The sequence below is a fragment of the Daphnia carinata genome, chromosome 5 (assembly GCF_022539665.2).
Source record: "Daphnia carinata strain CSIRO-1 chromosome 5, CSIRO_AGI_Dcar_HiC_V3, whole genome shotgun sequence".
NCBI lineage: Eukaryota > Metazoa > Arthropoda > Branchiopoda > Diplostraca > Daphniidae > Daphnia > Daphnia carinata.
In genome coordinates, this window is record NC_081335.1 from 1,938,833 (window position 1) to 2,007,529 (window position 68,697).

At 40.1% G+C, this 68,697-nt stretch overlaps 8 protein-coding genes and 1 long non-coding RNA gene across 11 annotated transcripts; 3 read left to right on the forward strand and 6 right to left on the reverse strand.

The window, feature by feature from the left end:
* Window positions 1-13,537: 13,537 nt before the first annotated feature.
* On the reverse strand, window positions 13,538-25,976 carry LOC130696764 (homeobox protein abdominal-B-like). Of its 2 annotated transcripts, none has more exons than XM_059495323.1 (3): window positions 25,875-25,976; window positions 17,184-18,336; window positions 13,538-15,696 (listed from the first exon to the last, which is right to left on the reverse strand). In XM_059495323.1, exons 2-3 carry the CDS (start codon window positions 18,169-18,171, stop codon window positions 15,287-15,289), a joined length of 1,398 nt encoding a protein of 465 aa, XP_059351306.1. In that variant the 5' UTR covers window positions 18,172-18,336; window positions 25,875-25,976; the 3' UTR covers window positions 13,538-15,286. The 2 variants fall into 2 exon arrangements, with proteins under 2 accessions (XP_059351306.1, XP_057375857.1); XM_057519874.2 differs by lacking the exon at window positions 25,875-25,976 and adding an exon at window positions 21,407-21,808.
* A 2,619-nt stretch (window positions 25,977-28,595) lies between these two features.
* On the reverse strand, window positions 28,596-30,923 carry LOC130696761 (CDK5 regulatory subunit-associated protein 3-like). Its single transcript, XM_059495425.1, has 9 exons — window positions 30,782-30,923; window positions 30,512-30,686; window positions 30,192-30,430; window positions 29,941-30,130; window positions 29,774-29,854; window positions 29,609-29,718; window positions 29,281-29,538; window positions 29,007-29,212; window positions 28,596-28,929 (listed from the first exon to the last, which is right to left on the reverse strand). Exons 1-9 carry the CDS (start codon window positions 30,785-30,787, stop codon window positions 28,686-28,688), a joined length of 1,509 nt encoding a protein of 502 aa, XP_059351408.1. The 5' UTR covers window positions 30,788-30,923; the 3' UTR covers window positions 28,596-28,685.
* Window positions 30,924-31,013: 90 nt separating this feature from the next.
* On the forward strand, window positions 31,014-34,711 carry LOC130696752 (conserved oligomeric Golgi complex subunit 1-like). The gene is made up of 15 exons (XM_057519859.2): window positions 31,014-31,147; window positions 31,214-31,381; window positions 31,438-31,744; window positions 31,814-32,006; window positions 32,066-32,213; window positions 32,285-32,462; window positions 32,530-32,788; window positions 32,848-33,058; window positions 33,124-33,238; window positions 33,298-33,459; window positions 33,520-33,674; window positions 33,733-33,895; window positions 33,987-34,109; window positions 34,172-34,411; window positions 34,481-34,711. The coding sequence occupies exons 1-15, from the start codon at window positions 31,014-31,016 to the stop codon at window positions 34,607-34,609; spliced, it is 2,685 nt and encodes an 894-aa protein (XP_057375842.1). The 3' UTR covers window positions 34,610-34,711.
* LOC130696751 (telomere zinc finger-associated protein-like) lies at window positions 34,706-39,099 on the reverse strand. The gene is made up of 14 exons (XM_057519857.2): window positions 38,697-39,099; window positions 38,471-38,567; window positions 37,555-38,400; window positions 37,348-37,483; window positions 37,091-37,293; window positions 36,859-36,977; window positions 36,516-36,794; window positions 36,244-36,397; window positions 36,057-36,185; window positions 35,870-35,988; window positions 35,668-35,775; window positions 35,371-35,569; window positions 35,198-35,313; window positions 34,706-35,119 (listed from the first exon to the last, which is right to left on the reverse strand). Exons 2-14 carry the CDS (start codon window positions 38,553-38,555, stop codon window positions 34,919-34,921), a joined length of 2,694 nt encoding a protein of 897 aa, XP_057375840.1. The 5' UTR covers window positions 38,556-38,567; window positions 38,697-39,099; the 3' UTR covers window positions 34,706-34,918.
* Window positions 39,100-39,719: 620 nt separating this feature from the next.
* LOC130696791 (selenoprotein W-like) lies at window positions 39,720-40,438 on the reverse strand. The gene is made up of 3 exons (XM_057519909.2): window positions 40,303-40,438; window positions 40,129-40,226; window positions 39,720-40,063 (listed from the first exon to the last, which is right to left on the reverse strand). Exons 1-3 carry the CDS (start codon window positions 40,326-40,328, stop codon window positions 39,900-39,902), a joined length of 288 nt encoding a protein of 95 aa, XP_057375892.1. The 5' UTR covers window positions 40,329-40,438; the 3' UTR covers window positions 39,720-39,899.
* A 49-nt stretch (window positions 40,439-40,487) lies between these two features.
* Window positions 40,488-42,884, forward strand: LOC130696769 (sorting nexin-4-like). The gene is made up of 8 exons (XM_057519884.2): window positions 40,488-40,786; window positions 40,947-41,053; window positions 41,120-41,336; window positions 41,393-41,617; window positions 41,677-41,814; window positions 41,880-42,232; window positions 42,330-42,444; window positions 42,581-42,884. The coding sequence occupies exons 1-8, from the start codon at window positions 40,667-40,669 to the stop codon at window positions 42,629-42,631; spliced, it is 1,326 nt and encodes a 441-aa protein (XP_057375867.1). The 5' UTR covers window positions 40,488-40,666; the 3' UTR covers window positions 42,632-42,884.
* Window positions 42,885-42,996: 112 nt separating this feature from the next.
* LOC130696800 (uncharacterized) lies at window positions 42,997-45,541 on the reverse strand. The gene is made up of 3 exons (XR_009002707.2): window positions 45,405-45,541; window positions 43,984-44,144; window positions 42,997-43,883 (listed from the first exon to the last, which is right to left on the reverse strand). It is a non-coding gene; the product is annotated as an uncharacterized LOC130696800 (long non-coding RNA).
* Window positions 44,241-46,978, forward strand: LOC130696784 (myosin light chain 1-like). 2 transcript variants are annotated; one of them, XR_009002701.2, is made up of 7 exons: window positions 44,241-44,377; window positions 44,472-44,496; window positions 45,246-45,386; window positions 45,449-45,616; window positions 45,698-45,784; window positions 46,078-46,205; window positions 46,518-46,978. XR_009002701.2 is itself a non-coding variant. In XM_057519903.2 (6 exons), the coding sequence occupies exons 1-6, from the start codon at window positions 44,375-44,377 to the stop codon at window positions 46,562-46,564; spliced, it is 471 nt and encodes a 156-aa protein (XP_057375886.1). In that variant the 5' UTR covers window positions 44,241-44,374; the 3' UTR covers window positions 46,565-46,978. The 2 variants fall into 2 exon arrangements, 1 of the variants encoding a protein (XP_057375886.1); XM_057519903.2 differs by lacking the exon at window positions 46,078-46,205.
* A 2,180-nt stretch (window positions 46,979-49,158) lies between these two features.
* Window positions 49,159-52,785, reverse strand: LOC130696753 (peroxidase-like). Its single transcript, XM_057519860.2, has 13 exons — window positions 52,648-52,785; window positions 52,301-52,524; window positions 51,810-52,027; window positions 51,524-51,697; window positions 51,269-51,465; window positions 51,042-51,216; window positions 50,781-50,978; window positions 50,540-50,693; window positions 50,294-50,476; window positions 50,082-50,232; window positions 49,815-50,019; window positions 49,607-49,718; window positions 49,159-49,533 (listed from the first exon to the last, which is right to left on the reverse strand). Exons 1-13 carry the CDS (start codon window positions 52,708-52,710, stop codon window positions 49,392-49,394), a joined length of 2,196 nt encoding a protein of 731 aa, XP_057375843.1. The 5' UTR covers window positions 52,711-52,785; the 3' UTR covers window positions 49,159-49,391.
* Between the last annotated feature and the right edge of the window lie 15,912 nt (window positions 52,786-68,697).

Genomic DNA, 68,697 nt, shown 5'->3' on the forward strand with positions numbered 1-68,697 from the left:
GAGGCGATTAAATCCCGCATTGGCATAAATCATTTGAGAATCCATAGCGAGAGAGAAAACAAAAATCATCAAAAGAAAAGTGTAAAGACCGCGGGATTCCGAATGAACCGGGGCGGATAGTAAATCATCTGTCCCGACCCAAGTAATTTGAAATGGTAATCGCCATACTTGTGTGAAGGATTCAAGGCAGCCGGGACTTGTAGTAACTTTAAGAGGTCTTCTATCACATTAATATTGATGAAAGCTTAGAGGAAAAAAAATGTAGCGTTATCTGCAATCTCATTGGCCGTCCTTTCAAACGACGGCCGCCGTTAGCATGTCAGGAAAAGAACGAGTTAACAGCTCCGCAAAAAATCTGACTTTGTAATGAAGAGACAAGCCTAATCTGTGGGCGTGTGCAAAGCTCAACTGAACTTTGTGACTAATTTATGCCCATGTCGGCTAACATAAAAAAGTATGCTAAATAAACCCAAGGCGAATCGATTTGAATAACAAACGCACGTCCGCTTCATCACACACTTCCCGTTTGAAAATAAAAACGAGGAAAGAAAATGTGTAAAATATCATCAAAGTCCTGATAGACTTTAATGCCATTTCCTCAAACCGAATAAAGCACAAGAGAAATCCAAAATGTGAAAAGCCTCGATGTTGAATACGACCAAGAGAAAAACAAGCGACATCGAAATGACGTCGTACCAGCCTGAGAAAAAAAAAATCCGGTTTCGGGGTGGACGAGAAAAACAGAAATTTCGAAATTTGTTTTCGACTTCACCCCGTAAAAGCGGGGAGGAGAGGGGGGGGGGGAGGTTATAAATTTGGCGAGCCGTGTGAAACCAAAAACGGCAACCCCCCCCTGGGCACGGGCATCATCAAGACATCTTTCTCTCAGACATTTTCACAAAATAAAAACTACACCCCGTTGAAATTATTCATCATTTCAGAATAATAAATCCTTTCTATAAATACGGGAAAATAAAACATCCATCCGTAAGTTATCTCGCATCCGAGGGAACAGACCAATAGCACGCTCGGTTTGAGCCTCTTTGAACAGAAAAAAAAAATGTCAAAGAGAAAAGAAAAATAGGAAAATGATTCACGATCTGGGAAAAAGAAAGAGACTTGCCCTTTCATCAGAGAAAATGACAATACCACTAAAAAACACATCTTCTCAACCTTCTATTGTTAGCGTCAAAAAGAAACAAATTTGAAGGGAGTGTCGTCAGTTCCTCAATGTGACGATAAATAAAAAAAAAAAAAAAAGTGGAGCTAGACTTCGATAAAAATGCGCAGCGGGAAAATGCGAAACTATTCAAAACGCGAGCGCCTCAATTCCACACACCGAAAAAATAGCGAAAAATCGGCTTTCAAAAAGGAAACGTGCAATACAAGAGGTTTGACTTACCGGCAGCTAACGAATTGCATCCGGCGATCCTGGGTCAATTCCAACCAAGATCACCTGTAAAAACAAAAAGTAAATCAAATTTAGAACACGTAAATATTTTAACAAAAACACACAAAAAAAGGGATGAAGTTGATACAGTTAAAAATACGATTCTTACTATCCTCTCCTGCTTAGCCAAAACAAAACACAACGAAAGAACGTCTGCCCAGCATCTGTCAACGATAGCTTGCCCGTCCGTCAACAAAATCCAAAAACATGTCACACTCACAGAGGGACGCGGACGCTCGTCGTTTTTATATACGACAATCGCGATATTTCTTAACACCCCCCAAAAAAAGCAAAGAACACGGCCTTTAAGAGCACAACTAAATAAAAGAAGAAGCATTTCAATGTCAGCCAGCAAAAAGCTATGCTAAAGCGCATTCTTCGGGAACGTGTCTTGTGGCGGCAGGTTCGCGGCGTCACGCATTACTCGCCCGCTTTTTGCTTTTATTGCGAGTCCAAAACGCATATCCACATAGACAACAACCATCCCTCTCGCACCTCTTTCTGTCTGCTAGGGTCACCCACCGTTGTGCAATGGGGGGAGAAGCAAAAACTTGAACTATTAGACAGGTTTTGCCATTTTATGCCATTTTACAATGCGAAAAACAAGTCACGGCGCGTTTGCCATGGCGAATGTTAGCATTGTATCCATAGCGCCGCACACAGGGCGGTTTCTACAACCGCGAGACGAAATGCCCCCACCGATTGTAAAACTTAAAAAAAAAAAAAAAAAAAAAAAAACGAAGATGCAGTAACAACAAACAAAAGACAAAAGACAAGTTGGCCGTTACACAATTTTCGTTTTTAGGGTGAAAATATTTTTCTTGTACCACAAAGTTTTTGGAGATGGGGTTAAATATTTTCCAGTTTGAAAAATCACGGCCACTCTAGTTGCATGCACCGGCCAATTTGGAACAACGTTCGCTCTCTCTCGTGGATTAACGTTGACAATTCGTGTGTTTAAAAAAAAAGTGGCAAAAATTTGCGACTACCTTCTATCGTCACGTGAACAAGTAAGCTTTAATTTTTTTTTTGCCTGATACATACAATCACATCGGAATGAACGGGTAGCACACCAGCCGTAGTAGTAGTCTACGAACCGCCACTCGGTCGGCTTACAACGCCCATTTTCCTCCGTTAGACAATTTAATTGTGCGCATTAGAAAATTATTAAATCTAACAAAGAAAATATGATTTCTTAATGCTTTTTTCTTTACGCTCTTTCTTTCACAATTATATTTTGATTGTATACGAATTTTAAGTTTAAACAGTTTCGGTTTTAAACCCATAACAGTGTCTCCCTGTTGAATTCTTGTAATCACGCTGTCATTAGCCTAACCCGATCACAATGGAATCAATTTACAGGGCAAAAATATAACTGAATTTGAGGTGACGTGATTAATTTTAAGATTAAACTTTAAATCGAAAATTCTGTTGGGATGGGATCAACATTAAACTGGACACTGCTCGCTAAATTCAACAGACCACCCAAAACTAGTCAACTTAAAAAAAAAAAAAAAAAAAAAAAAAAAAAACATTTCCAATACTTTATGTAAAATACACCTCAATCGTTCCCATCACTGTTGGCTGTCTCGTCTGTCTGGGCGGATTATTATCCGACTTTTCCTTGTGATTAGACAAACGGGAAAAAAATACCTTCTGTCATGGACGTAGAAGGGGAACAACTTAACATGTATATAAGAAGAAGAAAAAAACATTTCTTAACGTGTCCAATAATTTTGTCGCCCGTTCCCCAGAGTGTACAATCTCCGGGTGGAGCTCGAAATGACACCACGAACCAATAGCGAGTCTTTTTGCTTTCAAAGCTGTTTTTTAACACAAACGAAGAAGAAGAATCGCTGACTGGAGGAGATACATATCCTTCGAAGAGTTAACAGAAGATACAAGGAGGAAACGATTGATTTATTTCTTTATATATATAAGGCCCGTTGTGCTATTCTTCTTCTTCGTCTTGACTAAGAAAGAAAAAAAATACGATGGTTCGCTTTATCTTTTAGCTTAAAGTTCCAACGCAGCAGGCGGAGACGTCGTTTGGCGGGAATGAAGATTTGAGTGTTGGCGCTGAATCAAGTCGGAGATGTAGCAAGTCCCACCGCTTTTTTTTTTACGAGCTATTGAAGAAAATTCAAGTTAAAATCCGCTATTTTAACTCGAATTTAATTTCAAGTTTCAAAATTTTGTTTTCGAGGGTTCTGTTCTTGATCAAACGCTCGCGAGGTCTACGTTTCGAACACCGCGGGTTACACTTAGACTAGCTGGACAATTTCGCCGACGGATTACATTGATAAATCAAAGTAGTTAACAGAAAACGTTTGATGAGTCCCTCCATTTGGCTTCAGTAAAAAAAAGAAAAAAAGATATAAGATTCAACTGTTAATCCGCTATCAAAAAATATTAGATGGAGCCCTTAGAGCCTCAATCATTCACGTTCGAAATGTTTTAAATTTAGTCACATGCAACAAACAATTGGCTATCAATCGAAATCGTTAAAACATGAATCAATAAATTTTAAAAATGTTGGAAAAAAACGAGTCAGTTCCCGCGTACGAAAATAAACAAATGGCAAGGCCTACTTTGCAGAGCACAGGATATCTCCCACCGATATAGAAATCAATTTTTGATGAAAACATGGGAGTCATGGCAACCAACAGCAAAAAGCATTACACGATCGAAATATATTTACTGTGTAGCATTCGCCAGCTGTGATCAATCGATCGTAGTGGAACACATCTGATAGGAATTGAAACTCCTCGCAATAAACTCCAATTGACTTCTTTTTTCGCATTCCTCACATCTACGACATCGTTCACCTATTTCCCCACACTATCGATTTGCCACGTATCATCACTGTCGATATTTTTACGACCGATCTAGCTAATGAAAAATATCGACATTGATGACGGCTCATTTTTTTTTTCAATCAACCACCCCCTCCTTTTTCGTTCTCAAAGTTGAATACGACGCCACTGTTCAGACTTTCCAGGTGTATTACATTTAACCTATTTTCGCAAGGATTGCTATTTTTCAAGAATCGAATCACAGACATGGTCCATGAAGGGTTTCCTGCCGACGCATAATAGGACTACGAAACGCTTGAATTATAATTTAACGCGCACGATTTGCGGTACAAAGTCGCTAGCGTTCAATTCCTTTACCATGAACAATTGCAATTCTCATTATACACAAGTTTCTTTCCCGGCTATTACGCACAACAGAATGTCGTGTCTCGGCATTAATAATCGCCTCGCGCAACGCCAAACCAAGAATTACGATCGGCTTGCCGTTACGGATGAAGAAATGTCCGCAATCCGCACGCATTTCGATAAACCAAAAAATTAAAGAAAATGATTCTAAATTTTAAAAAAAGGATTCTCACAAATACTTAAAGCCTACGAACCACCAGGTGCCCCAATTTCCTTATTTACCATAAAAAAACTGGAAAAAAAAATTCTATGATAATTTAAAAAAAAAAACAATTGCTGCATGTTTCAAAACGCGATTCAAATTTTTAACCAACTAACGAACATCAACAACAATTTAAAGTCAATGGGAATTAAGTAAAATGCTCAATGGCACTATGCCATCCACCCACATGCCCCACAAAACGATTCGGAGGAAAGAGTTTCACAGCAGGAGATCCAAGGGTCGGAGCGGATTGGCCCGGCCATCCAGCATGGCGGAGGGAAAGCTCATTATGTGGCAGGTCACGTGACTTCCCACCAATAGCAGAGATCGTCTAACCTTAACGACCACCATTCCTTGGTAAAAACGGACATTTGGGATAGTGCGGAGAGACGGACTTTTTCAACTTATGGCCAGCCAAGAAACCCAATACATTTTGTCCTACCCCCCCCCTCCTTATCCCAACTTTAAACGTGTCAAAACATTGCCACAGGAAAAAGAAAAAGCCAAAGAGCCTATGAAAATTCTCATCTTGTGCCATTACTACAAGGTTCCAACCCTTATAGTATACAAGTCATTTGTAAAAAGCGAGCAAAGAAAAGATTTTTTTTTTTTTTCAAAACGAACAAACGGCCACACGCGTAAGACTTTCCAATATGTCGGCAATAAGACCAGGAATGCAAATAAACGACCGCTGTGTTTATTCAAGTCCCGGCTGCTGTTAACAAAACAAGCCTGGCAATGAAAGATACGGGGCAGTTGGTTTGGAGCAAGAAAAAGAGGGGTGATTGTCGTTCTTTCCACATTTACCGAGCAAAAGGTATTTCACAACAATAAAATAACGTTTAAAAAAAAAGTGCGAGAATAGAACATTTGTTATGTGGACTTACGAGGAAGTTATTAGTTTTCAACAGAAAGCCACACGGGAAGAAGTTCACTTTACGTTTGAAATGCCTTTGACATTTTCTTGCTCGTAAAATAGAAAGAATTGAATTTTTTAAATTAAGAAAATTCAGTTAATTCGTACAATTTAAAAGTCGTAAAATATGAAATCTTTCAAAGAAGCAAATTTACTGGCTCGTAAAGCAAAAAGTTAAATACCAAATAAACGAATCTACAATAACTAAACATAGCAATCAATTCAAAAATCCCGCCAAGTTTCAAAAATTTCGATTGCAAGATAAGCCCTTTAATAATAAGCGTTTAAAATATTACAAACCATTCCAAATCAAGATACATACAAATTTTTGACGAGCTACAGTTTTAAAGCTTTATTTAAAAAAAAAAATGGGGGGGGGGGGGGGGGGGACGCGGATGCAACGCTGAAACAAAATCGAGCCATCAAACTTTAGGATGCTAGAAATCCTTTGATTCAATCCCCGCCCAAGTACGCAGGGATCACCTGAACCGTCGAGAAAAATCCGGCAGTACCCAACAACCCACTAAACCCCATGAACTACGTCTATTCAAAAAGATTATTGTTAAATGGTCCCATTTGATTGGCCATTTTCGACGGCGTTAAAAAAAAAAAGACAAGTCTCGAAAATGGGGTCGTACACGGCAGTCATTTGGTTCGCAATAAACGGGATGAACGATTGTTTCACACTCGAAGTTAATCCCGTCATTCCCAAGCACCAATTTCAAATTGAATAACACCACCAAAATGCCCCCATCAAATGGCTTTCTACTCCCGAAATAAAAAGGGAAAAGAAAATACACGTTCAAACAATTCCCCAGGAAATAAAACGCATGTCGTGAAAGGAGCAGAATCCACGCCAAGGAAAAATTATTTTTTTTTTAAATAGGGAAAGCATGTGCGTCAAAAAATAGGATCGAAGTGAATAGAAGGTAACGTCTTTTCCCCAAAACAAACTCCCCTACTCAGATTCTCACGCGTGATTCCCGTCACTAGAGGGGGGAAAGAAAACAACCGTCCATACTTTTTTTTTTCGTTTTAACGACAACAGCGCTGCGAGTGGTTTATCTATCTGATGGTAAGAGACTGTGTCCACTCTTGTCTCCTCAGGATTGGTTCAATCTCTCCGACGAAAATCAATAAATCACCAAATTTGCATTATTCAAAGCCAGCACATTTATCCTGTCATTTATTTGTTCTTGGGAAAAGGAAAAAAAAAAAGGAGCTATGATTCATCCTGGAAAGAAAACTTTCAAGGTTGACTACCCTATCAGAAATGTTCCATCACATATTTGTTGCGTTGCATAAGAAAATACTAAAGAGAAACCCTCCAATTTATTTTAAGACTTAACGGTGACGAGATAACAAGACCAAAAAAAAAAAACAATCTTGTTCGGCCTGTGTGTATGAAATGGTTAATAAAAGACGTAATAATTATCAACCCCGGAATACAACATACGCCAAGTGTCGTTTTTTTTTTTTTCATTTACAAGATCTCAAATAGTTCCATCTTTGATGGCTCATAATTTCAAGCCCATTTGAATTGAAATGGCGACGATTATGACTCAAAACAGACGATATATTATTAAGTAGTGCGATCGTCAAAATCGGGACGAATGGCTTTGTTTGCTTCCAGCCAACCGCAACGGGCCAGTGAGAGACTTCACACAGATATATAGTACATCATTATGATTATTATTATTACTATATGCATACATAAGCCTTGTCTAGTCTGCTACTCTCCACAAAAAAAAAACAAGAGGATATAATAAAGCACTCGACCAGGATGAGCGTTTGAAAAACAAAAACATGCACGAAAAAAAAAACAAGAAAGAAAATTACGATCATATATGGAGTTGTTAAAAAGGATTTTTATGCGTCGTATAAACAACACACCGGGACTGTCACTGATGCGCTTCTTCTTCCTCCCCTCTTCCTTTTTCAATTTATATACGTTTTTAAGTGATCCATATAACTATTAAAAAGCAGTTTAGGAATAAAAAACAGGGGAAAAAATAAGGTTCCAACGTGCTCTAGTACCGTTCAACGTGACCGCCGACATATTGCACGACTCGTCCCACAAGAAAACCCAGTTAACAATCAGTTTGGTATTCAATTCAACGTGACAGTCAAACGACAAAAAAAAAGTGCGCGAAATTGTTTTAAAAAGAACCCAAGAACTTCCGTTCCAAACGAACGACGACATAAAAAAAGAAAAAAAAAAGAAGAATTGGGTTTCAATGGCGCCCGGCCACTGACCGCGGGAAATGTGACTCTGATGCAGAGAAAAGGGAGGTCTGCGTTCTCAGAAAATATTTTTCTTCCTACATGTATATCTAGTTACACACACATGCCGACCAACTCTGACAAGCACATCTACGCAGCTAAAAAAATTCGAATAACAAGTTTCTCGACTCGCACTCAAAACCCATTGAGAAAACGGATATTGGAATGGACACAATTGCCATTACAACTTTTGCATTAAACATGGGAAAAGAAAAGAAACGTACCAGCAATGCAATGGGAGGCCAACACGTTGCTGATGCGATTTCTGGTCGAAACTTGTGGAGAAGGAGAGGGGACGCCATTACCACCGTTACACAATGACTCCCTCCCGCCATTCACCACGTGGTGACGAACCCGCCATGGCTGGTGGCTGAATTTGCAGACAATAGAGCACTCGTAGCATATAAGTTTAATAGTTTTCGAGATCAGTTTCATTGTTTTAAAGAACAAGAGTCACGAATTGTCACGGAATTTGCAAAAACGATGCAAAATGTTGGAAAAATTTAGCAAAAACGATGACGACACTTTAATGGCAACCGCACTGCGTCATAAATCACACTTGAAATGATTGATGGAGTGACGCAGCAGACGAAGTCACCTCGCCTCAAGTACTAAACAGCCTCCTCAATTGCATACTTAAAAATGATAATTATTTTCATGTTTTTTCCCAATTGTATTAAAATAAACACATAATTATTCATTGTCTATTGTTTGAAAGTGAAAGTCTTTCAAAATATTTACATCTGAATGGAGAAAATGTCGTAATAATTGAAATTGTATTTTTCAAACCACCTCAGGCAGACGAAGACGAAACCTGGCATTAGTCATAATGGCAGGTCGAGGAAAAAAAGGCTGAAGGCAGAAATGATCACAAACAATAAGCCAAAATCTTTTATTTTACTAATTGCTTCTGTTTAATTTACACATGTGTTTTTTTCTTTCTTTTGTTTTTTTTTTGGCTAAAGATTGCCAGAGGCAGATAGATTCCATGTTGCAGAAGCATTTTCACTCGGCTGCACAACAGACGACGGTTTCGGCATACCCCCTGCTGAACAAATGACTCATTGATTTCTCAGACCCTTGTACGATGAGACGAACATGAATAGCGATGATGATCAAAGCCTGGACTATCAAAAGGCCTCATCGTCGCTCTCCTTTTCACTAATATTCAACAACAAAACAACAGACGAAAAAAAAACAAGGTCGTTGCGGATCTGCTGTCTCAGCACCTGCTGTGTTTCTTACCAGCCTCCAGCACACAGATCCTCTCTCCCCTAATAAGGTAATGAATTCAATGAGCCCCACAAACTCTTCAAACTTATTATTAAGATATCTTTTCGTCAGTCTCTCCCGTTTTTTTTCCCCAAAAGAAAAAGAAAAATAGAGAAAACGGAATTTATTTTTCTTTCATGAAAAGGTAGCGAGAGACACAGGCACTGAGTGGGATATTTATACATATACATCAGGTGTGTCTGTGTGTGTGTGTATACGTATGGCCGTAAATGAGGGGCCCAGATGGAAGCGGCACACAACAGCAGCCGCATCGTTGGCAGGAAACATGTAATATTCATATAAATATATACACAGGGACGGCCGGTCGATAAATTTCCCGAGTCAATGTGTGACGCAAGTTGGACAACACCTTGGCCGTTAACCATGGCTCAAAACAAACACACAGCCTTGCCAGTTTTTCTTCGTTTTTGCCTAGTTCAAGTGATTACAAAAACAATTACAATAAATGACTTGATTTGACCTTCTCGTTGTGTGCTTGATGCTAATTTACCTTTTTTTTGTTTGTTTGTCAGTTTGAGACTGCTTATTAAAGGAATTTCGACTTGTCCAGGATGATGAGGATGCTTACGCACGTAAATGTTGTGTGTTGCTGGCTGCCTCTGTGTTGTGTTTCGGGTACCGATTACCTGCACATCTCCTCAAGGCAAAAAAAAAAAGGAAAAGAAAAACGTGCCTTTTATAGAGTCATAACTGGAAGCCGATTTGTGCTTTTGTTTGCTGTGCGCTCGTTCGAGAAAGAAAAAATTTAATTTTATTATTATTTTCAAATCCGGAAATCCAATTGGAAAATGTGTGAAATAAAGAGATAGAATTCGATAGAATCGTCAATCTGGCCACACTCTATCAAGCCCATGATCGTCCATTTTCATTATTCATCAAACCGCCGTAAAAGTTGATGGCTTTAACACACACACACACACACAAAAGTCGGTGTATAACATTTGGTGAAGCTCTTTCTTCCACTTTTTATTGTTCTCATCTCCAACTGGCCAGTGCTCTCGTGCCGTGACGTAAAGATGTGTGTAAAAATGGGTTATATCTACAAAGGCCTTAAATAATGCCCAGATTTAACTGTTTAACTACGTGTGAGAGGGGGTCTATATTTTATTTAATGTTTCTATATAAATATATTAGCCTTACCAGAAAGAGTTGCACAGGACCAATAGAGACATAACCACCAGGTGGCAGAACAGGTCATCGGGGTAGGTTCTCTCCGCTCGGCATACATCTAAGCGTTGGGCAAAAAAAATAGGGGGGGGGGTGTAGGAGGGTAAAAATAAAGGCTAGGGATGCATAGTACAATCAAAAAGTCCCAAAAAAAAAATGTTTTTGGGGCAGGGACGAAGGGCTTGAAGGATACGAAGAAAAAAAAAGGGATAAATTACCCGTTCCCTAACGGTTATATTCAAGAAGAGGATCCAGACGGAGTATTTTACCACCCATTGTGAGGCGAGGAGGCTCAACTGAATGGCAGATATATTCATAACTTCCATCTTTCTTTTTTGTTTTTGCTTTCTACTGTTGAAAGGACTTTGGTTTGAAGAAAAAAAAAACATACAAATAAAAAGACTAAAATATTTCTTTTCTGTTAAAAGGCTGCCGCGTACAATCTTTATTTCCTCCCTCTTCACAATATTCTTCTTTTTGTTTGTTTGTTGATACGTTGAAATTGAAAAAAGAAACAACAAAAAATGCAATCTCTCTGATGATGAAAACTGTTGTGTGACTTGTTTATAGCAGACACCAAGAGAGGTCTGTTGGCTGTTATGGCGTGTTGTAAGGTGGTGGACGATCATTTCCAAAAATGCCCACAGAAAGAGGAAGTGAGAAACGACATAGTCAACGAAGACAATTGTTGAGCGGCCTCTTGTGTAACGGCGTTTCCGTCTCTTTCTTCACCTGTCACGCATTTAAACAAACACTGCACACAAAAGGAGGTGCTGACGGGTGCACCTCCATTACACGAAAAATGATCATTATCGCATCCTCAATAGTCACAAAGTCAGTTTAGACGAGAAGACCCCCATGGATATAATTATTTCACTTTGTGTTTAGAATCTTTTTCTTTTTCTTCTTTTCTTGTTCAATTGTCTTGAACTTCCCCTCTCGTTCTCCTTTTTCTTTTTTTTATGTATTTTAATTGTGGAAATCGTTTCTTTTTTTCCTTTCGATTGAGATGTCACGTTGGCAGCGCACACGGTGCGAGTATTTAAAAGCAAAAAAAAAAATGTTTTGTACGTGACGTAAGAATCTGTACACGGTTCCATGACTTTAGCTGATTGCACACTCGGCATTTTCTCTTTCAATTTCTTCGTTTTTATTCGACTTCATTAAATACCGTATGAACGGAAAAGAAAGAAAATGGTTTTCTTTCATAATCGAGCCCAACTCTCGCTTACCCTTCCCCTCAACCACACTGTCTAATTAATCCAAGTTCCCCTTCAAAAAAAAATTTTTTTTTCTCTTCCTTCTTTGTAACACACAACAACGAATGCAAGAAGAAAAAAAAAGGAAACCCATTGAAGAGCGACGGGAGTCGAATCGGTTCTGAGGATAGGCTCCTGATGCCCTGGAAAAAAGAAAAGCCGCAAACCGCGCACAGCCGTGTGTGTCGTTACGACACTCTGTATGTGTGTGTGTGTGTGTGTAAAAGCACTTGTGAAATGGCGTTTTATGATTACAACTGTCTGCTCGTCTGCAGCCACAAAAGTGTTTGGAAGGGTAAAGGGGGAAACAACCCTAGTTCCAAAAAAGGTGTTCACATTCCCATGGCGACTACTTACCAAATGATTGAAATCGATGGCTTCGCTTAAAAGAAGCCAATGTGGTTTGAGTTGTCGATAGAAAAATAACCGATGGAGCCAGCGGGAAGTCTGGACGCATTCCGCTGCATTGAAAAAAAAAAAAACACGCACACACGAATGTTAGCCTTTTTCGTGCAGGCTTCGATAGAGAAAACTGACTGAAGAAAAAAAGCAAACCACGATTGAACCAACATGGAACTCTTTTGTCCCCTTTTTTTTAGGTAGACTTGCTTTTTTGTTGGGGGCTAGGTAAGAAAAAGCGAAACAATTGAGTTTCTCCGGTTGTTTCGACCATTTTTTTCTATCTCCTCCCGTTCTCCGATAGCAAGGTCCTGCACGCGCACAACTTGAAGAAAAAGAAAAAGCGAGGGGAGGAAAGGATAGAAAAACCAAATTGGGTGGTTCGTTATCATATTTGATAATAGGGGGGGGGGGGAATGACGTAAGATGGTTGTTAACGATATGACGTGATGAAATAGTTCTTGCTTTTCTTTGAATCAATTTTAATTTTCAAACGAAAGGAACAAACAAACATTGCAAAGATACAACACACGATCCAAAAGCCAAAGGATAAAAAAAAAGATTAACAAAAGAAGAACGTAAAAAATCGTGTGGAAAGGTGTATATGTGAAACAGACAAAAAAAAAAATTTTTTTTTTCAAATAAAACTTAAGACACACACACACACATTTTCGTTTTTCTCATAGCAACGACGTGACAATCAATATCCGGTCATAATAATAATATTAATAATTAATTACTTAATTATTTAATAATAGATGAAGGTAGGAGAGAGAGCTAATTGATTACACGATAGATGAAAGAGAAATGGTTTGTGTCGAGGAGTGACAAATTTCGAAATAAACAACGAGACATAACATTTGTTTTTCATCAGTTTCACAAAAGATTGTTTTGTTTTTTAAAAGAGCGACATCGTAATAATTGATTTTTCTTTTTAAAACTTCTTCTTTTTCGCTCCGAGAAAACGAGCAAATAGAGAAATACAAGAGCAGAATTTTCGTCTAATAGTTATCGTCATCACCGAGTTTTCACCGAACAAAAACACGTCATTCAAAAAAAAAAAAACATTTTTGAGAGACACACTGGGCAATTTGTTTTTTGTCTTTTCCCCATTCTCAATTCTCTCCCTTTGCCTTTTGGTTTACAATGTTGCTTTTTTTCCAACAATAATTACAAAACACACGAACTCTGTAAAAATGTGTTTTTTTTTTTTTGCATTTGTGTAGAAAGTGAAATCTCTTTCTCTTGTTTTTTTTTCTTGTCTACAAATTATCTTTGGCGAATGTCTGTCTCTCCTTCAAACTCGTCAAAAAAAAAAAAGGAAACACCAACGAAACAAAAAAATGATAAGTTTTACATTCATTTGATGTACACACACATTCAAGTATAACTAATACACGCCAACATAGCAGACACGCTTAGATTTTTTCAGGTTGTTAAGAAAAAAGAATTGTTTTTTAATAAAAAGAATTGGAGATTCCACTTCACCGGTACAAAAAAGAACCGAATCAATCAACTTTTTGAGTGAATTTCCACGTTTTTTTTTTTTTTCAAAGATGAGACACACAAACTTCAAGCAAAGAAAACGAGAAAAGGTGAAAAAAAAAACAAGGTCAAAGAAGAAAACAATTGCCGATATGGAAATCGTGTGGTGTTTGCAACCCCTCACCATTTCCTCCCCCCAAAATTCTTTTTTTTTCTTTTTCTTTTGAGCATCTTAACAAACAAAAAAAAATAATCATTAACCGTGAGAAAATATCTTACCCATCCTCCGGAAGTGTAGAAACGCAAAAACGATTTGTGTCAATCACCAAAAAAAATAAGAATCGAAGAAAACTAATAATAATTCGGATTTTTTGTTTTCTGTCTTTTTCACTGCGCGTGTGTTTTTCATGTAACCCTCCCCCCACCTTTTGGGCCTGTGTGAGTTTGGGTAGCCACGAAAATGGGGGAAAAAAAAATTAACTTTAGAAAAGAAAAAAAAAAACTTGCCACTGGGATTGTGATTCTCTCCTCCATCTTTGGGATTGTCATTGGGGAGGTAAACAAAAACAAATTGGATGAGTTGACCGATGAAGAAAAGGAAACGATTGAGAGGGATGGCTTAATATTTAAATAGTCTGGCGTTCTACACGTTCGGTCAACCCCTCTCGCACGTAAAAACAAACTTTAGCAGACTGACACAAAACAGACACAAAACACGAAAACGCAAAATGGCGACACGCACAATAATGCCACCAGGGGGATATTTCATTTTTGTATCAGGTAAAAAGGTAAATAATAAAAAGATGCCCTCCTCCCTCTCTATAAAAAAACAAATGAACGATAAATGTCGCTATAGTGTAAAAAAAAAAAGTGTAGGAGGGTAACGAGTCAAATAGAATAGAAAATAATTGGAGATGAATTTAAAGAAGAAAAAAAAATTGAGGGGGGAAAATAACATTCTTGGGCTTTTAGCTACCTATAGGAACACTACCTGAGGTGTATACATACACTCATTATCATCATCTCTCTCGCTTTTTTTTCTTTTTAAATCTTTGAGAGAACTGAAGACGGGCGGGGGAGAGAGAGAATATGATTTCTTGGTAGTATAGTAATCATCTTTAAAAATAATAAGGGAGTATAAATGAATATAGAGGATTTAAGAAAAAAGGGGATACACTTACAATAACCAGCGACATTTTGAGACATAAAAGTGTTAACAAACACGATAAAACCAAAAAAAAAAAAAAAAAAAAAAAAAAAAAAAAAAAAAAAAAAAATGGGAAACAAAAGAAACGACATTTTTTGCGTGTTTGCTATCATAATTTTTAGCGGAAACAAAAAATGAAGGAAGAGCTTCTAGAACGAGGTAGCGCCTATAAAAAGTGGTGTCTAATAATAATTCGGAGATAACAACAAAAATCAATGATTCGTTTTCTTTGTTGTCTTCTTAAGAAAAACTACGGACCTGACGTGTTCCTACAGATCCCATCTTCCTCTTCCAATTTTGAATGTTCCAGGCCTTGAAATTGTTGCAAGACCTTTCGCATTGTTTTTGTTTGTTTTTTACAAGAGGAGGAATTGGTTGTTGTCTGCGGCTGCAGAGGGATGGCGTCACTTGGCCGAGCAGATGTTGTGACCGCCATTGTGAACGGCCGGTCCGATGGGTCCGGCGTGGTGGTGGTGGTGACCGTCGGGCGGCCCGTGATGATGATGGTGGTGGTGGTGGCTGCTGTTGTGATGGCCGGCGTTGTTGGCGTTGGCGCCGCTGCTGTTGGCGTTGCCGGCCTGCTGCCTCTGGCTGTTCTTCTTGTTCTTCATCCGCCGATTCTGGAACCAGATCTTGACTTGACGTTCCGTCAGGTTGAGATTGCGCGCCAATTCCCAGCGCTTCTGCTTCGACACGTAGGCGTTAAACAGGAACTCTTTTTCCAGTTCCAGCGTCTGGAATTTCGAGTAAGGTTTCCGCTTCTTGCGCACAGTCACCTGTCCCGTCCATTCCAGCGGATTCGGCCCCAAAGAGCCTGCGAATTGTTTTTCAAAAGGAAATTAATTTTTGAATTTTTTTACGAACGATAAAGACATCGTGAGAACACACAAGCCAGCAGTCAAAACTATTCAGAGGGTTTCCTTCGTTCTTGTTTAGCTTAAGGGGGTGAAAAGAGAGGGTTAGAACATAAGAGTTGAATTCTTTATGATGACATAGAAAAGGGGGGGAAAAAAAGGGATTTCATGACGCTCTCTTGTTGTATCCAAGACGTATGGTAATGGCGAAAAGAGAGGAGAAAGAGAGACTACCAGTACACGTAGCCTCCATTTCTATTCCCCTCTTCTGCCTTTTGCTAAGAGCCAATAGCCATTCACTGGTGAGTCAAGAAAACGTTTCTTTTTAACCCTCCCGCCCCCGTCAAATCACATCTGCAGCGCATTTTCAAAAACCTTTTTTTCTTTTCTGATCGTTTCCGATTGTTTCAACTCGGATGGTTCATGGAGTTGTAACTGGACCAGAGCCCTAACGAATAAATCGTAAGGCCGATACTCGTTCAGGTACCTCAATTGAAATATCACTTGGCTTTTTATCTGTCAAGCGGCTCGCGCTCTTTTGCCCTCCCCAGTACCTGGACATTTGGAACTGGAATTTTACTCTTTTCTACCTCGGCTCCTTCTTGCATTGTCTAAAAAAAAAAATCCACCCAAATATAAAATCTTACTCGAAAATCCCCTTGGCGAGAAGAGCTTCAAAACGTATTTAGAAATAGAAGGGAGATGATTTCTGTCTGTGTGTGTGTTCCATATCGATAACTATCAACTGTGTCGAATGGGAATATATGGGACCAGCTGAAGAGAGCCGACATAAAGCAATCGATAAATAGTGCACGTATAACCATCATATTCGTTACGACGATTGTATAGATGGAGACGGTAAGTGAAACCAACCCCTCTGTCTCTTTTTAGCGATGTTTTTCTATCGTTCCAGTAATACTCTGCACCCCCTTGCACTCTTCTCCCCCTCACACGCACATTTTCGGGCGCTTGAATAAAAGAAGAAGCTTTTTGGCCTTTCTCCAGACCCTCCCCTTCATCGGAGCACACACTTGTGATGCAACGAGTCGAAGACAGAGGAGGGTCGTGTACATCGCTCGTCTCTAACCATCTATGTTGTGTGTATACATTTTCTTGTGAGAAACGACGTCAACCAACAACACGAGACATCATCGAGTCGCTTAATATCGTTCGGAATCAGCCGACTCCATCTAGTGAGCGGTGTGCATCGCTTGACGGAAACGCATTTGATCAAAATTACTAGTGGCTTTTCTACTTCCGTTCATTGACGTCTAGTATTATGAATGGAAGAGGGGAGGACGCTATTTTCCAAGCCAAACGATTTCTTCCAGTTCGTGATTCTAAGCTATCGATTTCTTATTTTTGTTCCCCAAACGAATGGAGCATTACTAAATACATCCCGAGATTTCCCCAAAAGAAAATGATGTCAATTTCAATAGAAACTTACCAGGGCCGTAGACGCTTGGCGGCATGCCATCCGGACCGGGACCGTAGCCTCGAAGTCCGGCGTAGCTGTCGTGGGGGAAGCCGCAGGCGACGGCAGCCGCGGCGTCCATAGCGCCGCGTCGGGCTTCGTGCGCTTCGGCGGCCAAATAACCGGCTACCGAGACTGGAACGCCCATGCCGGGCTGGCCGGGAGTCGGGCCGAGTCCGTGCGGTTCTGGTACGCGGCCGCCGTATCCGGCGTATCCGCACCAAGCCGCCTGGGCGTTGAACTGGGCGCTGGCCGCCGCTTCGGCCGAGGTGGGTAGGCCAGCCGATGGGCCGGCCGCTGCCGCTGCTGCCGCCGCTCCATATTTCCCGTAATCGCTCGGCCAAAAGCTGAGTGCCGCTTTGGCTCGATCTGCGCCGTAATAAGCCGCCGCCGCCGCTGCCGCCATTCCGTCGCGGACCAAACTCGGACTGTAGGACTGAGGGTCGAATGAGCCGGCCGAGTGACCTTGCACGTCGCCGACGCTGTACGGCCAAGGTTGGGCGCGCAGCAGACTACTGGCGCCGCTAGAGTCGCCGTTGATTCCCCCTCCACCTCCACCGACTCCTCCGCCGTTAGGGTCGTGGTGCGAATGAGTCACGTGATGATGAGTGTGATGTCCCGGATAGGATGAGGCTCCGGGACCGGTTGCTGTCTGCCCGACCGCCAGTCTTTTAGCCGGAATGTGCAACGGACCGGAACTTCCGCTCGAGCTGCCCCCACCGGCCGAAGGTGACAATTGATGATTTTGGTTGTTTGAATCTTCTTGCTGGCCCGATGATTGCTCCCCTCTTGCGTTGTTGCCGTTCGCTGACGAACTCGCCGAACCTCCTGCTGATGGCTGTTGTTGTTGTTGCTGTTGCTGTTGTTGTTGAGATGCTACCCCTGACGCTATTGCTGATCGTCGGTGTTGATCACCAGCCGACCCCACCACCGGAGTTTCGTCGTAGAGCGAACCGTTCATCGTCGTCCTCGGCCGACAGTGCGGCTCAAGGACATGATTCCACGGCGACGCCGGAATCGCTGAGAGCGCTGGATGTGCTTTGGCTGCCGTTTTGACGTCTGAGCGCTGGGCTGTTGATCATTGAGCGGCGCACACACCGAATTGCTTGCGCGCGCCTGTCGTCTTCTAAAATATTTTTTCAAAACAACAATTAAAAATGCGTTGAATACGTCCGGAAATGGGTTTTTTTAACGTCACAATTGACGGACTATGTAGAAGAAATGGCAATGTAATGAATTCCGAATGAAAGGGAGGTGGAAAAAAAAAAGAAGGAGAAAATAATAAAGGCCGATTTTATGACGACTATTCTCTTCACGTCTAAACAGATTGTGTCATAACGACGTAACAATCCAATAAAAATAAAGGGGGAAAAGAAGAAAAATAACCAAGACAAGTGAAAGAAAAAGGATTTTTCGGAAGAGCGAAGGGGGGGAACCTGTCGTCGGCGAAACCCCCCTTCTTTTTTTATTATATTTCGTCGCACACTTTTTCCAAAGACGAAGAAACAAAAAATGAACTGAACAATCTCGTCATAAAACGAACTACACGCGTAACAGTGTACGTCAGTTTAGGCAGAAAAAGAAAAAAGTACAAGTAATAGTTTTAAAGGAGGGGGGACACAAGCAGATAACTCGTGTGTTATATATGAAGAGATGGCCTGTATTATTAAAAAAAGAACGGCCCTAAAGTTTTATGGCAACTCTTTTCCAGACCCGTGCTGGCCCACTCTGAGAGGCAGTCTAATAGCATATTGTATAACCCCTTTTTGAAATGTCCCCCCCCCCCTTTCTGTTGGTTCAAAAGAAACCCTTCTCCGTTTATAAAAATAAAGCCTTTACCTTCCTTCTTTAACGCACTGACCTCTTCGAGTTGCTAGACGGCCTAAAAGTTTGAACCGATTTTTTAAGTCTGGCGCGTTCTTATTAAATTTTTCGATCGAAATCATTCGCTCTTGTAATATGATGTGAACTTGAAGACGCAACAGGAAAAAATAAAATCAACAGATACCCAATGCCCAGTCGATAAAACCTCAAAGGAAAAAGAAATGAGCTTAGAGTTCGAAAGGAAACCAAGAAAATGCCGCAGGCTTTCAGAAAAAGAAGAACCCACAGTGTTTTCCCCCTTCGAGAGAGGCTCGTCGCCGTCTGCTCGCGACCGTTCCTCAACACTGATTGGGCCGGGCTGTTGGACCAAGACCCAGTCACGTGACCGCCCTCTTTTTTTTTCTTCTCCTACCAGTCGATTATCATTAAGGAAACACCGAAAGGAGAAGAACAAAAAAAAAGTCTGACTCAACTTGACGTTTCCTGTGTGTCTTTAGTGAATTGTCGCGCCATTAAAAAATCGCTCGTGTGTTAATGGACTTATTTTTTTAGAGCTTCTGGCTGATTTAAAGAAAACAAAAAATGAAATCTTAAACAAGAAATGTACCCTAAATTTAATTATAATGTTACATAAAGCATTTTTATGTCAGTGTTCAAAGTCCTTTTTTTTCTTCAAAAATAGCTCGATGTTACACTCGTTCAAGCCCTCCCTATCTATGCACACTCTGATCTGTAATGACCAAGTTTTGTATCTTTTTCGAATCGACAATTGAGAGGGAAACGTAAGGAAAAAAAAAAAAAAAAAAAAAAATACTTTGCTGTTACGATCAGGATCCGCCCTCCTCTTAACCTGATATTCCAAATGTTTCTCATGAACCTCGCACCTGTCTCTGCCCTTTTTAAAAAACATTTTTGAATGATGAGAAATCGCGGGTCAGATGTTTTATTTTAAATTTCTTGCTACAGTCCCGCCGAACAGAAAAAAAGAGCCAAAAGCCGCCGCCACACCTTTCACTCCGCCTCTTCCTCAGTTACCGAAACCCTCTTCGTATGTGGTACAGAGTTCGTAAGATGTATGACGTCATTCTCCCTCTGAACTCTGCGTTGCTGTATGGCGCCTGAACGCCGACAAAAGACCCTGCACGGTTTCAACCCCCCCCCCCCCCTGATCGCTATACAACTTCTTTTTGATTTAATACCTTAAAAAAAAGGAAAAGGGGAGATGCAACGATATAAAATGTTTAACTTAGTGGTTATCCCTTTTACTTAAAAATAGCGTCTGAACAAACTGGAAAAACATTTAGACTTTGAAACTTATGTTCGGGTATTTACGAGCTTCTAATGAAATCAACAAACAATAACGATAAAAATGATCACAAAATAAACGTTTTTTTTCTGTTTTCAGAGGTGGTAGAGAAGGAACGAAAGGAAAAAGAGAAGAAAAAAACTAGACAAACGTTTTTTTTGGGGTGTTTGTTTCACGGTCAATATTATGTCGATCCCATAAAAAAAAGAAAATTACAAAATAAAAAGGCATAAAACCTTATACTCCCAAACTTATTGATAAAACGCATTCAAGTATACAAGACCCTATCCGAAAGAAAAAAACAAAATTATTTCAAATCTCATTGAAGCGTAGAGAGTATAGACACGGTGGATCGACTCTGCGGCTAAAAGTTGTTCTTGTTTTTCTTTTTTTTTTTTTTTCCTCAACTCATCGCAAAAAAAAAAAAAAAGAAGAAAAGAAGGGGAGAGAAAGAGAGAAAACGTGTAATATCTATAATGTAACGGGTTCGTCGCGCCAAGAGTCTGCTGCTCTCTCGCGGTCTCCGCCCGTTCGCCCGTCCGACCCCTTTTTCTTGTGGGGGTATGGAGACGTGGAGTCGAACACGCTGCGCTCTGCCCTTCCACATATACATAAGGAGAGGAGAGGAAACCGCTGTCGTGTGACCGCCGGGAGAGAGAAAAAAATTAAAAAAAAAAAGACGAAGAAACGAAAAAGAATTTTTTTTCGAAGTCGGAACGAACGTGCAGACCCATCTAGCGGCGGACGATTCCTGCCGCCACTTCAACTACTGGCAACAACTGCGGACTTGCGTCTCCGCGTTCACGGCCCATCTTATCTTGGCCCTACTCAAAGTCCCGAAATGATAGAAGACCTATCTGCCGGCGCAACAAGATTTTCTTTCAAACTCGTTCCGTTTCGAAACGCGGCTTCTCCACTAGTTTTCAAAATAAACATTTCAAATTTTACGGTTTTGACGTTCAATGTACCACGGCCTAGATTTGTTCCTTCGTTTGGTTTTTTTTCAAGTGTGTCGGCAAACTCTTCAAGAAAACGAAAAAAAAAAAAAAAGACTCTTGAAAAAAACTTGCCTTTGGTTTGCTAGTCGAACTGCCGTCCGTCAAAACAGGATTGGACGAAACTTCGTTTTCTTTCCGTTTTCGACTTTGAAATTCGGTTTCGTTCACGCGGCTTGATTTTTTTTTTCACCTCCGTTTCACGGAAGAATAGCACAGGAATATTTTGCTGGGGCGACGAAGAATGAAAAAAAAAATTGTGTTGAAGAGAAATCGTGAAAGTCCTCACTCGATCGAATCGATTACAAAACTCCGCAGCAAGAAGTCGGAGGGGAAAAAGAAATATTGTTTTCGTTTTTACACAACAGTTAACGAGTACGTTAACAATTGGTATGCGTACGTGAATGCGCAGGCAGAGAAACGTGCACTTGTCGCCGCGTTCGGTTTGAAACAAAGTCACAATTCACGCAGAAATAAAAACGATGCGCGCTCAATTCAATCGAACTTTAAAAAACAAAAATGTCGCTCTTGATTGAGTAAATCAGTCAAATAGAAAAAAAAAGTTCAAATTTCGAAAAATTGAACCGTATAAAAAACAAAAACACACTGGTGACAAAAAAAAACACAAGTCACGCGCACTTTTTTTTTTCCTTTCAATCGCAAGTCAACGAAAGAAACGGGAGAGTCGAAAAAACCTGCTGCCGTGCCCGACGGACCGACAGAACTTTGTGTTGGCTGTTCAGGGAGCGACACGCAAAAAGGCTAACGGAGAGAGTAAAGTCGGACAGAGAATGCCGCCTTGGCTTTCGATGCCGCAGCTCCTGGTGCCTTCGAACGCTGTGAGGGGCTGGGCAGGAGGAGCTCCGTCCAAAAAAGTGGGAGGGAGGATACGTATTTTCTTCTTTCTTTTCTTACGCTGCAACTTCTCTCCTAGCTGGGGGTATATCTGCCGTCTGGTGGGGGAATTTTTTTTTTTTTTTTTTTTTTTTAAACAGAGTCGGCGCGCGGCTTTTTTTTTCTTCTCTGCGTTACAGTGCTAGTGACTCTACCACAGCACGGTATATCCCTATCTACACGCTGGCTCTAAAAAGGACTCGACGGGGGGGAGGCCGGACTTGTGTACTGGGAGCCCAGCCCACTTTTGTTCACCTCCCCAAAAGCCACCCTCTCTTTCTCCTCGTCTCTGGCTACGCTGAGGAGAGATAGGAAAGAAGAAAAAAAGCCAACTCAAGTCCCGACGCCCATGCCCACTCCATCTAACGGCGTCTAATGCAACTTTGAAAATGATACGTGAAAGAAGAAGAACAAATCGCAACTGATTTTTAAAAAGCGATTAAAAAGCAAAACATCTAATATTTGACAAAACTTTTCACACTTTCAGTGAGCAGCTAAATTAGATCTATAAAAAAAAAGGGTTAGAGAAAAAAAAAAAGGGTTGCAAAGGTAGATGGGGGGATCTGATGGATAGGGGGGCCTTTTTCTCTTGCTGGTTTTGGTGTCATCGTTTCGATTTTATATTATATTGGCTCCTTAAAAAAAAACGACCCAGACGATAAAAAATAAAATACAAGAGGGGGTTTTCTATTAAGCGTGGAGAAAAAGGGGTGAAAAGAAGCCCCCCTGGTCAACCCATAGCAGAGATCAACATAACACACACACATACACAGGTCCGGGGTTCAACAAAAAAAAAAAAAAAATTTCGATTTTTTATGGTGCGATGAAACCAAACTTCCACGGCACACCATAAAGACCAGAAGGCAAGACAACACACACATTCAGAAAGAAAAGAAGCATCTTTTTTTTTTGTTCCCAATAAATATTATAACAGCTTCAAATGATGTACCCCCAAACGAGAGAAGAACCTTTTGGCCAGCCTCTGTCTGACTTTTAACTCTTTTGGGGTCTCTGCAAAAAAAAAAAAAAAAAAAGCTAACTAACTAACTAACCGTTAGACTTAAAAAAAAAAAAAAAAACGACCAGGGGAGAACGTTTTTCATGATCTTTTATAGCCTAAAAAACCTGTGTTCACCTTCACCTTCTTGAAAAAAAAAAAAAAAAAAGCTAATTGGACGGCACCGTTTCGACGACAAGGATTCAAAAACACCGGACTTTGAAGGAACCCCGGAAAGTAGCAGAAACGAAAAAAAAAAAAACTAGTTTTTGAAATTAAAATAAAAGTCGTCCCGTGGAGTTTTTCAACACACAGAAAAAAAATTCTCACTTTACTTCCACACCCAACTGTCGACATGCGCACAACTGCAGAGCGTGTATAACCGGTTTCTTTGTGTAACTATGTCCATCTCTTCTTCTTTTCTATGTACAACTCTAAAGCTTTTTCTCGGTGAATATAACTATTGCTATACTTTTATAGCATGTTTTTACACAGAGCAAAAGAGAGAAAAAAAAAAGAGATTTTTTCCCCCCCTATTGGCTGTGGAGTTGGCCCCCCCCCCTCTTGCGGGCCCTATCTCGTTCTACGCTAGGCCTTTTAGTTTTCGACGTTTTTATAATCACGTTGGGTCGATTAGATTTTTCCATGTACTACTAGTAGCTCTACTAATTCGTACATACAAATCCAATGAACCGAATTTTATTTCTCTATCTTTTCTTTCTTTTGACGAGGACATTAAAAACGTCAAGAAAAAAATGCGGCGGGTCGCTCGTGAGAAAAAAAAAAATGCCTTATTTTGCTCCGGTTATGCGATAAACGGAAGAGAACTTGTCGTTGAGCTTTTTTTTTTTCAAAAAAGTGCGAGGTAAGAAATCTTTTGAATTTGTTCGAGTGAACTTAACCGCACCGAGTGCAAACGCGCGTCCCTCCTTTTTTTTATGATTTTCTTTTCCCAATTTCGTGTGCAGGTTCGTGCGCTAGTGAACGCGCTACAACAGGATGAATTATAAAGACTCTTTTTTTTTTTTTTTGAAGAAAGAAAAAAAAAGAAGAATTATTTTAATAACTTATAATTTCCTCGCTAGCCTTCCTCCTCCCTCTTTACGTATTTTCTTCTTTTGTATGTACCTCCTGCCAGCGTGAGTCTAGCCTCGGCGGTACGGTGAGCCCTCCGGTTACTTCTTTTCCCCTTCTTCTTGTGCCGTAATTACCAACGTCTCCGCAGGGAGTCGCGGGTGAAGGGAAAAAAGAAAATTACGGCGAAGGGGAGCGAGTGAGAAAGAAGAGAAACTACCGAGGCTTCAAAAAGAAAAGAGGAGCTCTCCAAAGTGGGGGGGGGGGGGGGGGGGGGGAAAAAAAAAAAAAAGGAAAAGGAGGAGGTACCGCCCCAGACGTCAGATTATGCGGCTCGTCTGGCAGGTAAACTAACCAATGACGAGCATGAAACACGAGAAAAGAACGTACTACAAGGGCAGGGCTAACTCAAATCACTAGCCCTGATTTTTAAATTTCAAGCCTCCCCCTTCCCCAACACTTTCCCCAAATCAAAATCGAATTTTTCTTCTTCCATTAAAAAAAAAAAAAAGAAAAGAAACATTTCAAGTAGCGACTCACGAGCGGCTAAGAGATGCAATGATTTGCATATACGGCGCCTGCGTATCAACAGGGTCGTCAAAATCGACAGTAAACATAAAAACTATCCCACAAAAATATATATACGCGTCCCGTTAAACGAAAAGACACCTTGTTTAACTATCTCGTTAGAGTCGCAATGACGAACGAAAAGAAGAAAAAGAAAAAGAAAATCCACTTCTTTTTGGCGTTTACCTTTTGTCACAAAGCAATTAACACCTCGACGCTCGTATACACATTACAACTCAATTATTGCAACCCTTTAGGTAGACCCAACTCCAGTCCGGCGCGCGTATAGGTATACATATAAAAAAAAGTTACGTTTCTTTTATTTTATTCTTTTTTATTTCCCGTCGTAACAATAATCATATAAATACGGCCCACACTATCTCCTTTATATTTGATGTTTTACGCTTTTTTAGCTCTTATTAAGAAGCCGATGGCAGTGGGTTGGGATCGGTTTCTATACGCGATTAGTCGAATGCCCAATGATACACACGAAAAACGAGTAAACGAATGCCGACGCCGCCTTTTTATATTTTCTTTTTTTTTTCCCTCTCGTTTCTGCGTCATTTTCCAGCAGTCGGTGCTGGAAATGATGATGCTCGTAATCATAATAGTAAAAACGAATTTCGGACGTATGAAGTGGAAGGGAAAAAAGTCGGAAGAGAAGCCAAATTGAGATGTCTCCTTGGCTTTAAAAAATTTTTAAGTCTTTTTCATTCTTCTTTCGCTCCGTCAATATTTCCTAGTTTTCCCTTCTTTTTTTTTTTTATTAGATCTCACAAGGCGCTCTACCTGATCTTAAATAAAAGGCGGAAAGAGGAAAAACTCTCGACGCAACACCAAAAAAAAAAAAAAAAAATTCGATCGTAAAAGAAAGAAAAAAAGGCGAAACTGAAAGCGACCTTGTACCATTATCATAAAAGGGAAGAAGAAGTTATTCCGAATTGAAGACGATGACGGGACTGCGTATGGAAGTACACGTGCAATACTAATGCAAAGAAGAAGCTTACCTTGAACGGCGATATCTCTCCTTTTGCGGGTCGACACAGTCAATGCCAACCAGATGCGGCAGTTATGGCACATTAACTGAAATGATGATCCGTTAAAAATGAATGTAATATTTTTTCTGTTGATTTCACGTTAAAAAAAAAAAAGAAGAAGAAACCCACCACTTAAATTTTTGTTTCGTTTGCGACGACACTCTTGACGTCCACTAACGACATTCAATGGACATCAACTTGCGCCTGGTGCGGATGGTGTTTTTTCTTTCTTGGTCTTGTGTGACGATGGGGTGGGTGGGCCGCGGACGCTTCGTTAGCGCTCACCGACCAAATGTATCCAACTGCCTCCTTTCTTCTTCCTTTTTTTTCTTTTCCAGAAGGAAAGATGGAGGGGAAGCCAAAAAAAAAAGGAGAGAAAAAAACTTTTTCTTCTCTTCGTTTTTGTGTATGTGCGCGCCTTGTTTTTCCTCTTCCCTGTTCCCTCATTGAAGCGCATCCGCGAAACTAAACAAACACACAAGCACGTACACACACACACAGGCAGACACACACACATCCAAGAAGAACCCTGTAATAAAAAATAAAAAATAAAAATTCAGGCGCCGACTTCCAGAGGCTAGAAAAAGGGAGGAAAAAAAAGCACAAACTGCTGCTGCTGCTTCTGCTTTACCGACCTTCTCTCTCTCCCCCTACCACCACCGCCACCTCCTGACGGGCTGCTTATACGACACATTAAAGCGCTTATTTTATGCTTTAACGAGCCCATAAAGGAATTTTAGCGATTTCTGTGGTCTGAGCAACGCCCATCGACGGCTGTGGCGGCGGCAGCGGTAGCGCGGCTCCATAACCCCCGCTGTAAAATTAATGAACACTATGTTGTGATTAGGCTGGATGATTTCATCTTTTTCTTCTTCCTTCTTTCGTTTCTATTTTTCAAAGAGAAATTAAAGAAAAGCTTGACCAGAAAAAAAAAGAAAACTTAAAACTTAACTAGACAATAAAAATAATATTGAGCAGGAAGGAACTCGTTTTCTTCTTTTGAAACGAGAATGACAACAGACCTTTTGCTTGCATGTGTCCGGACGTATGTGTGTGTGTGTATGTATATACAGAGACGACGAGAGTCCTGTCGGCGTGTACACACAAAGAAAGGCACAAGATAACACAAGGCCTCTGCGTTCAAACCATCTGACTTTTCGAGCGTGGGGAGGAATCTTTGAAGGCGATTTTGCAAGAATTTCGGAATGCGAGAAAAACACAAATTCAACGGCTGTCCGTTACCGGTAAAGCAACACAGATAGTTTGAATTTTAAATCGCGAATAAGCATGGGTAAGTTTTAAAAATAAAAAAATAGTAAAAAAAATCTAATAGAAAATAGTAACAGGGCGGACGTATAGAAAGAAGGAAACTTCTATGTTTGTTGTGACTGAGTTGGACAAGCGACCGGCCTGGGCCAGCAGAAAAAGAGGGAAAGATAAAAGGAAAACAAGTATATATAAGAGGAGGAAAGAAACAGAGAGAAGAACCATAGGGGCCTGCTGGGTGGCTGTTTACGGCTGTTTAGGGGTCGTGTTATGTGGCCATCAAGTATAAAATGACCACTTTGACTCAACTATTAAAAGGTGATCGTGTTTTGACACGGGGCCCGCCCAAACTCTCGCTCCTTCCTTTCTTCCACCATTGCCCAGCAATTCGACCAGTTGTCTTTTGCTCCTTTTTTTTAAAAAGACACTTGAAAAAGCCGCCGCCGCTATTGTAATCTACTGTCAAATGACGTTCTTAAGTCAATTCATTGGCCGTTTTAAAAACACCCATCACTAGATTCCCCATCCCGTCCCCCCTATCCACCCCACTGCTAAGTTAACGGGCCATTTTGTTACTCATCGAGTGGAAGATGATTTACTAGACGGGCAGTAAAACGATCCCTGCATGATTCTTTTACGATTCCCCTCCTATAAGAATCACACACACACTGCATCGTTATGACGCCTCTCCGTGATTGCTTCGTTTACCTAGCTGTCAAACGACGGAGAAAATTGAAAAGGAGATGACGTCACAAAAAATGACGCGTTTCGATTTCAAATGGTACTTTCTCCTGGAAATGAAATGACAACAAACAACTACAGGAGCAAATTAAAATAAAAATAAAAAAAAAGATTTGAAAAAAAAAACGAAAAGAAATACCATATCACCGTTGCGTGAGCTATTCTGGGAAATGATGGAAAAAGAGGCGCCAAAGCCAGTCCGGCGCAAAGAGTTTGGATGGGAAACCAGCAGTGAGTTTGTAACGAATTCCGATAAATAAATCTGTTAAAATTCTTCCGACCCTAATAGAAAAAGGAAGAAAAAGAAAACAACAGCACTCACGGCAATAGTAGTAGCAAAGACATACAAATCAGAAGCAGAGTGTACAGCATTCGTGTGTGCGTGTGTTTCTACCCGATTCTTTTAGCCGCGGACCAAGCAACCCACCAAACATTTTGTTGTTACATGGAAGAAAAAAAAAGAAGACCCGCCAGTGCGACTGCCGCTGTGCGCAAAGCAAACAAACTGTCCATTGATTTGGCATTCGATCAGCTGCCTCGTTTTCACACACAACCCCACACGCACACCGGAACCAGTACACTTTGCACCAAAACAAGAATAAACGGTGATGACATGCCGCGATTTCAGACCGACACAGTCATTAGCGTTATCAATAATCACAATTCTTTTCGAGGTCACACAAATTTTTGCAATGAATAAGACAAAAATGTATTATTAAAGTATCTCACCCGAAAACAAAAATACCCAAAAAACGTCCGCGATCGTTTTACTTCTCAGAGGGAGGTTACGCCGCCAGTAATATGAACGGGCCTATTGTTATATTTTTTCGATATGTTTTTCTCTATATCGGCCTGCAGTTCTTTTGTACGTTCAATCAGCTTCTTCAATGTTGGCTGAAGACGAGCTTGTTCTACAGCCGCAGTACGGCGTCTTTCGGCTAAAGTCGTACGATTTCCGTCCACTTTGTCGGCCAAACGTAGGTGCTGCTGCAACGAATTGGCTACACGATCAACGTACCTAAAAAGAATAGCAATAAAAGATCTGAAACAATTGGCCAATTAAAACCAACGAAAATCTTTAGTTTGGTTTTTAACCTTGGTGATTCACGAATAAGAGCTAAATTTTTCAGTTTCGGTCGGTTTATAGCATCTAAAGTACTCAAAACGTGGCTCAGCATGGCTTCAAGCTCTTGCGGTGACATTTCGGTGCTAGAATGTGATTGAGAGAAACTAAAGCCCATCTTAGACTCTTTAGCAGTTGCTTGAAGTTCAATTAAACGCTGTCTCAAGAAAGCTTCCAGCTGCATTTAAAAAAGAGATAAATTAAAATTAGAACTAAATCATTTTACAGAAGGAAAATATGATAAACCTCCGCGAGATCATCGAAAAACATGTTTCTGGTCTTATGATAATCCAACATCGTGAAGGCTTCATTGTCTTTTGCTACTCCACCCTCAACGCCCGCCTCCTGGACAACAATTCCAAGTTCAGCATCTTCGGTCGTTGAAAAGTCTATGGTAGCCTCGTGTGCGTCAGGAAGCATATCAATTTGTCCCCAGTCAATATCACCGGTTTCCAATTCGACGTCGCTGTTCCCGAAATCAATAGCTGCATCGCCAAAGTCAATCTGTACAAATCACGCAGGGTTTCAAAAAATTAGATTTTATCAAAAAAAATATTTAAGAAACATCCCTTACAGCATCATCGATAGTTACAAGAGCTTCTGGTTCAACAAACAATATGGGCTCTTCTATACGTAAAGGTGGTTCGCCATATCGCCACTCGTACACGGTCGTATTTCCATGTTCTATGAATGGCATGAATTAGGGTTAATCTACTAAGACGAAAACAATTTTTCAAACCGATGATGTACTGCAAAACCGGAAGGCAGGTGAGGTCGCTATTGTTGGTGATAATCTGTCCAAGGAATGATCGGTAAAAAGCTGAATGCAAAGGGGGTAAAAAGTAAACTTTAGACATGTTACTGCGTGACGGGTTTAGATATTAAGGAACTAAAAAGATGACTCACCTGCTGCGTCTTTAGTTTTCTTTGCCTGTTTGGCCACTTCTTTGTACATCTCTGGCAAGCTACCAAGCAGGTCAGTCAGTTCGCTCTTGATGTTCTTTCCTTCAATGCCCAGTTGGTTTGCGAGTGATTTGTACTTCTCTCTAAAATCTTGAGCATTTTTTACACACTCAGCTTCTTTTTTTTCAGTGTCCTATTCACGAAAGTTGTCGAAAATATTAAAGATACTATTAAAATTTTTAAAGTAAACTCACATGCTGAATTTGCTCATATTTAGCTATGGACTTTTTAATTCCAGGAATCTCATATGCAACATTACGCATGAGCATTTGGGAAGCTTCAGCAAGATAGACATTATCTTTTTCATACAAGCGCACAACTTCTTGCCAATCCTTCATCCTCTGAGACCCATAGCGTCCAAATAAGCTTCGAGTATCAGCCTCAGTCTCTTTCAATATTTCAATAATTTGAAGGCAGTGAAAATAGTTGATATCTGTAGATAAATTCAATTGATTAATAATTTTTTTTGCAGGAATCCACAGGTACTATTAAATTTTTAAAAAGAAATTATTACATGTTCCTGTTAGAAGCTTAGTTATGCCTTTATGTTCTGGCATGTCTTGAATAGCAGAATTGATTTTTTCGCGAACAATAGTAATTTGCTGAGGCCATGTTTTGGTACAATGTCTTCGACTGATAACCCAATCGAGTAGCTTGGACGTTTGAATGTCGATAGGAATATTTTGTTCCTAATCAAAGAAAATAGTATGATATCACGAATGGAATTCAATATGTTTTAAGGGGAAAATCTCTTGCCAATAAATGGTAAATAACTCCAACTTACTTGCATTTTCGCGAATGAACCATATGTTGTGTTGATGTTCAGCTGAAGGTACTGCCAACGCCATCTGCCATCGATAAAACAACATAAAACATCGTCGATTTGTTGACGTGGGAAGTTGGAAACTGTCAAAAATAAACATACTGTGGATCAAAATTGATCCCGAACGTTCATCTCTTACGAGTGGTAGAAGATCATTGTAAGAACACATACCGGTTTTCGAATTATTACAGTCATGGCCCAAGAGTTGTTGTCTTCGAACATTGATGGATTGTTTGAGAAGATGAATCTGGATGAGATCCAGCAAGTGTTGAGAAAGATGAGAATTGAAGTGGAGAAAAAACGAGAAGACCTTCGGGTCACAGTCGGGTACTATAATGAATAACTATGTCTAGATTATGTTAATACACAAGGTGTTTGCTTGCTGTGTTACAGGAATCGCTACAGAGATCTCATTGAGGCTGCTGACACCATCACAGAAATGAAGAAAACGGCAGAAGAAGTGACTGAACATCTAAATACTATGGAAGACAAATTAGGATCACTAAAACATAGGCAATTACTTGGATTCCAAACAGACATCTATTCATCAGAAAAGCAAAAGTATTGACTTTCCTTGCTTGTGATTTTCCTTTCTTAAGTATTATTATTTTTTATAGGCAAGTTTTAGTAGCAAAAAAGGAATGCAGAATTCTCGCAGCTCAGATAAGACTATTAATGGAATTACCTGAAATTATATGGAAGCAAATAGAGGCTGGAAGTATATGCCCAGCAGCCCAAATTCAGCAACTCGGATATCACCTTCATACTGGGCTGAGTGTTGAAAGTGGACCTGGTGGAAGTGCAGCAAATATTCAAAACTGGTTTCCTGTAATCAACCAACAAAAAGTTGCTTTAGCTTCTTTTGATGACATCATAGTAAAAGAATCTACTAATCATCTAATGGAAATACAACTGACTCTGGAGGTTCAATAATTGTGTTTTCTAAAACTTGTCAAAAGTAGTCCTATAACTATCAAAATTTTACATTTTCAGAGAGCGACAGATAGCTGTTGTGCGTTACTACTCTTCCGTGGAACCAGTTCCGCCCAAATGCTTTCTGATTTCTTAAAATTTCGTTCGGAAGCCATGAGCTCCATAATGTCGCAAAATGGCATCAAACAACAATTGCAGAGCTTTCTTCAATTCATTGTTTCGTCGTTTGCCACAGTCCACGCGCTTTTTGTTGGTAATTACCGTCATCGGTTCTTCCAAAAGCAAATACTCAAATGTTTTTTCCTTACCAAGAGGGCTTTCCAGAATCCACGTTACCACAAGGTTTGCTGTCAGAAAAACTCAAAGCCACCTGTCAACCGCTTGCGTCTCCTACGGTGCAGCTGCTTTCGCTAACTCCGGGATTCATTCGCCAGTTACCACCAATTGTTACGGAATTTCGGTAATTCGGGAGAACCTTTAAGAAAAAGTAGATAGTAAAATTATGTAACGTAAGAACTGCAACTATTCTAGGCCATCAACCAAAGACGTATGGACTCCATTACCTATCAGTCATATCCGCAGTGAATTTCAAAAATGGTTTCATACCATCCGTGATGTGATACCTAAAGAGCTAAACCAGTTACTTAGTTGTGTTTCCCACATCAAAACATTAGCGAGCCTTAGAGATTCGGCTTATAATACGCTCCAAGTAAATTTGTCGCTTACCTTTTTAATCTGCTGGATGACCTGGAATAATACGCATTTTTTGTAAACAGGCCGAACCCTTCACGAACGAATGGAGTGAGCTGGCACATCGCTTATTTGGTTCCGATATTTGCCTATGGGAAGAATTATGTGAGCCAGCTTTTGTAGATAAAATCAGTTCGATTATTCAAGGCAAGCTGGACCATACCCTGGATACTGTGCAACAGTCAATTGAACAAAATTACGTCAATTTTGATTTGAAAGCCTGGTTATGGGCTGAAACAGCCAGTGACTTACCGCAGTCGGCTACCTCCCTGCCAAACACAAGCGGTACGATATGCCTGCCTAGTTTGAATTAGTTTTCACTCGATGAACTTTTCTGTCGACAGGCGTTTACATGAAAACACGATGTTACATGCCTTCTGTCCAGCAGTTGTGTGGTCTATGGGATCAAAGAATGGCAGTTTTACGAGAAGATCTGGCGTACTACCAAGATGAAAAGGCCGACGATTCAAAGTTATTCTCTCCTTTCAACAAATTTGGTAAACGTACAATAATCAACGAGGCACTCGAAAAATGCTGCAATCAGGCCATTCGCAAGTACTACTCGCCATTCTGCCACTTTTGTTATGTAATTTAACAGATCTATCTACTTTTTTGCACAGGTTTGTTTCAACTTTGAGCAGAAAAGATGATAACCGTACTGTGTTCGCCATGAAAGTGATCACTGGTATGAGTGAACTTTGCCCTCAACTGAAACTTTGCTTTGAAACAGAGCAGGTATACAGAAAACTTGAAAGGTTGTTATTGGTTTTTTGTTTACCTACAGTTGTTGAAAGGGTGACGAAGGGAAATCCTGGAATTCGCTTGTGGAGTTTTTATGTTCCTCGGCGTTGGATCTGTTTCGCATTTGGAAGGCAGACTTGCTCACCTCAATGGAACAGAATCTGGAAAGCCAGTTACAAATGAACTCAACCTCCGATACCCTAAAATTCACACCGGTTAGTTAATTTCTTTGGAAAAATAAAGCTCGTCTTTACACATAAAAAATCCATATTCAGATGTGGGATGAAATTACCATTCAAGAGGAAGCTGAAAGTGGCAGTGCTGTGCAATCTCAGATAAGAGTTCCCATGAATCCAAGTTTTCCGCTGCAGCAATCCCTTTTTGGAATGTGCCAGGAAATCAATCATGTCGGACCTCACGCGATTCCCAAGTAAGAGATGAAGTTCCTTTAAATTGCAAGACATTGAAGCACATATTCATAATAACAGAAAAGCGCAGCTGCATTTGATGGAGGACACCGCAAGCTCGATTTTGAAATGTTACGAGAGCTATGTCTCAAGTCATTTAACTATGCTGTCACAAGCAATAGCGCTCCAGTTGCTCTTCGACGTTCGTTTCGTCGGAGCATTTCTTCTGGCGAGAGATAACAAGGTATAATTAAGAAATAAATATTTTAGTTGAAACAATTTTCTCAAATTGATATAAATTTTGATTTAAAATTATTTTTTTCTTACCTCTGCAGCTCATGCAGGAGAAAGCTCGCAACTTGTGCGAAGCCCTCGAAGGGCGAGTTGATCCCTTTGATCTCGATGTCTTTAAGCCGCACGTTCAAAATCATGTGAAACGAGCAGTTCAGCGTTTACAGGTACGTGACTTGTGTAATCATAGCAGTCTTCCATGTTTTCTCATTTGCCTGTTTTATGCTAGTTTGTCTTTGGTCCACTCCTGACTGCTGATCGACACGCCATCCTATGGGCTGCCCGCGTAGCGAATCCAGTAGGTAATGCGAAACCCGAAGCGCCGTCTGTAGTAGGTCTTGTTTCTTCTACGCCACGTTTCCTTTCCCTACCACTGATGAACCAGCGACCACCTAATATTGATGGCAACAACGGCGTTAATAAATTAGCAGAGTCTTCATCCAAAGGAGAAATAATATCAGTTAACCAGGTACCTTGTGCGTTTAGAGGCAAGATTTTCCGATTCAGTCCTAATGTTTTGTGGAAATTTGCTCTCCAGAGAAAATCCAAAAACAAGATTGACACAGCGCCTTCCAATGCTACTAGCACAGCTCGATCGAGTGCTGCTGCCTTTTTTGGAGCCATGAGCTCCACTTGGGGTTCCAGTATTTTCGGCGGTGATAAGTGACTTGTTACACCAAATGTTGTTTAAAATGTTCTTTCCTTCCAATTAAATTTCTAATCTGCCACTGAAATGTATTAAACTATACCTGTGTTGGCGAAAAACTGGCATAGCTTGTTAATTGTATTGATTGCGAAGGTGATGGGGTTAGAAATTAGTAGAACGAAAAACTGAACAATTCATCTTAGTGTGAAAAAAAAAGCAATAACAATTGAAAATCATGAAAAAGAACGAATGAAAAACGAAAGAGACCAACCTGGTCTTGACTGAAAGAAACAATAATTTGACTGAAAGACGTTGAGATAAAGGTAACTTTTAAAGAGGAAATTGCACGACATTATCATTGCTTTTTCCAGATTTAGCTAATTCGATAACTTGCTGAAGTACCTGCTCAACTGGGCGGCGTGAGAACAAATTTTCCAGTGCATTCTGGTCATCGACAATGAAAGAGAATAGTTTTTTTGTATTCGCTTGCAAACGCTGAGCTAGACTGAGATGAGGTTGCGAGAAAGGATCCTTGCCAGAAAAAGTACTCAAAAAGTTAAATGTTGTTCAATGTCTAAGCATCTAATTAGCAATATTATCAATACTAACCTTGCCACACTTAACCAACACAGACTGAAGGACCATATCTACGCTGTAATTTGGCCAACCAAAGCTACGCATCGTTTCGGGATCTACCAGTAGACTTAGTAGCTCAATTATGTTGCCTACCAAGAACAGAACCGTTTGTCAATGATGTATAAATTTCTGTTAAGATATACTACCTTCTAAGATGCTGACATCTATTAGCTCCCCGACCATGGCAAACGTTGCATCCTGCGGTTCGCTGGCTGTCTGAGTGCTGCAACTGCCAATGTCAGTCGTCAAGTCAATCAAAGCAACATCGGTTACCTCAGCTGCCTGTTCTGTGGGCGGCTTGCCATCTGCGAATTTTTGTTTATCTTGGCTCATCTGTTTTAAAGCCTGTACGTGGAAACAAAAAAAGGACAAAAACAAAGGGAAAAAAAGTTGAATTTAAAGGTGTCCTAATATTTGACAAAAAATTCTGATGACAGTAATACCTCTAATGCTTGATCGGGAGGCATGCGGTGTTTAGTACGCAGGTGCCGCAACAGACAGTCCCGCCTAATATAAGTACGAGAACAATGAGTACACTCAATTGGGGCTTCCTATATACAAAAGAGTAAACAAGCAAATACCAAAACAAATATTTTAAAATGTTTCTAAATAATAATAACAAAAGAATAGTAAAGGATACTTTACATTGATGTGCGTCATATAATGAGCTTTCAGCGACTGATTCTTTTCAAATTTTTTAGGGCACCTGTCACAGGCAAAAGGATAACTGATTTTCTTTTCTTCTGCATTTTGTAAGGGTAGATCTAGCATGCCGAGGGAAGAATGCACATTATCTAAAATCAAATGAAGCTCCACTTTTCCCAATACGAACCCACAGGTTGCACATTCGCGTCTTCATTTGATTTCGGATTCGTTGAATGTTTTAGCTTGTAGTGCTTTTGAAGTCTCCAGCGCCGCTTGTAAATGCGATCACACATGGTGCATGCAAATGTTTCACTTGCTAAAAAATAATAATTTACTAATAATTTCACTGAAAAAGATCGATTAAATTTACTCACATTGATGTGCTTTAATTTGGTGATCATTCAAATGGGTTTGTTGGATGAATGCCATACCGCAGCGACTGCAAATATAGGACTTAATAGGCCTCTGCAAATCGTGACTACTCATGTGACGAGCAAGGGTGTCCTTCGCTCCGAAACGGGCATCACACTAGATAACATGAAATTTTTTAGCTGTAATATTTCAATATTGTCTTGAACTTGAATAAAATTCTATGTCAAAAAAATTGATGAAGTAAATAACTCAATATATAATGAAATTGTTTCACCTGCGGGCATTGAAACGGCTTTTCGTAATTATGAATACGTATGTGTTTCTTTAAGGCAGCGTTAGAGCGAAAAGTTTTATCGCAGTTGTCTCTGGTGCAAACATATGGACGGGAGCCTGTGTGAAAGTTGACATGGACCTGCAACTGTGTTTTCCCTGTGAACTCTTTCTTACACGTTGGGACAGGGCAAGGCAGCTTAACTCTTTGCCTTGCTATGCCTATGTGACTTTTGGCATGTTCTCGCATATTGTCCTTTCGAGTAAAATGCTTACCACAAAACTATGAAGGCAAGAAAACACGTAAAATACAAGAAATATTTCTAGCGAAAATGGCAGATGCTTACCTCGCACTCGAATTGATTTCGAGGAGATCCATCACAGCCTCTCTGCTTAATGTGACGAGTCATGTGAAACTTGCGACTAAAACGGCTCCCACAGGTCCCGCACTCATATGGCTTCCTAACTTTGAGCAAAAAATAAATAATAAATAAAAATTAATAGTAAACCTACACTAAATAAAATAAATAAAATATTAGACGCAAGTAAACCGGTAAGGCGAGATGAGATTATAGTTACTATCATGGGTAATGAGATGGCCGACCAGGGCTCTTTCGCTAGGCAGAACAAGTGGACATTGAGGGCATTTGCGTCGCCGGCCACCGAGAAGGCGATTTTCCGTAGGTGACTCCAACGCCTCGTGGGCTTCTTCCGTGGGCTGAGCCGGCAGCTCATCGTTAGGCGAAGAAGTTAAAAGGGCTTGGGTAACTGAGATTTTCTGGCTAAGAATGAGAAAAGATTAATAAAGGTTTCTAGTCATTGAACACAGTTTTCACCTCTGAATAACGTTGTTATTTTCTTCAGATACTGATGTAGTTACAGCAAATGAATTATTCATGCTGAAGTTCATTGGTTCGTGCGAAATCGCCGTCTCGACGGTCACCGGTTGCTGTAGAACAGCTTTTACATTATCTAAAAGATAATATAGAGACACAAAGAGGATTTAAACATAAACACGTGTTTGTTTTAATAAAATAACATACCGTAAGACGACAGATTTATAGGTTGAGCATCCAAACAGCAAGGGTCAAATGTTGGGGCATCGGTTTCTTCAGCTCCATTAACGGAAAGCGATGTATCCGTTTTGGTTCGTGCTGATCCACAGAATCTTAAATGCCGTTTTAGTCCACCAGCTGAAATGCAACAACGATCGCATGCTGGACACGTGTGCGTTAGATTATGAGTAGGGTTGAGAACAGGGTTCACTCTGCTGGCCTGCTGGGGAATGGGTCTAATCGGAAGCTGGTGTTGTTGATTCTCGTTTGGCACAGGGACAAACGAGCGCTGATGATTTTGAGGTACAACATACAACTCGTTTGGATATGCAGAAGGATGGGGCGCAGTTGGATGCTGGTTTGCAGTTGGAGAATTTACCGAAGAACGCTCAATATCTAACTCGTACGTAGACCCGTTGCTATCGTTGAGAGTCGGGTCGGAAGGTGGCGGTACGTTCCTGTAATCGTGCACGTTGGGCTCTGAATGGTTATTGTTCTGCTGAAAGTATAACTGAGACCAGAAGTTAACGTTCGGAAAATGTGAATAGTGAGAATAATTGATTTCTGGAAAGTGTGGCCAGGCAGAAGCAGCAGGCAAAGTAGTTTCAACCAAATCCGAAGATGCATCGCAGTTGGGGAGCACGTTGCGATTAGCAAAGAGGCCGGGCGCGCTGTAGACTCCACTGCCGCCATTAACAAATGAGTATTCTTCATTATTGTTGTTGCTATTACCGTTGTCGTGAGCTCTGTAAAAGCTAGGATTGTTATTGTTCGTCGCACTGTGCACTGAATTATAGTACGAATTGAAAGCCAATTCTTCATGCTCAAACCCAACTAAAAAGGGTTAAGGACGAAACAATAATCAAAAGCAGATCAAAACGAAATCATACTAAAATAATCTTACTCTCAGGGATGAATTGGGGAAAAGATAACTCGCTTCCATGATGATGAAGCGATGAAAGGTAACGGTTATAATGATCGTTGTTCATGCCAAGATGCCCCTTACCACAAACAGCAATAAAGAAAATGATAGACAAGCTAACATAAATGAATTACGAACCACGTGGACAGATATAGCAAAGAAGCAAATTCAGTCAGCAAAATAATGATGACTTACAACGTGTTCTTACCTTAATTAAAGGGGAAGAGCGTGGTGGAAAAGGAGAGAGAACGATATTCAGACACAACCTTTCGACGGGGCTCGCAGGAGAGCAATGAGTGAGCCAACGAGGAGCACACAAAAACAAGTTTAAGGTTGGGAAGACGAGCTTTCCGGTCTTTGGCCTCTCAGTGCATACGACCTTGACAACAAAACTGTGGAAAACCTAGGTCACTTGCGAAAATTAACACACGTTTTAAAAATAACAAAAATCAAATACACGGTTTCACTCAACGTTTGCGTTAATTTTCATCGTTTTCCACCTAATTATACTCGCTTACTTCACATAAACTCCTTTGATGATGTTGGAAGAAAGCAAGAGGCATTTCCCGCGCTCTGCCACGCACGTGCGCGACACTGCAATTCCATCGCCAACGAGTAGTAATGGCTGACCACAGACTTACTGCATGAAAACCCCGCCTCTACCGTTCACGAGGCCGAAACTTTGTATCCTTTTTCTTTAATTAAAAAAAACAGCGTTATTTTTCCAAGCATATCGATTTTATCAAAAATTTCTGATGCATTTTACTAAAAGGTCTTATTTGTTCAAATTGATTTCGTGAATTATTAATAATTTGATATATGAGAATATTACAAATTTTTACCGTTAAAGAACACCGAGTACAACAAGTTGTTTTTTGTGAATCACTAATTATTCATAATATACTTGCATTAGCAGTTATTGATTAAAATTACACGTAATTATTTGTCAACATGAGCCACGGGAATGGCGGGAACGTTCGAAGTCGGTGGAACATTACCTAAGATACGCCATCTCTTGGCTGTTTTCATCGCCTTATTTCACGGTTCTACCAATGCAAAAACATACATTGCTAAATACGCGTCACGCCTGATAAGATTATTTCTCAACTTCAGAATCCTCATCATTTCTTATGCCAACAGAAAAACTAAGAATAGGCGGTAACGTTACATCTAAAAATGATAAATGATCACCAAGTCAATGAGGATAGAGGCAATGTGAATCATATCACAATTTAATGTTTTCATTTTTATGCAATCTCTTTTTACACACACAAGTTTGAAAAGATAGAGCAAATACAGACTCATAAAAAATCAACAGACACTAACACAGAGTGTTTCAAAGAGTCCATTTCATAGGTGAGCCATAAATGTTACACCTAAACAAAATTGGTGATGTCAAAGGCATATGTCACTACAAGATATTGCATCCTGCAGACTGGGTCTTGGTTACTTGTTGAGGCGTTGACCCCTCAGCAACTGATTGCACAATATATGCAACTTCGTCAAAGTCCGGAAAAGCATTGGTGCTTAATTTGGAATGGATTAACTGGCCATCCACCATGACTTCAAACGAAGCTGTCAAGAAAACCAAAAGAATGATTTATAAATAATACCAACAAGGAAAATTAGGTCTGAATTACTTCTCCTTCCTACATGGCCTTCAATCTCCGCTGAAGGGACTTTGGCTTCAATTATTCCAGCCAATTCCCCATAGCGGGGACCATAACCTCATCCGCCACTGTAAAAGTAAAACATAACGAAATTTTATTATTTTTGGGTCTACAAACATTACTTGGGTAATTTAACGATCATACCAATACTCAACATTCACTTTCACCATTTCTTTCAACACAAAATTCGATTGTTCGGGCAGTTAATCGAAGGCAGTTCTGAGCTTTCAGCTTTGACAACTTCGTATTTCCTTATCGAATGAGTGGCTTGCCTTGGATGTTGCCAGGCAACCGTATATTAATTCGCCGCCAGATGGAAAACATGTGACTTCCCCTTCCTTCCTCCCACCCTCGATTGCACATGACTATGATAATGACACCTGTCAATTCTCGATTCAAAGGAATTCTGTGAGTAATAAGTGTAGTAATCACTGGAATCGTTTATCAGTAGGAGTTACAACAGAGTTCCAGCTCCGCGTTTCAACTGAATTGCAGTTAAGTTTCAGTCATGCAGTCTGCATCTTCCAATATCGTCGCAAATAACTGGGAGGAAGTGGATAGCAAAGAAATTACAAACCTTGTCTCCGAAACAAACGGCCGAAAAGAAAACGCTTTACGTGTAAAGGAAGTAAGCTGAAATAATTGTGGACTTCTCCTGCAAATGTTTTGTATTCTATTGGCATTTTTACACAGTTTCTCTGTGGATGAGTATAATAAACAAGTGTTCATATTGTTGTATGAATGATTTTTATTTTAAAATTTAATTTGATTTCTTTCACTTTTATTAGGATGTACTTCTTCATCACTTGGATATCAGCATTGTAGAGGCCGAAAAACGCATAAATGGACCATTGACACTGAAAGAATACTACTCTGTTTACCTAATCGAGACAAAGTAACCTTTCTTTATCAACTTGAACATTGTTACAACTGTTGTAAATCTTCGTATTATTTTTCATAGGGCCAATGACAAAAATTGGAGAGGTGGACTTTCTCCTACTGGTTCGGTATGGAGACGTTACAGTGAGTTTGAATTGTTGAGGTTTCAGTTGGAAAACAAATATCCAGAGGTTATTATTCCACCTCTGCCTGAGAAAAAAGCCTCATTTACGAGACAAAATCAAAGTAGTGATAACATCGATCCTGTTTTCGTCGATCGTCGAAGAGTAGGATTGGAGGTATTTAAGTTAGTTCCATTTATTGGCAGAAATTCCTAACTAGTAGTACAATATAGAACTTCCTCTTACGCGTTGCCTCCCACCCCGTTTTATGTCACGACCAAGTCTTGCTCAAGTTTTTGCAGTCAGACCGAGAATGGTCGGATCTCGATGTAAATGCAGATGGCGGGAAATATGTTCAACAGGCCGAATTTAAATTGAAGTCTATCAGTACTGCTTTGAGACTGAAGAAGCCGGATGAGAATATCGAAGAAATCCGCCATTATAGTTCAGAATTACAGGTACTTAATTTAAAAAAGCTATAGTGATAGCTGTATGTAACAGATTTATTATTTTTCAGTCGTCGTTAGGAAACCTGTTGAGGCTTCGTGTACGTCTAGCAGATCGCCTCTTTGCTATTCATAAGTTGCATGCTAACTATGGACGAGTTTTCAGCGAATGGAGTGCCTTGGAGAAAACGATGGGAGATGGTCTACAGGTAATAATTGTTATTACAGATTATTCTTTCAAAATACCTTTAATAAACAATTTTCCACTTAACAGAAAGCTGGACATTACATGGATTGTTACGCCGCAGCCATTGATTCCCACATGGAAGAGGAAGATATTGTTGCCGATCAGTTGAAAGAATATCTTTATTTTGGGCAAGCACTGCAAGGTCTCTGCAGCCGACATCAAATGGCTCAACTTGAAGTTGAGAAAGCCGAGTCTCACCTCACTATGCAGCAGTACAACAAGAGCAGAGCGGTGGGTCAAGATGGTTATCTCACCAAACTTTGGGGTAAGTGGACTGGAACGACCGAAACACCAGATGATAGGCAGGCCAAAATTGAGACCATTGAACGAAACATCGATGAAGCTCAAGTTTTAGTTCAAACAGCATCAACACAACTTAGGTGAGGACTCGTACATAGTCTGAAATAATGTTACTAGAGATTCATGCAGGCCTGGTATGTGATGGAATTCAATTATGTCTTTTTTTGTTCCGTACAGTCAATTTTCCAAGCAAGCCGCAAATGAGGTTGACCGCTTTCATCAGCACAAAAACGCTAATCTGCAAGAATCATTGGCTAATTACGTTATACTCCAAATGAAATTATCCAAATTGGTAAGTACCCAATCATTTAAATTCGTGTGTTTTTAAAAGAGAGGCGATCCTTTTTCCGAGTTGAGATCGCGAAAAAGCTAAACAATTCATAAATAAATGTTCCATTTTGTCTCACCGCCTTTCTGGAATGTTACAGGGCCTGCAAACTTGGAAACATGTCAAAGAAGCCCTGGATGAGCTGCCTTGAGAACTGATTGCCTGCTGAACTACTTCTTTCGTCTGTGATTCTGTCTCGCCTCACAAATCCACTTTCTCAGCTGATAATCTTGCATAATCGATTTGTTATAGGAGATGTTGTCTTTATATTCTCTCGGCTACCTTTTTTTGCCCACCTTTTCATTCCTAATGTGTTCGTGTGCTCTTCTAAACTGTCTAGCCTTTGATATTTTGTCTTCGATGTCACCAGAATCCATGTACACAGATTTACCGCAACTCCATAACTTGTTAAGTTTAATGTTTGAACAGTGTAGTGGCTTTTGTCGGCTGTAAGGCGCTTAGGGTAGATAGCGGTGTGTTTCTTGGTATGACGTGTCCACCTTTCGGCCCATACAGGGAATTGTCTGGAAACTATTGGTTTCTCCATTTCTCGGCTCTCAAAACACAACGTCCCAAATTCCCTTGCATAATGTGTGGCTGCGATTGGAAATTGTTCTGCCCAGGTTATATTTGGAATGAATCGGTATGAAGCACATAAGAGAGAACCACAGAATTTTGCCCAGGAGAGTCAGATTCATCCTTATGAATCATTAGAATTGGTTTAATCGCAAAACTTCAGAGAAAAGAGTTGGTTTGTCTCTGTCGAACCCGTTGCTGATTTGAAGGCATGCCAACACGCTGATCGTTCCCGATGTGGTACTGGCGTAACACACACCGCTTGAATGTCCGGCTCGGCGGCTCCGTACACGCAGGCTAAAATAGACGATGTTAAGAGAATTTTGTTGTTGCTAGACATTGGAGCAGCTAGAGGCAAGCAGGGAAAGAAGGACAAGTCCAACCATGGGTCGAAGATACACAAGAACGTGGCGGTAGTGGTACCTATCTTTGTCCCGTATCCCGTACGCTGAGCACGAAAAAGCCTCCGTTTACGTCTGTTCCCTCCTCCCGACGTTCCACCCGCCCGCCGCCTAGTTTTCCAGTATGTGAACTCCCGACAGAGGCGTTGCCAAAAAGCTTCCGCAGTAGCTCAACTTGTCCATTCGACTCCGCGGCGACGACGCCACGAGCTGGAACTAAAATTAAATCGCCGGCTCACCGAACGGCGGGGGAGATTGAAAAAAAAAAGAAAACTTTGCCTTCCAATTTTTTCTTGCGTCTAGCATCCGATATCGGTTTTCACGTTTGTTTTCCTCTTTTTTTGGACGTTTTTGATAGGTCGAAGCTATCACCTTCAGACTCCATTTCTGCATGATTTTGTCCACCAACATTTCAAATGATTTTACCTAAAAAAATAAACAAATGAGCGAATAAATAAAACGTTGTTGAAATAATCTGTTAAATTGCATTATTTGATTAAACGACACCAATGTAATAATCATTTACCTATTACGTAGCGTATAATCTTACGACGATATCGTAGCGCAAGTTATTGCATTGCTCATGAAATTGCGCGTGTTAAGACGGAGAGCAAAAATTAGCATTGACCCAAATATGCGATGGCAGTTAAGGAAGTGTGTGACTCTAGAGACGTACAGAAGGAGGTGCTGCATCGAAAAATAAAAGGCAAAAAAAAAAAAAAAAAAAAGGTAAAAAGACTAGAAAAAAACAAGCGAATGAGGATCACAGGGAGGCGGGATCGATTGGAAGGACCTCTAGTTGCGAGTATAAAAGAGCCGGAGCTGGCCTGCCGGGTTGCCTTAGTCTCTCCGGTGCCGCGTTCTGTGGATTTCGAGTGTGATTCTTCCTCCAGTCAAACCAAACCCCAGCAGCAGAAATGGTGAGCCATCTCAACTTTAACCCACAACACTTGCTTATTCTCAATTTGATTAACGAGCCTTTTAATTACCTTTGTCTTCTTTCTCCGCCACCAGGATCTGAGTGCTCGCGACATTGAAAGTAAGCGTTTTTTTTATTCTCAACTGTTTAACGTATAGTAGCAACGTCAATTCAGTATGTCCCAGTTCTTAAGTTAAACGAATTGTTCCATCGACAACAAACTGCTCGTGCGAAAGGATTGCGATCGAAGGATTTCGAATTCGTAAAGAGGAAACGGAAGCGTATCCAAGTATGGTCATCATCATCTGTGCTGAAAACAGTTCCGTGTGCTTATAACCCACACACACAGCACAGACAGTGTGTAGATCGGAGTGTGTAAAAGGCTGGCGTTAGCTTTGGCACCGATCGGGACGGGATGCTAAGTTTAGTCGGAGAGGGGCTGGACGGGTGAGGAATTAGTTACCCAGGAGGAAAGGGTGGTCATGGGGGTGGTTGGGTGGATGGTTGGTACATGAGTCGACTGGATTCCATCCTTGCACATTCTATTTTTACACGTCTTCTGCTTTTTCTTCTTCTGTACTCTTCCATTCGACTTCTTCTAGCTAGTACTTACGTACCAAAAATGCCGTCGTGATTGTGCGCTATTACTCCATGACGTTCCAGTTTGACTTCCTTTTTGTTTGCGTTCACTCCATTTGCGAAAGCAATGATAGCCAACGTTCCTTTCGAATTCTTTTACCGCTGATGAATTCGAACAATCTCATTCGATTTTTAAACGTCCAACAACCACTGCATTCTTGATGTTGAAACTATCCATTATTGATTGCGAGTTCCATTTGGCTAATTTGTTTTTTTCTTTTGCACAACAGGGGGGAAATTCGCCTTCTCCATCTACGACTTTGAGGGTAACGAGACTATGGACATGTTCTACTTGGGCGATGCTCTCCGTGCTCTTAACCTGAACCCCACCCTGGCTCAGATTGAGAAGATGGGTGGCACCAAGAAGAAGGGTATTCGTTCATACTTACATGTTTGGTTGTCGATGTTTCATTTCACGATTCTCATCTTACAGGAGAGAAGAAGATCAAGGCTGATGAATTCTTGCCCATCTTCTGCCAGATCAAGAAGGACAAGGATGTCGGCACCATTGAAGATTTCATTGAGTGCATGAAGTTGTACGACAAAACCGACAACGGCACCATGATCTTCGCTGAGCTCCAGCACATCCTTATGGCTTTGGGTATGATAAAGACCCCTAGAAAAAATTTGATCAAGATAATTAATTTCTAAAATGTATTTTTTTAAATGTTTTACTTGACAGGTGAGCGCCTTGAAGAGAAGGAAGTCGATGATATCTTGGCTGCCTGCTGCGACCCCGAAGATGATGACGGCATGATCCCCTACAAACGTAAGTTATTGACGTCCATGAATGTTACTTAAGATTTTACCTGAGAATCCAGTTTGACCCTTTGAAATTCCAAGTTTGAGTAGAGTGTTTTGATCATTTATGAAACATTGAGTGACACAGTTTGTACGGTTGTTACAAAATCTGTGTCCAAACGAGTTAATCAAAAACTCGTTGCCAAAAACGACGATCGGCCGACAATTTTGCTAATTTCATTTGCAATACGTTGAAGGCTGGATGTTTGCCCAATTGAAAATCGTACCTAACATTACGATGATATCCTTCTTTTTCAATAGCGTTTCTTGAAAGAGTTTTGGCCGGACCCTACCCCGAAAGTCAATAAGTCAATATATATGTTACGCCTCTTCACCCCTACCCTTCAACAACAAAAACAAACAAACGCAAACAGTTACACATCCATCAGGTTTGTGGTGATCCTCAAAAGTCGTGCAATTCAATTCACGTCTGCTGCTGCTCCTTCACTTAACCGCCGCTTGTTCTTTTCGAATTCTAGTTTAGTACTAACATTAACTGCAAGCTTTCAACACAATTCACGCGATTCATTTTTAAGGAAAACAATCACCTATAAGCAACATGATAAAGAAAAGTTTATGTGTCAACTTAACTATGCTTTAAAATTTTAGTTGGCATCTCAATGCTTTACTCGCTTGAGCTTTTATTATTGAGAATTAACTTAAAATTACCATGATAATGAAGATCCATTTCGATTTTACAGCTTTCTTGGAGAAATTGATTGCCGGTCCTTTCCCAGAGCAGGAATAAACATCACCTAAAAACAACAACGCCCAACCGTGAATAAAACCGCAAAAATTTCTTCTTATCACAACCACCAGTTGCCAAAGAATGGATTAATTATCACAAAATAACAAATACAACAACATACAAAGACGAGATTGTTTTTCGTTAATTTAACACATTTTGATTACGTTGTCTCCACGTATTGCCTTGTTTGTTTTCTTTTTTTTTAAATTTTGGGAAGGGAACCTGTAGCAAAGGGTCAAAGGAAGGGCGTTATGCCATCAGTCAGATCAGCTTCGTTGTTTTGTTGAGAATTTTTCTTGTAAAGCGAAGAAGGTGAAAGAAGAAATAAAACTATAAAAAAGCGCCTCTGTATTGTGAGGGGGATGTGGAGACTTTTGTAACAGCCGGAATAAAGTCATTTGTGCATGATTGTGACTCTTGTGTGCGTGTGTGTGCTCATTTTTTTTCGCTCTCTATTCTTAAATTGCGTATAGTATTATTTTTAGTCGTTATTCGAATTCTTTTCTGTCCTCTTGCTCCGACCCTTATTATTCTGACCCATGACAAGCAAAAAGACTATTCCTGATGTCGGCAGGTTAGTGATTGAAATGGACAGACACCCAAATGCCTGATAGAGAATAATATTATAAATTCTTGAAAAAACCCATATCAAGAGTCATTCACTTTACACCCACAAAACTATACAAACTCAATCAAACGCTATACATCCTCTAGAATCTTAGATCAAAAATTATTGGCGTAAAAAAGATTGTCACGCAAAATCTATACCAGAATTAACTTCTAACCACTTATTTCTTAAGCACTAAGCTAAAGATATACTATTTCAAAAGCGTACCTTTTTCCTGCCATGAAACGACCTGAAAGTGGTCATTAAAACATGTGCCTGTGGGTAGTTGAAGCTTGGTGGATGAATCACAAATCCGTCGGTCCAGAAGGCGAAATTGCTTCTCTTGCATGTAGATGGCACCACATCCTTCCTGGAGAAGGAAATGTTCCTTTGCTCCCTCCAAAATGATGCAGTAACGAAAAATAATCCCGTAAGGCCTTCTGTAAAAATGAGTTATAAATCATTGGCCGCATTAGATGGAACCCATTGTGATGCCAGAGAGAAAGGCAAAATGTTACCTAATTATAAAAAGGATAGGCTTGATTAAGGCCGACGAAGATAGGCCCACATTACTGCAGTTTCACCTCTGTAGGACCGTCATAAAATCACGGCTGGAGCTCCCGCTTTGTCTACTTGGTTACATCTGTCCCGAACGTCTAATTAGTTTTCTGACAGGTTAAAGGACGATTTACCGACGCCAAAAACAGATTACCACGTTTCTCCTCCTACGGCAAATTACCGATTTCCTTAATAATAAAACCGAACTATAATATATTAATTTTTACGCCAACGTAAACTGACATTTTACCATGACCACGACTGATATCCTTTTTTGACATCCACACAGCTGAATGGATGATGTTTAGATGGTCTCAAGATGTTTTTGCAACTGGCTTGAAGCGGAAGAAACGTTAAGCGATAAAAATAATATTTACGTATAGAAATGGATCGTACTTATTTCATTCTCATGATGGGAAGGACACATCAATTCCAGATGAGACCGTGCTTATAATATCCTACTCTGTAATCATAAGAGCTTACGTCTTATTTTCTTCTCACGGCTGGTCTTGGCTTTGCTTTGTGTACATAAAGTCTCATCTGTTTGATGACGATGTTCCACGCCCACGTCGCTACAAAATTAGAGAAGATATTCAGCAATCAATAATCCTCAGATAGTGAAACAGACACTCATAAATATCCAGCCTACGTAACAGCTTTCATGCAAATAAGAAAACAAAAACAAGATTAGCAGGAATAAAAAAGATGAAGAGGCTTTTAAATGTTACTCACCGGTGGGCTATCGCCATCTAGCAGCTTGATTAGTGAACAACTCCGCCCAGTTTCCGAGTTCCACGTCATTGATGGATAATGTAGCTCTCTTGAACGATTTTATATTGCAGTATAAAGGCTATAAGATAAACAAAGCTATAATAACCGTGACAGATAAATGAGCAATCACAGACAGATGATTAGTGCTCATGCGCAAGCGAAACGACACGCAATATAGCCACTAAAAATGATCTGATGCGCTGCCACAATCACTGTCACTCGTAATTAGAAAACACACGGTGTGATTACTTGTAAGCGTAGATGAGCCGACGCCTTGGGTGCCGTCCGCTGATGACGTTACAAACGACTCACCACCCCTTAAACGTAACACCGTAATCACTGAACTCTAATAGCCTTAAACTGTCGACAACTATAGATATTGCATTCTGGCGACCATGTAATAACACTAATGGATTTCACGGATTTTTACCATTTCTCAACGCGCGATGAGCACCAAACTTGGCCTATAACGTCTAAAAAAAAAAAACTATAAATTAGGTGAATGGGTGCAAGAGACATGGATCGAACAAAGGTTGATCTTAAACGAAATTCCCTGGTACTTCCACACTCATTCATCAGCCCAATTTTTTTTTTATAGCCCATTCGATCTGCCAGGGGACAAACGCATAAATCGATGCCGTTAAAAAATTCAATCACGTCGAAGAAAACCCAATTGTAATATGACAAAGTGCTTTCACTTACTGTATTACATCCCCGATATAATAGCTGTTTAGTAGGACATCGATCCTAAGAGTCGAATCAAGTGCGACAGATGACTTGTAAAAAACCAATTAACGTTACGCGTTTGTTCCCCAAATACTTCGATTTTCAAGCATTGCCATTTAAAAAATGTTTAAAAGTTCAGTTTGCAAAAAAAAAAAAAAAAAAGAATTAAATCAGCAAAAATGCGCTGAATGATATGACCAGAATCGATGGCAGTACCATACTAGCTTTACTAGGTGTGGCTTTAGGATCCTTCCATAAGGTCAAGTCCATGGAAGGAATTAAACTACATTGTTGTCTCTCGTTATTGCTGTCGGCGTGAAACATGTGTAAAGAAAAATAAATTAGATTATGTCGTTACGTGACTATTAAAAAAGCTCCACCTTGTCGCAACCGGAGCTCGGAATGCGTTTGGCTGCATGGTGTTTACATCTCCATTGTTATTCTGGCACAAAATACGAGCCAAACTAGTCTTCCTGATCTCGTTCAATTGCCCTACATGCCCAAAACAACCGTTAACGAACATAATCCAAGAAGCGTTGAAGGCGACACACACACACGTAAGCAGTAGTTATGTTTGTATGTACGTACCCATTGTCAACGAACTAGGCTGGTTACCAACATCGTAAAAGAAACGGTCATTGTTCTTGGTGACGGCAAATTGCCTGGCCACGATGCAGAGTCCAGTAGGGCCCAGAAGAGATCCATTTACAGGACGAGAAGATTCAGCCAAACATCCAATGTACAAGTCTATGTCGTTGACTGAATCGTAAGCAGCTTTCAAACTGTTAATTGTCTGCATAATTTTAATGCATTCAATTAAAAGAGTTCCAAAGTAGTTAAATAATAAGAAAATACCGTTTGTTCGATTTCGTTTGCCAAGTCTTCAAAAGTTGTGGCTTTTGGTAAACCGCAAAATTCACGAACGGTGTTGTAGTCCGGAATTCCGTGCTCTCTGCCTCTTTGCACGTTTAATGCCACCAAATCCATTCCGTAAGCTTTCGACCCCCTGCATTTCTCTCGCCATTAGTTTCATTAACATTCAATATTAATCAGAATACAAAACTCACTTGAATAGATAGTTGGTCAACTGTGAAGTATACTCAGGGTTGATACTCAATGGCGTTTGTCTCGTCAAGCCACGAATGGCGTTGTCGATGAAACCCGGTTCGGGCAACTTGGAAGCATCGAAGAAATAATTACTTAACGTAAAACTTTGATCCTGCACTGCTACGTCGTTGGAATCATAAAGGCTATTTAAATAATAAAAAACAATAAACAAATTCGAACATTTCAAATTATTTAAATCTAATTACACTAAAGATCCCTGCACTTGGGAATGACCAACACGGAAGACAGCGGCTGCAAATTCATTCCATACTGACGGATCCCCAACAGTCGCTGCATCGTATTGAGCGTACGTTCCCACTGCGGCTGGAGTTAACTTGTAGTCCCGCATGGCCTGTTCGCCTGTTGTACGGAATTTCATGTGTAAACATTAAGTACGCTTACAAACTCAAAAGCTTATAACGAAAAATAATCAGTATGTTGACATACCCAACATGGCCGGCAGGTATTCAGTGTAGGTAATGTGCTGCAGTTGAGCAATAACAATACGTCGAGTCTCCTGAAAAATGACCTCATCACTCCATAGAGGATTAAGTTGTTCCAACGCTCTAGCGATGCGGTTATGTTCGCGCATCATCAGAGTGTGTACAATAGCCAATTGAGGATTCTCCTGAGCCCTAACGTCACCTGACCGAGAAAAAAGATTTAAAGTATTTTTTTAAAATACGGAAATAATTTGATTTAAGTTACCTGCGTAATAGCAAGTGGCATCTGAACAGCTAGGCCTGACAGGTAATAGTTCCTTGCCATCTTCGGTGGTTGTGTTTTTAAGTTGTCCACCTTGGCCAAGTCGTAGACTGTCCAGTTCAGATGACGAGCTGCCATAAACCATCGAACCGTCCAACCAATGAGTGATGGCATTTAACTATAATACGAACATTAAAAGAAATAAATTTTGCAAACATTTAAGCGTGTACCTGTTCGGCATGTCCAAGTGAGCAACTATAATCAGCGCCAATTTGAGTACGGACAAATGTCATGCAAGTTTGGCCGTATTGCTGATAGAAATTATCATTCACAGGAATATCAATCGGAAGGCAAAAAGGATGCAAGTATTCCGGAGGAAGTGGCTGGCCACTGGTGACATTACAACATTGAGGTGTCTTGCCATCAGCTATTAACATAAAATATAAATAAACTTTAAATACTCGCTATTAAATCAGCAAAAGTACCTGAAATAAAAGAAGATGCTTTAGTTATATCATGAGTTATAAATTGCCCCCAAGTCATGAGCATTAAAGTGAAGTCGTTTGCGGTTGTTGCGGCCGGTTTGATGAACGAAGTGCTGATAAGCCTCGGACTTTTAAGTGGAGTAGCGCCAGAAGAAACCCTAGGTTCAAAAACTCCTATACAACAACATGTAAGATTGAATCTGATCATTATCTACTGTCAAAAGCGCTTGATCAATTCATCACGGCCATTTTTACAATAATATCAGAGTAGAAAAAAGACACGAACCGTCAGCGTAAGCGTCGGGCAGCGCTCGTTGAAAGGGCGTGTTCGCTTTGCCCCAGTCGGGACGCGCTTGATTGTTGCAAGAACCGTCGATAGTTCGGTACTTGATGGAATCGGCTGGCGGACAGGTGATAGACTCCGGGCAGGAATTTTTCAGCAGCGTGTTGTCTAACGACAATAGAGGTAGGGCACGCCTAGCCTCGTCTGCGCTCCAATTCATTCTATTTACACATGTAGAAACACATCAATGTTACCAACACAAATCGATTTATCACTCGTGTTGTTTTCTTCACATGTGTTTGAAAGGTCTTCCGGGGGGGGGGATGGACCCATGTTGAAATGGGTTTGTTATTTTGAAAACATGGCAATTTAAAATAACATTTCTTTTTGCTACACTTGTAATTGATTACTTGTTTTTCCTTATCTTACGTACAAACATGATTCCATTACATACTAAACAAATGTTACATATGGAACTATAATCAAGTACGTACTTGTTTTTCAAATGGGTTGATGCTGCTAGAATTCGTGCGCCGTTCAGGGCGGCATTCTGTTGTTGTTCCGAACCGGCCACCATCAGCGAATGAAGATGAGCCGAAGTTCCGCGATCGACCGTTAGTCCTTTAGCTAACAACTGACGTTCCAGTTCCAACACGGACTCCACCTGCGCCAAACCTTGGCTGACTGCGTCGTGTAGATCATCAACAGCAAACTCATCCTGAATGCGTGAATAGTAAACAACGCCTTCAGCTTTTGTTTTAAAACCAGGGGTGTCATTGCTAATAAATGTTCCAATCGCACTTCTAAAAAAAAAACGGGAAATTGAGTTTTAAAAAATTACCGAAAACACAAAAGTGAAAACTAATGTTTGGACAATGACAAAGAGACAAAGTACTTTCGCCATTGCAATAAGAACTGCGTGCACGACAGTCGTGTGAACGCGTCTATTCACCAAATGCTAGTCGCGTTTGTTCAGTATGCAGTGGTCATAGAAACAAGAAAAAGGTAATAAGGTGGCCGCTTGTAATGTAACGATAAGATACACTTGATAGGCGATGCACACAAGACGTGGTGCACAGCAATATTAAGATAACAATGTGTTATGAGCTACCTTTTTCTTTTAATGCTTCCTGTAGAGTATTGTCGATGTGTCCGATATTTCGATTGCAAAGGTGCAATATCCGTCAGTCATTATCTGGAAATAATTTTGAACTGCTGCGTCATCGTCGGGGGGTGTAGGTAGAGACGTATACGGAGTGTACAACTGCAAGAAAACAAATGAACGAAGTTTAGAGTTTGTCCCTTGCAATACAACTGCCACGCCAAGTATTGGAAGTGGTAACCAAATATATCAGGAAAAGATGAAAAATAAAGAAATGGGTAAGGGTAACATGGGTAAGGGTAACATACCAAAAGGTTTTTCTCAAAGGGAAAGGTAACGGTGCAAGAGGAATAATTTTCTTTATCGTCCCATTTCCCTTAGTTCATTTCTTAGAAAAATCAACCAGTTTTGCCCTTGCCTTTTATAAAGGTCATACTGTATTGGGTAATGGATTTTCCAAATTGGATAACAAAAATGGATTTGAGCTTCACGTGAATACGATTATACGATGTCCATGTTGGACTCAAACATCAACGAAAAGTCGGAATTTAACACACACTGACCTGCTGATATTTTCTTAAAAGTATGGTAAATCCCATCAAGTTATGTTAATCTGTAGCCAACTGATAATCACGATGGCGTCAGAAATAAATCAGATAAAAGACAAATGATGTTTGAACACACGATGACGCACTAGCCGTCAAAGAAATTTAGCAAATAGTTAAAGCCACACCTATGCATCATCGCCAAGATGTCTAGACTTAAACTGTCAAATGTCATAAACTTTACAAGAAGCTCTTGATCCAGCCATAAAGAAACATCCATGAATACTGTTGAGCTTTAGTGTTAAGGACGCCAAATATTTTGAAACTTTGTTACATAAGGCGAACGGGAAAATCTTTTTACCTATCTCACTCACTTTGCGTTGTAAATTACTAACGATGGATCGTGCGCACCTGTGCGAGACTGTCATTTTTCTACGAGGTATTTTAAACAAATATTCAAGTTCATATCTAGTTTTGATGATAAAAATAAGCCGGGACTATGTTGATACACGTTCACTAGGATCAATTCTTTCAATCAGAGCTTGTAATACACGCATGTAACCATATAGTTTAGGCTCCCTCAGTTTTTTTCGGATAAGACGTCTTTACATCTAACTTTGATAACGCAATGTATTTTCAAATGATTTCAAGTAAAACAGTGAACGCCTTTCAATTGAAAACAAACGAAATTCCATTGCAGGAATGGCGTGGCAAACAGAACGCCATCCATAATTCATCGTTTGCTTTTTTTTCTCCTTTATTCTTTGCTTAAAGTATGTCTACGAGTCGATACTGCTGTCTGTTACAATTTAGACATACGTATATAATGTCGGCCATGATTGAACAAGACAGCAACTAGGCTTAGGGAAGTGACCACACGCATGCGGGACGAATACAAAAGGGGTGACAGTCAGCAACATCCCTCGGCACATAATAGCCAGATCCCGGAGTTTACAAGCGCACGTGACTTAGATACAATGCGCGATGGATATCTATCCCCTATATCCTGCGATCCGGATAAAAAAAAAAAAAAAGAGTGTCATTGATGACACGGCGGTTTTAGCTCACGTCAGCAGCCGACGAAGCTTTACACGCAAAGGAGCGGTTGATCAGAAGAAAGGTCACATTCACACCTTGATTCATCCGTGAAAATAACGAGATTCCGATACGTCAGCATCTTTTGTGTTCGATCCCTTTTCACGGTCTTTGTTCGACCAATCAATTGTATTAGAAGCAAATGTTAGTTAAACGTGATGTGTTATTCAATATCCTTCTGCACTAGAGAACATTAGTCATGATAAAGAACCATCTTCGTTTTATGGAGATTTGTGACACCCAAAGTCTGCAAACAACTTCGCAATCATTGCCCTTTTTGGGAGAATATAATTTGTATGAATGTTCACAGTCGTTTGTGTTATCGTAATCAACGAATGAGTCAGTATGAAATAAAACGAGTGGTTGTTGGAAAGTTCAGAGGTTTGCCAGTTAGCCATAAATCGTTTGGCCATAAAAGACGTTCAGAGTCCAAGAGTTCTATTCTACTTTGCATAATAAGTTTGTAAAAGGAGGAGAGTTATTCACTTAATCAAGTCGTAAATAGAATAGCTGAGCTTATGTGATACAGCAGATACGTCTTCATCTTCGACTGGGTCCCGTTTGATCAAAATTAATTATCAATCAGTTTTTATTAATCTGGCAATAAAATATTAAAGGCACATCATAACAGCAATAGTTCGTCAGAGAACGTTGCAACTTGATAAAAATTTCATTTACGTCAGAGTTCTACAATCTGAATAACATTTCAAATAGCGTTTATCAAATAAAAGCGGTTATACTATTTGATTCATTTTGCTTTTGTTATTGATGCGCATTTGACGTGCCATTCTTTTTATGATAACAATCCGATGATCAAACGAGATTGAGAGCGAATGATTTCTCCTGTCATCTACCACGGTTACTAATCAGTTTCAAGTCAAAAAGCTTTTGGGTGTTCGCACACGAGGCAACTGACGATCTCCTGTTTGCTGTTGATATGATATTTTTATTACACAAGTAAAAAACGAAAAAAGAATGTCGTTTATATCAAAGTGCGGTAGTGTTACGTGGGCATTTTCTCTACTTTGTGTGTGGGAACAATCACACCTGCGACACACCAATAAAACATATAAGACGCCCTTTCCCACCCTCCTACATGACGGTGTTACTCTGTCGTATTGGACGTTCCTATCAGCAAGTCAACACGAAACGAGTCTCACGCAAACGATTGCTACGACAAGTGATACATTCACGAAGTAAAGTTCTATCGACTCGTCGTCAGGATTCATCAAGCCAATCCAGTAAACATAGTTTACAGATAAAGAGGGAACCTTAATCCTATCAAACTGCCTTATTTTCAACACTCTGCGTGTTTATTTTTCAGATTGTGTCCCCACACCAGGGGTATTATCATCCGCCAACAGTCGGATGTCGTTATGTTGTTGATATCCCCAAAAAAGGGGCGGAGATGATGCAAGTGGCATGTCATAAAACGCATCCACAGGAGGTGCAAAGGATGTGCGGAGAACAACGAGACAAGAGATACGTGTGTTGGTGGGGTAGCTTTGAAAACGGGCCATAACCATCATTTCACTCAGTCGCCAACACATCAAAAGGGCGCTTACTAATACCTATATAACGCCTGGCGGAACTGCTGTTATGGCTTCGTTATACGACGTTCATAAAAACTAAAAAAAAAAATGGCACTTTTTATTTCTTTTAAAAGCGATATCCATTATAACAGCCCGCTATAACAGTTACATTCCCTACTGCTGACACTGACACAATTGCTAACGCTTTAGGCTATATAGATTTGCTGGACTTTCGCGGTTGCCTAAACCCTTTCCATTTTCAATCACAACACATCAAATACATCGCATGTGACACAGATTCAAAAACGTTTGAAGGGCGGTGATCGTTCCAGCGGAAAGGGTTCCCTCATGACGGAATGGTTGAACATGCTGCGCAGACAAGAGAATTTTTTTTGTGCGGTCTAGCGCACGCAACGGCTTGTATTTAATAGCTATCGGCGGTCAGCAATATCCGGTTCTCTGTCAATGTTGACATGGAATGCGTGTCATCAGATCTGTCGAGCCAATATATCATAGTCCCTTCATATACGATTTTGCGGTACGATGCTATAAGCGAAGCTTCGAGCTATTCGATATTTGTGTAGTATAAAGAATAATTTTTTTTTTTTTTAAAGGGATAGATTTTTTCTTATCACATTTTACCAGGGAAAGAAGCTGATGATTGACGGAATACCAGGGCATTTAAGTACAGAGCCTAAATAGAAAGTACTGTCTACCCTGTAATAATATTACCACGCCCACACGGTGTCGTACATAATACTATCCCCTTCTTTTACTCCCGCACGAAGGTAAAAGCAGTTCGACACTGTCCCTATTTCTTTAAGAAAATGTCGGATAAGGAAAACACAATTTTCTATCCCCCTCCTTTTTGTGGTGACAGAATATCGTTTTCTCCATCTCCAACGGATTGATTAAATAAATCCTTTTGCTCATATCTGTACGAGGAATAAGAAATACCCCAAAAGAGAATCAAAACGTAAGGGAAGAAGAAGAAGGAAAAATGCGATAAATCAGATTAGACTCGATGAAGCAAGCACGTCGCTTGTCCTTCTGCTCCGGAGCAGTTCTTTCTCTCTTCCGGAATAAATAGATGGTTACACATGTTGTCATAGAAACCTTGGCATCGAACGATATTTTTTGTTTTAATTACATTCAAAATAGTTGAAGAGAGAGAGATATAACAAAAATTCGATGCCGCCTTGAAATAGATAAGAAAATTTGGCTTCTACTTTGCTGCTATCGCAAAAAAAAAACGAATTGGCAACTTGACAAACTCATCGGCGCGCGAAGATTCTTCTGTTTTCAAACGCAGCGCACAGCAAGAGGCCAAACAGTATCGTAATGCATTATTTAAAAAAGAAAGATAGGTCTTTAGATATACAGCACTCTCGGCACATACGCAATATGCATTTATCTAGCGAGCCGAGGAATAAAATCTTATCTATTCTTCTCTCACTCTTCGTGTACACAAAAGAATTGTCAACTATTTCTTTTGCCTTGATCCGTTTCAATTTATTTTTAGGAACGGGGACAAAACCAAACATTTCGACTGGCTAAGAAAGCTCTACACACACACACACGTGAAGCACCCCATCATCCTTATGTTGAGAATGTTAGTATATCCAAAGCGACGCGGCTGCTAGTGGCGGGAATGCTTGGATTTTTTTTTAAGGGTCTTCTTCTTACAGTTGACGTGATGCTACTGTTGGATCGCGTGTGAAACGAAATCAGGCAAAAAAAATAAGGATTTAAGTGACGCTGTTTGCGAGAGAGGCTATGCATACAACCATTTAAAGTGCGCTACTTCTATAAGGGCTCCGAAAAAAAGGCGTCAGCAACCAACCGTATTGTTGTGTGTAATCATCCCATTTCAAATAACAAACGCTCCTATTTATTCTTTAAAAAAAAACATGGCTTAAAGAAGTAAATGTCTGTGCTTATCCTAACAGATGCTCAAAAAACCCTATCTATTTGACTCCCGGAGTTGTCTCTTTGCAAGTCGAATTCCAATCTTCAAGTTGAAAGGACGCCAGAATAAAGAAGACGCTATTGAATACTATTTTCTATTTAGGACGTGTACAGCCTATATACATTGGAATAGAGGCCATGTGTATATACAGTAAAGACTATGCGGATATAGTTAGGCGAGTCCCCCCCCCCCCATAATAACCCACACGAAATCTCCTTTTGCGTGAGACTCTGTGGGGTTCACGCCCTTGATTGAATCGATAAGCCATCGGCTTGTTGTGTGTCTCAACTGAATTGAGATTTATCTCTATTGGGAAGCCCTTTTTTTTCTTCGGGTACTCGAACTCAACGGATGATGGGGCTATAGATAAATAGGGACAATGCCACCTAGTGATTGAAACCTTCTCAGTCGTGAATTTATTTGTGTGTTAAGACTTCGAGACCCTATTCAGCAAACAAAGGCAACTCCTTTGTACTGCGGAAAAGAAAGGGAAAACAAAAATGGGAAAAACTCCAGCTTCCGTGACCTCCCCCGGCCATGAAAAAGTTTTTTGACAAGTCAATCTAATGTTTGCTGGGGTTCCTATACATCGATACGGTTGGGAAAACTTAAAAAACTATACATAAAAGACCGTGAAAAAGCAATATCAGGCAAAAATAGAAAAAAGAGTTTTCAACTTGTGTTTGTAGGCGACCGGTTCATTGGGTCATCTATGACTGATGTCACTTTATATTGCAACCGACCGATTTATGAGCTGACTTGCAGCTCCATTCAGCTGTGTATATTAAGATATGTACGAGCAACTTGACTATTCCTTTTGATCCTCTTTTAATGACCCGCAGCTACACTTGAAATTCTGTTTCAACTTCTCTCTTTTCAGCGCAACCCAATCGTATAAACTCTCAGTTTCAATCAAACAGACGCCGTGTATGTTTCTATTGATCCTACGCTTGATTAATTTTCAAGTCGATACAACTGAACAGCGTCGCAGTTTCGGCTAGACGGATTTTCCTACATGTTCATTACATCGCAGTGAAGTCAGGGAATAAACCACATTACTTTTGTGATAACCCGTTTGAAATTTTTTTTGGATACAACCAACCCGATAGGTCTGATGAATTGAGGGACTTCAATGAGCAAATTCTCTTTCATGGCAAAAGGAATGCCTTGAAATTCCGCACTGTTTCATGCACATCAATCCGTTTACCGCCAATTCTATTTAACGGTATTAAAATATATCCACTCCCCCACGGATTGGCTTACATCAACTTTGATAACGTCGTTATTGGCTGCATTTATTATTCATGGATGTTTCTCAGGACGAAAGGCAGGAGATACCATGAAAGAAACGAGTTAAACAGAGTTTCGAAAGAACTAGCTGGAGGCAAAAAAGGGGTTCCTCTTTAATATATATCTATGTGGCTAGATTATGCAGAAAAGGAGTCCTTTACAGCGGACAGAAGGAGCCAGTCTAGCTGTATAGAATCCATCTGCGTATTCCTCCCCCCCACCCTATAGAAAAGGAGACACATAACTCGATCAAATCCAATCAAGGTTGGGCTATACGAGACAGGGAATTGAAGAAGAGCTGCACAGTAAACTTGGATAAAAGTATCAGCATTTTCGTTCGATTGATTCGACTGGGATATACTTTTTCAGGCGAAGCTAATGCAAGGCATTCGTAATGAACGGCGAGTCATACAATCGAATTTTGCGGTCGAGACTTTTAAATTGACCTCCTATTCTCTTGAATTACAACAAGATTTTAGTTAAACTGGCAGTTACGCAATAAGAATTTTAAAATCAGTTTTTTTTTATAACAAAAGACAAATGATGTGAAGGGACACCTGCTTTTATCAGGTGCGGCTCGTATGCTAAATGGCACCTGAGGACACCCGTACGCGGCTTGTTTAATAAATTGGGTGTGTACATCAATTGGTATTTCAAGTTTGAACGCGAGAAAGAACTTGGGATCGCTGACGGATCGTGACCATTTCTAATACCCCCCATGTTTTTTTCCCCTCTAATAACCCTTGGCTATGAACCAATAGATTATGACGTAAATGGCACCTAAAGCAACATGCTTAATCTTTCTGTCTGGCATAGAAAAACAGGTAGGGTATTTTACCTTGAGAGAAAAACGTTGTTTCTATACTGACGAGAAAATAAATTTTTCAAGAAAAATGTGTAACAAACAACGCCAGCAAAAATAACTTGCTAAATAATATTTTCAACAAGAGGCCTAACAATCACAATTTGGCGCGATTCATTTGTTTAATTTTACACAGGTAAACTATTAAAATGATTCGTATTTCTAAAAAACGTGAACATTCATTCCATCGCACATGTACAGACGACGTCCTATTTTACATAGCCGGAAAGACTAGCCATTTTCGTTATACGACAGCAAAAAAAACCAAGTTCGTCAAGTCCGTGATGCGGATACATCGCCCTAAAAAAAAAAACCCTGAAAGAGAAATCAGACAACGCAAAAAAAAAAGAAAGAAGGGGAGATGGGGAAAAGAGAGATAGACGACTTGAGACATCGAGCGAAGACCGTGATCGAAAATTGGAGTGACTTGACGGAGCGGCAACGAAGGGGCTAAGAGAGGATTTCCGACCGAAAAGAGAAGAGTCCTTCCATCAGTTCGCCTTTATAAACTGTCACGACATGTACGTGGATATATAGGAATTGGAGAAAATAGAAAAGGCTATACATGTACCCAGCCAGTAATTATCAATTTGTCTCCACAACACGGGACCGGTCGGAAATTCGATTGAGCGCTAGCGTCTACGTATCATTAGACAAGCGTGCGCAGGAGAAAAAAAAAAGGGGGGGCCTATGTTTGTGAGAGCTCCATCATCAGCGCAATATACGTAAGGGCCTTAACTTGAGGAGAGGATTATAAGCATCACTTGCATAGATATAGACGCGTGAATGCAATTTATCCATCTATGATAGGCGTGAAAAGGGAGACACGTATAATAGAGGCTAAAATAGAAACATAATGGCTTCAAGCTCGCATTATCTTGCACAATTACCGTCGTAGACTTAAAGCAGCACTTGTCCCTTATTCGAATCAGCTCTTTTGCGAAAAAAAATATAAGGAATCAGCATCAGAAAGGGAAAAAATGCCGATCAAAGAACTGAATGAAAAAGCGAAAACTTTTGTGTGTCACTCCTTCCATCCGTGATTGATTTGTTCTTTTTCCCGCATAGAGTCCCTCGCTTTGGATTTCACATCATCATTTCCTTGATCCATCAAGTACCTTGTAGAGCCCTTTTTTTTCCTGACACACAATTCAAAAACTCTTTTCGCTGAGCTTCTTATATGATGAGAGACTTTTGCCATCGTGCAAGCCAGCGCATCTATATAATATACATCCTTTCGTCCCTCATCTTTTTTTGTCTCTTTACAATTTCTACCCTCCCTTATACTTTGTGGGTGAACTTCAGGGCACTACTCTGAAAAGGACTAGAATTATAGGCGATGTGTTTTATGTGCGCGGTTATCCCAAACGTACAAGCGTGTTTACCGCACGCCGGGCGTGATGTCAATCCGATCCCACGGAGATCACGTACTTTTTTATTCTTTTTTCCCTTCCCTTATATCATTTGATATTTGATGCTGGTCATGATGGACACGGGGTTCATCTAGACGTATATAGATATCGGGCTTTTGCTTTGATTCGTATCAACCCGTCGTCACATTCGATAATATCAAAAATGTTGGACGTGTCAGTTTTTGAATCACGCGCTGCCCGTTGATCGCATTATCGACCGGCTCAATATAAAAATGTATCGAGTTTACTTGATAGAGATTATAGTCAGTTGCGAGTGTCACACACTAGAGCATCTTTGCCACGAGCGCAGGTATTTGATCGGCTTGAGTCTATTATGTATTATATTTAAAAAATCAAAGATTATTGACTAGCTTTGATGAAAATTTTATTTTTTATTGCAAACGTAAAATTTTAAAATCCACTGCGTCGGGCAAGTACGAAAAGTGTGCGCACACTCCAACAATTAAAGCAAATTCGATGTTGTTACGATCGTCGTTAAAATCAATCTCTTTTCGTCCATTGTGTTTTCAACGAGATACACGAGAACTTTCAACACAAAAGAAGGGTCACCTAGTCCAATTCATGTCCTGTCCGTCTTGTATCTACAAAAATCTAACGTCCGGTAGCCTGTTCCGTCGATGGTTACCGCCCATTTTCCTGAACAAAACAAGAGAACCTAAAAATCGCTTATTTGTTGATTCGTTCGTTTTTGTTGCTATACTCGGCTATAAGCAAAGAGACAAGTTTTTATTTGGTTCTGTATATACACGCTTGTTAAGTCAGTTATAACCTAGTTCGACTTTTCCTGCCCCGTTCTATTCTCAATCCGATTGTGTGTTGCCGCTCGAATTGCCTCGTGACGTCGACCCCTTCGTCCAAACAAACACGAACTCCTCCAGCCTCACAAAGCCCCCGAGTTCGATATAACCAAACGATTTTTTTCATTAAAAAAAATTTACAAAACAAAAAGGAAGAAGAGGAGCATGAAGAACGTTTTGTTATTTCCATAAGAAAGATGGAAGTTTCCGGTTTGTTTTCTTTTCTCGTTCCACTTTTACAGATGTAACTTTCTGGTGGGGCTTGTTATCGTTCTTCGTGCTTCTCTATAGTCACCGCTTTGCTGGATCATTTCTCATCTGCTCTACATAATACAGCGGAATGTCATCCTCGTTCATCCTCGCTTTTTTTTTTTTTATAAAGTTCAAAACATTGAAAAAATATTAAAAGATTGTTGCCGTGTCTACAAGATGATGATGACTGAGAGAAGCGGACGACCAACAATCCATCACGATGGGTTATAATATATATAGATAAATTTTGAAAAAAAAACGAGTCGAGACATCTGCCGCTGTACAACCTCCCATGTTGTTCTTCTTCTTTCGGATATAACAAGTGATTCATCACGCATTCGCAGCAGTGTCCGACACCTTGGGTATAGGAGCGCTTGCCCCGCCCGAGATGTTGGCCATCACGATGGCAAACGCATTATACACTGCATAATGAACGAAAAAGAAAAGAAAATTGGAATCGATCCTGCGCCCTTGCATATTTAGGCCGAAGTAAAAATAAGAAAGAGATGCCGCTAAGAATTCGAAAAGCATGTCCGTTCGAGCGAACGATGATGCTCAATCTCATTACTGATACAGGGTGGGGTGGCGGATGCGACAACGTACAGGAGATGAAGAGGATCTATGGATGCATGGAGGGATGTCAAGTTGGACTGATAATATATTCACAACAAACATTTTTCTTTTTAAATAAATAAAAATTCTTGTTTTATTCATCGATTCCGCCGCTTCTTCTTTTTTCAAAGTAAATCTCAGTGTCTATAAAAAAAAAAGGGACTTAAACCTCGTTTAGCGTAAACTGGAATCGATGATGGATAGATTAAAGGGCTATGGTTGATGGCTTGAAAAAATGGAATAAATACTGTATTCTGTTTGATGCGGCATAACGAGCCATTACACTCGCGTTCGTGCGAACTCTTTGACTGTTTCCCTCCCCCCACGCACAGGCTGCTGTGCATATTACGCTTCTCATTATCTGGCGCATATAGAATATATCGTCAGCTGAGTCAGCCATAACGGGAGATTGCAAAAAGAGAAAACAAAATAATAAAAAAAAAAGGAAATTGGAAAATCTTCAGACAAAACGAATTTACAAAGGCAACAAATTTAAATAACAAAAGCCGAAATCCTATTAAATCAATAAAAGGATACATCACACGCAAGAAATTCAATCAACTTTAGATTCTTTTTTTTCTAATCCCAATGAAGAAATGAAAAACAATTTCTTTTGATGTGTTCCATTGGGGAACCATATGGGAAAGAGAATAAATAAATAAAATTTATTGCATCTCAGGAGTCGATTTTGAAAAAAAAAAAAGAAGGAAAAATCGCAATCTATTTAGATTTCCAAAACAGAAGCCAAACACACACCCCGCAGCAATAAAACACCAACGTCGAGGCGACGGCCATCGACTACGATGTTCTTCGAAAAAAGGGAGCCTGAGACCTTTTTGCCGCTTTTGTAATATATGAATCAGGAAATGAAGTTTTTGCGTGAGTGAGATAGACAAAAGGATAACAAAGAGATGAAGCTAATAACGAATAAAAAAAAACAGCTGCTGTATGTTAGCGTGCTGCGAAGGCAAACCGAAACCAAATGAAAAAAAAGGGGAATGGAAACGAAAGAGAAATGATTTAACAAAACAAATAAATATGTATCACGAACCGAAAAAAAAAAAAAATATATACAAAAGAATGAGATGATGCCACCACAGCGACTGCTGTTGCTCCTATTTAGATTCTCCTTCCGACCGCCGGGCGCTCTCAGGTCCCCCTCCCCCCGCCCTTTTCTGCATCTGTATGATCATGAATATGGAGGCAAAGTCGCTTTCGGCATAAAGATCCTCGCACACCACCTGCGACCATCCCCATAACGACTTGATTCAGAGGCGGATGCTCCCCTCGTCTCAAAAAAAAAAAGACGCTATACGACGCATCCGCAAAAAAAGGGGGCGGCGGAATTGTGTGTGTACTGGGCTCGAAGTCACCGCAGCACACATCGTCATCTTCGGTGAAGCTGTATATGGCTGAACACGACATCGAACTTTAATCCGACGGTTTGACGCACTCGGGAAGTCGCTGTCGTTATTCTTTTTTTTTTTTTTGCCTAGCCTCCGAGGGTGTAGGAGACACGACGGAAGGATTTCCGTCTCGTGCTGTATTAGCGTATAGACTGTACGCAGCAAGTCCCGCGGGATAACAAGAAAGAAGGAAGAAAGAAGGAAAAAATAAGGAAAATAAACGTGTGTACATAGTGTCGCCGGGAATATTCAAATTCAAGTTGGATTTTTTTTTTGTTTAATAAAAAATAAGCATTCCACCAGCGCAATTAAACTATGATACTACACAATTATTTTTCTTATTTAAGCAGACAAGTATGTACCATCAAAATGAGTGTGGAGTATGAAATGATTTAACTTTTCGTTTCAATCTGTCTACGCGCCACGAAATCAAAATTGGTCAAAATGAACATTGATCAGAACTTCACAGTCAGTTCTGAAAAATGAGGTTTCTTTCATTTCAACTTGGGGACAAAGGTGGACGTTCGTCACTGGGCTTTCCTTGTCCTAAGGCAAAACATTGAAAACGAACAAGGAGATTCATTGGCGTAAAGAAAAAATCTTTAAGGGGATCTGTTTTGTAAATTTGAAGTGGTAGGACGCTGTTGCCTAGGGGATACGTATTCCGTTAACGACTGTACTTGCAGGAAAGTACTAATCAGAATCCGATGCACAGAACATAGGAACACAATGTTCATTGGTCAAAAACATGAAAAATGAATGCCAGTTTTGAATAAAAACCATCAAGTAAAAAAATATCGTCTACAACGCGATTACCACACCCCTATTCGCGCACGATGGTGAAATGGGAAAAGGCGTGGCATCCGAAGAGTGAGATGTTTGCGTATTTTTCACAAGCAACTTACTTTTCCACACAGAATGTTTAACATTTATAAAACCATTCAATTTGTAAGGGTGGAATTGGACATACTAACGTTTAATTTTAGTCAACTCGACAAATCAAATGAAGGACAAATTATTTCCAGCGTATTTTCTAAGCCAATCGAGAGTGAAAACAGAGGGAGAGTTCCCGCTTGAACAACCAAAGTTTGTTACGTTGTCATACAAGGGTCGCAAAGAAGCCTTTCTTGCTAGCTGTGAAGTGATGAAAGTTGTGAACCTTAACCAGCTAACCGTAATGCGCGTGTACGACTAAAGGTTGTGGCAAAAATAACTATACATGCATCAATTACATTTTCTTATCCATCTCCTTTCAAACCATCATTGTTTGGCAAGATAAAACTCCTAATATTTAGGCTTTACCTTTGAAGTTTTAAACTGCCAATTCGATTGTGCTCGTAAATAGTCTATTCGACAACAACTGGTCCCGCAAAGCCAATGAGCAAAACACAAAATAACAATCGAATCGGCTATATTGACAATGCAAAAAAAAAAAAAATAAATTCATATTTTCTAATCTCCATGTCAACGCTGATGTCGGTGCTAATCCATGTATCAACGTTAACTGGAAATGTCTATAACGTTCGATAAATGTTACAGCATACCTGGAAAGACGATGTGATGGCCGGCAAAGTTCATCAAACGACACAATTCAACGGAGAATAGCTACCACAGAAATAAGCCAAACATACCAGCTTCGAGTACTAAAACTACAAAAAGGAAATATCTCGAATTATTCCACTTACCCTTTCTCGTTGTTTGAGCTGCTTAGGTGGGTTGGTAATGTCTCCTCCAACGTGTAGAAACTCGTCGACAGCTTGCTTTCCCACGCCTCTCAGCACAGCAATAATTAAACGGACTTCCATGTCGACGAAATGGCTTGAAGAGATGCGACCACGTTGACAGCAGACACTGATGTGGGTGCATCATGCAAAATGGCGCTGAAATTGACTTTAAATAAATCTGGCAATTTTCCGCTTTCACAGGTGCCAAATGATGAAATCGATTTTTTCGAATTTATCTTCCTTTTTAAAAAATGTAAATAACTAATAATTATACTCTAAATAATTCAATAGAATTTTTCCCTTGGCAAGAAATGACAATTGCACCGAAATACGTAATTATCACAACTGATCAAATGTGATGAATATTGCACGTTGCAATAGATAAATCTGTCAACCATGACATGGATTAAGAGCCTTCTCGAAGGTTGTTGTCGGTCACAAGTCTCCTGCCGCCCAATCTGTAAGCTTCGTTTTTGTTTGGGAGAACTAAATTATTCGTAAATATCTTGACAGCCGTCCAGTTCAGTTAATTTACGTTCATAGTATACAATCAATCAAGTTGATTGTTGGAATGACAACCCAAAGATACATAATATATCGCATCAGCAATGAAGCAAAACCAAGTTCCCCGAAGCACAATTTAGTCACGAGGCATTGGATGAGAATACCAGTTCGGAGAAAAGTAAAACATCATGGCGGCTTCATGGCACGAATTATCTCTTCGAAATGCAACTGGTAATTCTAAATAGCGAACTCTAACAATGAGTTTGTCGTCCAAAAGAATTTGTAGAACAACATGTTGAAAAATGATGTCATCTCTCACTTATTGCTGCTTAAGTTTTGAGTTTATCGCTATCTCACTTTCAGGGAGATGCCTAATAGATATTTCATTTTGCCTTGTAGTTAGCATGACTGATGCTAAACGACATGTTCGGCCTACTGGTACGATGAAAATACGCTACGTATCGTAAAGTGGCGGACTGCGGGAACTGGACAACCATTTTGAGTTTCGCTCACCTACAGAGCCACATGTCGTAATAGCTGGGTAAGTCGAAATTTAAAACCAATTCATTTTGTACAGCATGCTCCCATCGGAAATTGTTTGGATCATTATTGCGCGGATGGCCTCCGTAAACTTCGAAACAATCTACGTGCACAGATGTTTTAACTCGACTTGCATAGACGTCTCAATGGCGACCAAAGTTCATTTCTTAAACTACCAAGATTTTACTGAGAAACTGGTTATTAGGGGGGCGTTTAAAAAGGATAGCGTTATTCGCCTACATGTTGTGTATGTGCTGCAGCCATGGGCTAGTCTTTTCGAAACATATCCGCCATTTCTTTTCTTGTACGTTGTCTTTGCTGCTTCGTTCGCAACGGCGAAACTGCAATTTTTGTCTGAAATGTTTTTGTTTTTACGAAAATCCCAAATTATCTTGAGTGCCCTAAAGCGGTGAAAAGCAATGTTTTCGATTTTCAGATTACTCGTTAGGTCGTACGCTCATCAAAGTTGTCATGTATTGAATGCTTTTTCATCGATGACATAAAATGAACATTGAAGCTCTCTTGTTGACCTTGCTAGGCTTTCTAAAGATTTCTGATTTTCATTTGAGTTCCACCATTTACATTGGTTTTTGCTCTTGTGTTTACACCACTGTGGTTTGATGTGCAAGATTGATATTTAAGACAAATGTTCAGTTCAGCTCCTTTGCCAAACCTAAAGAGAATAGCGTGGGCGATGGGCGTTTTTCGTATCTATATTTTTCTTGTTTCTGTCTATGGCGGGTGAGCGCCATGTTATCATTGGCCATTTGGTAGTCCAACATGGCCGAATTGCCAGCCAATGCCAATTGAATCTTAAAGTTGTTGCCATTCGTGAACACAGATTGTTCCACTCTTAAGTAATATCATATTTGAAAAAAAAATTTTTAAATAATCCTTTAACCTTGAAATTACTGGACAATTTTTTTTATTGAAAGCATTAATCGATCTGATAATTTTGAAAAAGAAATCCCCTACCCAGTAGCGTACGAATTGTTCCCAAACTTTGCAACAGTCACATTCAGTTAAAATTGAACGGTACAATGAACGGGAATGCTCGCTCTAGCGTGACTTACTACCGCCATGCTGTCACGATGATGATTGAATTCAAATATGAAGCTTTCCAACAGTTGCCCTCGTTCCTTGAAAAAGAAGTAAACCAAGCGCAAAAATGGCCAATCGGTTCGCCGACATTTATTTCTTTTGCCAATTGTCTGTTGATTTGTGCACC

Excerpts from the sequence above, each read along its gene's own strand:
- LOC130696753 (XM_057519860.2), bottom strand. The coding sequence starts at position 52,710 with ATGGCGAAAGTACTTTGTCTCTTTGTCATTGTCCAAACATTAGTTTTC. Across the intron at positions 50,694-50,780 it reads ATACCTGCCGGCCATGTTGG|GCGAACAGGCCATGCGGGAC; the intron begins GTATGTCAACAT and ends TCCGTACAACAG. Across the intron at positions 50,020-50,081 it reads CAAACGAAATCGAACAAACG|ACAATTAACAGTTTGAAAGC; the intron begins GTATTTTCTTAT and ends AAAATTATGCAG.
- LOC130696784 (XM_057519903.2), top strand. Across the intron at positions 44,497-45,245 it reads GAGTGCTCGCGACATTGAAA|GGGGGAAATTCGCCTTCTCC; the intron begins GTAAGCGTTTTT and ends TTTGCACAACAG. Across the intron at positions 45,387-45,448 it reads GGGTGGCACCAAGAAGAAGG|GAGAGAAGAAGATCAAGGCT; the intron begins GTATTCGTTCAT and ends CTCATCTTACAG.
- LOC130696761 (XM_059495425.1), bottom strand. Across the intron at positions 30,131-30,191 it reads AATATGAGCAAATTCAGCAT|GACACTGAAAAAAAAGAAGC; the intron begins GTGAGTTTACTT and ends TTTCGTGAATAG. Across the intron at positions 29,855-29,940 it reads GAAAACTAAAGACGCAGCAG|CTTTTTACCGATCATTCCTT; the intron begins GTGAGTCATCTT and ends CTTTGCATTCAG.
- LOC130696751 (XM_057519857.2), bottom strand. The coding sequence starts at position 38,555 with ATGAACAACGATCATTATAACCGTTACCTTTCATCGCTTCATCATCAT. Across the intron at positions 36,398-36,515 it reads AGCCGTTTCAATGCCCGCAG|TGTGATGCCCGTTTCGGAGC; the intron begins GTGAAACAATTT and ends CATGTTATCTAG. Across the intron at positions 35,776-35,869 it reads ATTATATGACGCACATCAAT|GAAGCCCCAATTGAGTGTAC; the intron begins GTAAAGTATCCT and ends TTTTGTATATAG.
- LOC130696752 (XM_057519859.2), top strand. The coding sequence starts at position 31,014 with ATGGCCCAAGAGTTGTTGTCTTCGAACATTGATGGATTGTTTGAGAAG. Across the intron at positions 31,382-31,437 it reads TATTCATCAGAAAAGCAAAA|GCAAGTTTTAGTAGCAAAAA; the intron begins GTATTGACTTTC and ends TATTTTTTATAG. Across the intron at positions 33,239-33,297 it reads TTTGCTTTGAAACAGAGCAG|GGTGACGAAGGGAAATCCTG; the intron begins GTATACAGAAAA and ends AGTTGTTGAAAG.
- LOC130696769 (XM_057519884.2), top strand. The coding sequence starts at position 40,667 with ATGCAGTCTGCATCTTCCAATATCGTCGCAAATAACTGGGAGGAAGTG. Across the intron at positions 41,618-41,676 it reads ATTATAGTTCAGAATTACAG|TCGTCGTTAGGAAACCTGTT; the intron begins GTACTTAATTTA and ends ATTATTTTTCAG. Across the intron at positions 42,445-42,580 it reads AAATGAAATTATCCAAATTG|GGCCTGCAAACTTGGAAACA; the intron begins GTAAGTACCCAA and ends GGAATGTTACAG.
- LOC130696764 (XM_059495323.1), bottom strand. The coding sequence starts at position 18,171 with ATGAACGGTTCGCTCTACGACGAAACTCCGGTGGTGGGGTCGGCTGGT. Across the intron at positions 15,697-17,183 it reads GCCAAGCGTCTACGGCCCTG|GCTCTTTGGGGCCGAATCCG; the intron begins GTAAGTTTCTAT and ends AACAATTCGCAG.